The sequence below is a fragment of the Staurois parvus genome, unplaced genomic scaffold (genome assembly GCF_062004578.1).
Source record: "Staurois parvus isolate SC_StPar_1 unplaced genomic scaffold, SC_StPar_1.0 ptg000287l, whole genome shotgun sequence".
Taxonomy (NCBI): Eukaryota; Metazoa; Chordata; class Amphibia; order Anura; family Ranidae; genus Staurois; species Staurois parvus.
In genome coordinates, this window is record NW_028318083.1 from 556,152 (window position 1) to 628,240 (window position 72,089).

Sequence of the window (72,089 nt, forward strand, 5' to 3'; positions counted from 1 at the left end):
CCTGTCACACTCCGTTTCTAAGCACTCCTGTCACAGACATTTCTCCACCTTCCTCCTGTTGTTACATGCTGAGTTCTCACCAGTCTGTGGATTCTCCTCCTCCTTGGGCTCTGTCAGTCACTCTCTCCTCTCACTGGAAAAGACTCGTAGCACGCTTGCACAACCCACCCTGTGGCCCCTCCCCATCCTTTCAGGAGCCTGTCATAGGACCTCCTAAGGACTCTGGGCCCTTGGGTAGTGTGTGAGTGCTTAATGCCTGAAAGCTTATTCCGCCTCTGGTGCCGGCGCCCTGCTCCATATCCATCAGCTGTTTGATCGATCTGGCCCTTGCCCCCATATTATTTCCACTCCCGAAATGCGAGTAGGCGAGTGGAAATTTCAAGGCCTGTGGTAACACATATAAAGTGGATGTAAAGTCAATTTGTATGTTTTACCTACAGGTAAGCCTTTAATAAGGTTTACTTTTACTTTTTTTTACTTTTGAAGCGCTGGTCATTTCACAGATGCATGCGCACTGTGAGAGAGCCTTGCAGCGGGCAAAACTCTCGCACGCATACGCATGAGTGTCATCATCGCGACTCAGCCAGTCAAACGGCCGCAGCCCCGGAACCCGGAAGGAAGACCAGGTGAAAATGGAAGGCTCAGGGAGCCGTGACAATGCTCCGCTGGAGGGCTTCATTTTCAGGTAAGTCTTTCATAATGTGCTAGTATGCAATGTATACTAGCATATTATGCTCTTAACTTGATTTCTGGTGGTTTGCTATGGCTTTACAGTACATCTAAAAACAAAACCTTTTTTCAGTTACGGCAATGGATGAGAACACCGGTTTTTATTGCTGTCTGTGCCCTTTTGGGATATTCACCCTATTTGTCCTGTTTACCGTTATAATTGAAAGTGAAAGAAACCCCAAATTTTGTGTTGTCCCCAGAAAAGTAATATTTCCAATGGGGACACTAGTTCTGGCAACCTGTGGAACCCCAGGGAATTCCCTTAATTTGCATTGATTTCCTCTCACTTCCTGTTTTGGCTATGGCACAGGAAGTAAAGGGAAATCTCCCTAATGGGACACAGATGATACAAAATAAATTGACAGGGGTTATGACCCATCCTTACTCTGTCCAAAATGAAAAAAATATTTTGCCTAGTTCTACTTTAAACTAAAAGTTTTGCTTTAGGGAATGTGGTTTGTATTGTTTACAATTTGATTGTACCTTTTCTTTATCTACCCCATGATATGCTATTATTTGCTGCTATGGGCAACACAGCCCATTATTCCCCCCTTCAGTAGCCCAAACATGTTTCAGGAATTAAAGTGGACTTTGAGGTATTAATGTGGAGGATGCTATGGAGCTATTTTTAAACATACAAAACATGGTGCTCTGATTTAGAAGTATATGACATAGGAGCTCAGACATACAGTATATCAGGCTCCATTAGCTGCATGTTTTTAGGTCATTTATTTATGATGTAGTGATAACTCTGAAGTCTGCATGTTTAAAATAAAGTCAGCAATGCCTTATTCCATATTTCTGTCTTCACAGATTCACTTTAAAAAAAAAAAAAAGTATACATTCTCAATGATTCATCAAAAAACAAAACGTAAATAAAAAACATTTTAAAGGAAGGGCTATGTAAATTTCAGCAATCAATTAAAAAAAGCGGACACATTATCAAGTAGTTTTTGTCAAAGGCTGTGAACATTACTGTGCAGCCACAAAGTGTCACCCAAGCCATTTCTAAGTGTCCAGAATTATTCAATAGGCTACTAATAAATAGCAGTGTGATCAATTCATGTTTAACAGGATGAATGTTCACATTTCATATATCACATTATAAATAAATATGCAGTGGAATTGCATGTTTAGAGAAACGTAGAGTGGCAAGATTATTATACACATGATCACATGAGAAAGGAAATGACACATTCTAAAGATGGAAAGAAGTGACAATAAAAAACACATTCTGTATAAGTTTTGCACATGTTACAATCATGTTTCAGTAAGGCGTATGCATTTGTTTCTGTATCTGAAGCCCAGTGCAGGAACGGGATGTAAAACGGAGTCCCAACTGCACAATGCAACTGAAAGAGCAGGTCCTCAGCCTCCATCCTTCTTCACAAAAGGAAAAAAACGCTCCTTCATAGTTATGATTTAGGTTAGTGAGTACCATTTGCATTTAAATGATACTGACAATTCTTCTTGATCAAACACTGAAAATCGTGTGTTGCGGCAGGGAAGAAACAAAGCAAAATAACAAAAAAAAAAAAAGTCAATACTAGTCCCATAAAAGATCATGGTCCACTAGTGAGTATACCTCTAACAGAGAGGTCACTTATGTCCTCCATTCCCTTACTTCATATCAGGAGCCCACAACACCCGGAGCTCTGGAAAATGCCTTATGGCAAATGGAGTGGTAAAAGAAAATAAAGATCACCCTTGACTTAAACCTCTGCAGTAATATAAACGGGCAATATGCCATCACCTTCTCCTTAGTATAACTGATTCCCTTTGGAAATATATCATCATTTAATGATTACTGAAGTTAAAAATAAAAAAAATCTAAAAATTAATTAAATTATACAGTCTGTGAAAACGTCCGTGATTTTCCTTCAGAACCCCTTTTTGTCAGGAAACTGTAAAGATGGGGCAGCCTAAATTTGTCCATATTCTTACTGTAGACATTTAAGAAAATTCCAAGTACAACTAACAGTCCCGACCATACATACCTAAAAAAAGAGAAAACAAAACACAGGGTTTTAGTTACATATGTTAATTATACTTTAATCTACAATAAAGATGATCATATTTGCTTGCTCCTTTCTAGGATTCTGACATTTCCCAGGGCAGCAACAGATACTATATGCTCTTCAAAATCAATTAGAAGAAGGGAGAAGCATCAGCACACACGGTACTATAAGCCAAGTGTTTGTGTTTTTAGAATACATTGCTATGACAGTATTCCTGCCCTTGGATAGAAGAATAGCTTAAAGTGTATGTAAATCCTAACAACAAATATCGCAGATTTGCTTCCTTTTGGTCTGATAAATATGCCACTAAAGGAGTGTAATGCCTATGAAATATGTTGGCCTTGGACCCTTTGTTTCTTGGGTAATTTTTACAATAAAGCATCGTTGCCCAGATGCCAGGAGTATGAGAAGTGACTGATGTCATTTCTCTAGGCTAAAGGAACAGAGTAACCATCAAATCACAAGACATTAGACTACTTATACAAGATAAGAACTTGTTTGTGGGATTGAACGTGTTTATGACATCTAAGAATGTCACAGAAGATAAGAACCTGTTTAAAGATGTCTACTTGCTTGAAAAGTTAGAAGTCTTTAAGTTTAGGGTAGATGACAAGAAGTTTAGGGTAGATAAGAAGCCGATCTGAAGCACAAGTGTGACTTTTTAGATAACGATGTTGATTCAATATGGTGGCTGGTCATGACTCTGTTATCCTCAAGGAACCTTTCTGCTAGCTCCTAATAGAGTGGGTGTGGCGCCCATCCACTTCTGGAAAGCTGCCAGGAAAATAGTTTAAAAGCCGGGAGTTTAAAACAGGATTGATGGGGAGCCTCCTACTGACAGAGGACGCTCTGACGCTGGGACTCTTGTCAAGGCTATGTGGGCTCATCGATTGATCGCGTTTACGGCTTCTCCGTGACCCCCTATATAGTATGGTTCCGATAGGATCTGTTCCTTCCCGCCTTCACATAGCTTTGGTAATGTATTAATTCTATGCTGTGACGCTGTCAAATAATGTGTTTATTTCATACTGTAATGCTCACATTATTATTGGCGTGTGTTATTATGCAGATTGTGAGGACTATAAGATATATCCTCCTGTGTGTCATGTGATAATAAAAGTGGAGGTTTTGACAGTGCAAGAATATTGCAGTTGGATTCTGTTATTTCTTGGAGTACAGGGTGAATGCTGTGATGTGCCACGTCAGGAGTTTGTTTGGTAGAGTCTTTCACATGCATAGAATATGTAATGGTGTAAATGCTGGTTAAAAGTACCTGTGTGTGACTACCTGTCGATTGTGTCTGTGTATATGACTTGCTTTTAGTTATTGCACCCAGCATTACCATTACAAGGAGTTTTGTTAGATTTGTTCAATAAAAAAAAAAAAAAAACAGTTGAAGTCAGAAATAGCCATCTTGTGAACACTTTCTGTGTTATCTCAAGGAGTCTAATTAGCCTTTCTAGATCTTATCTTGAATCTGCAGATTAATTAGTGCCTGTTGTGGGAATGGGAGAATGGGTGGGTTTGAGTAATTTAGAAAAGAAAAGCTTGGAAGGGCTGAAGCCATTTGGTCCACAAAATTGCTCTGTGTTGTCAGCTCACAACTAGTCTTAAACTGGGTACACACGATCTGAATATTGGCAAGTTCAGCAGGAACCGGACGACATTTGGACCATGTGTACAGTTATCTCTCCAACAGAAGCTGGTCTAAGGACCGGCTTTTGTCAAAAGGAACATGCTGGAAAACCAGCATCTGATCAGCACTCACAGCCACTGGCTGATTAGTGTGTTCTGGCAGGGGGATAGGGGAGAGAAGAGTCAAACTGTCAGTACATAAAGGCATAGTGGGAGAGATCACTGTACTAATATCTCCTGGATGTTGAACGAAACCTGCTGGGTTGAACAAAAAAAAAAAATAGGATTGTGTGTACCAGGCCTAAATACCTGAGTGCATTTCTGGTAGAGCAAAAGATCATCGGCGTTATGTTGTCCCTGTGTGACAGATTTGTGTACCTGCAGTGTGACTAGGCAGTGAAGACTTAAGGATCAGATTGTACTGGGCAAAGTATGTAAATCCTGGACCGGCACAGACTTGTATTATTTGTGTGTGAGGAGAGGCTACCCTTTACAACACAGAGCCTTGCAACTCAATTCTTTGGATTTCTTTGCATTTCCACACATTATGAAGAATGGTCTTAAAATACACCTGCACTAAAATATATGTGCTGGTTGACATTTCTGATCTCCTTATGAAAATGCTAAATTGCATGTCTGTCTCTGATTTTTATCTATATAACCTACTCATATGGAACCCTAAACTCTAAGTGCATACATGTTCTGGGTCATGGGCTCAAGCTATAGAAACCACTGGTTTAGCAAAGCAGCCAGACAGTATTTTTTAGGAGACCAGCAATGAAAGCCAATACAGTTACATCTTTATAGGTTTGCTATAGACTATGCCTTTTGCCACATCTCAGTGCTGGCCACTGACAGGGGGTTAGAGAAACACACACGCTTGTGACCTTCCACATTGTTTGGGTCCATCAGTGCATTTAGGTAATGAACCTTGAATTACTACACTTTATAAGCATGCCTTGGGCAACTGTGTGATCCTTTAGACTGCAAGCTAACAAAATATAAAGGACATGATCATCTGGGTCAGAAAAGTATTTCTGAAAGTCACTGAGATCATCAATTTGCCCAGCTTTTTGAAGACTGCAATCCTAAAGAACAATGAATGGACAAGAACACAGCACATCTCATTAAACTGTCTATGCTGGGTTTGCCTTTTCTGGGAAAATATGGAAGCTGGCTTTGCTGAGTAAATGCAGGAGATGTCAGGTTGTCTAACAACAGAAACACATAGGTTACCTACTATGGCAAAACTTCAAAAGTATATGTAGGGACTAGGGAACATCTTTCCTAGACTGTCAGTGACTAGATAATGGTCTGGCCTCATCAATCTTGCTTCCAACTATATTTCCAGAATGGGAGACCCAGAGCAAGGCATTAAGCCTTTAGAATGAGCTTAAATGTAGAAGTGACCATCCAGTCTTCCCCCTTGGCCAGCGCTAGCACACTGCTAGAGTGACTGCCACATTCTATTTTTATGGTTAAGAGGAATAATGGCTCATGTCAACAAGTGTTACTTTCCTGTGTTTGAAACGGCAAAATCCCACTGATTTTAATTTAGCAGTACACATGACAGTTCAGAGGCTGTGCTTGACCTGCTTTATGCTGTCCTGTATTTATTGGATTGCAGCATGTCCTATTAAGATGCGTCTGAACCAAATGCATCCTTTTCTTGTTAAATGACGCATTTTCCGTTTAAATACAGCTGCTGATGTTTAAAAGGAAAATGCAGCATTTTACTAGAACACCCAGTGACATCAGACCTCATAGATATATAATTTATTACAGCAGTAAACAGGGTTAAAAAAGGCCAGAAAGCATTTCAGAATTCTGTAAATCTGGCCATAGACAAAGCGATTTTCTTTCCTGCAACCACGCATTGCAGGAAAGAAAATCTCTTGATTTCATCAACACAGTCAATGTTGATGGGGGAATCCCTCCCATAGAGCCACCGTGTTCTCCCAACAGGGGGTGGGGGGAGCTGTCCCCATCAGGAGAACACAATGATTACTGCTAGTGGTTATAATAGCCGCTAACTATAATCGCATATAAAATCCAGCAGGCTGATTGTAACCAAGTCGATCGATTGATGAACTTTGGTACATTCAGCCTACCCATACATGGTTCGAATCAGTCTATGACCGGCTTTAGTGACAACATTCTCTCTTTCTTTTACAAATATTCTTCTTTCCTAAACAGTTATCTTGTATTTCATGAGCAAAAATTATTAATATCAAGGGCTGACAATAAGCAGACACGAACACACGAACACACAAAGACACCAAAATTATTTTCTTATAAACTTTAAAAAAAAGATGCAAATATGTTACTTACTGCAAGGTAAAGGGTTTTGCAAAGAATAAAAAGGATAACACAATCGTCATTGCCTTCCTCCCAGTTGTTACTGTGGAATTGAATAGAACATGTATTAAAGAAGAAATAAATGATAAAATCCATATACAAATCCATCTTATTTTACTAATATTTCAACATTTCTCTCTTAGCATTCCAACATTTCAGTCTTCCTAATATCAGTGTGCTGTGTTTACCAATGATGCAAGAATAATTAAACCTTAAATGTATTGAAATTCAACTGAGACAATAAAGTCAAGTACAAAAAAAAAAAAAAAAGTGTTCTTTCCATTTGCTTGCATTATATGATACTTTCTACTTATTTTATCCTAATTTGAAAATATATTTTATAGTATAGGTGAGCTGAATATACAGAAGGTCTGTTTTTTTTTACTCTTGTTGTATTTTCTGTGTAAAATTCAAAAGGTATGAAATTACTGCACATACTATAATCCTTTAAAATTATCAGCCTTTTGTTGGAATTAAATGTGACGTTCTATAGGGTCTCGATTTAGATGGAGATAAAACAAGGATTTACAAGATACCAATTCATGAGGAATTCGGGCTAACAGTGGTTAAAGCTGAACTCCAGGATATTATCATAATTTTCCCAATGCTTCCCTTCAGTGAAACTGAATAGTATTTGTTTTACTCACTCACTTATATTCTGAGAAATTGTCTACTGAAAAGTTCATGATGTCATCACTGTTAGTTGAAAAGTGCAGCAATGCTTGGCCATTAGGAGGAGGTATCAGCCAGGGGCTTACATCACATCCTATTACATTTGCACAACCTGGCAATCTACTAAGGCAGATGTGGATGGGTGGGACACACAAGGACAACTTGCCTAATGGAAAAAACTGACACCCGAAGACTCTTCAGAAACCCCCTGGTTCCCTGCTATGCTTAGTGGTTTCTATCACCAATCTCTACTCAGGATCCAGTAGTGACATAAGGATCAGCAGGGGGAACCATTGAACACAATGGGAGATCAAGAGGTTTCTGAAGTCTTCAGACTGCAGGTTCTCTTTACTACAGCAGAGTGGAGACCTATTATTCTTGGTATTAGAGTCACTGTAATCAACACTTTCATGCTTATTCAATATTTATCTCCATGAATTGACCACTTTCAGAAGAAACTGAAACACTATTAAAGCCTAACTTCAACCCTTTAGGGCTCATTCACACCTGCAGCAGTCTCTATCACCCCTCTGAAAAGCAAGAATTTGTGGTGGATCACTTTTACAGGGTGGAAGAGCAACAGCTGGCAGGCATTAAGAAGAAGATGCTTCAGCTCCTGAAAGCCCTATTTTGACATTCAAACATGGAATGTCAATGTAAATACCATGCTGCAATCGTAAGTCAATTGTTTGGCTCTCTGTTGCAGCGCAGTCCCATTCAATGTGTCACATTTGGCTACAGCACAGGTGTCAAACCAGCGGCCCTCCAGCTGTTGCCAAACTACAAGTCCCATGTGGCATTGCAAGACTGACAGTTACAAGCATGACTCCCAAAGGTAGAGGAATGATGGAACTAGTAGTTTCGCAACAGCTGGAGGGCCGTCAGTTTGACACCCCTGGGCAACTGTAATGCCTGCTGGGGGTGCTGTACTTTCAGGTAGGTGGTTGGGGGAAATGGTAAAACTGTGGCTCAATTACCATTTTTTACCACCCTCTGGCTGCTTGTATGAACAAGCCCTTCATTTTTTAAAAATTATGGATAGAGCGGGAAAGATTTAAAAATTGTCAGGTTTTTTCTTTTTGCCTGTGACCCCCTTCATTAGGGAGATATACCCCTCACTTCTGTCTCCATTGAACCTGTACAAGGTAAAGACAGTGATGTTGTCATTGGGTATATCACATCCTTAATTTTAATCACTCTTACAGTGTTGCTATAAAGCTATAGAAATAAATCCCTGACTACAGTAGAAAATGTAAAGGTACCAAGAAAAAAAAAAAGCTAAAAATGAGCACCTCCACTCTTTAGCCAGCCTGCAACCAGCTTTAGTGATATGTCAATCTGAATGGAACAAGCTGAGCTGCTAATGTAAGAAGCTTCAGTTTCATAGACAAGAGAGCTCATTAGAATTTGGAACAGAGGAAGCTGCAGAGTGGGGTTTTCCTATTACTTGCTGTGTAACATGTATTTGCACAACCATATAGCTGCTCTTCTGCTCCACATGGTGATGCTGTCAATTGTTTAGGCTGCACTGTCTTAAAAAAAAAAAAAGAAAAAAAGAAAAAAACCTTAATCAGTACAGCAGCTACATGTTAAAAAGTATAATTGTCCTTATGCTGTAAATAAGCCCTCAGTTTCTACAAACTGGTTACCTGTCACAGCAATCAGAGCTCCAAAGATCTTAATCAATGCAAGCACAAAAGATATTCCAAAATATCCAGTCAGCGAGAAAAAGAAAGCATATCCATACGTCTGAAATGGATACTAAAACACAAGAGGTTCAGATTAGGAGATGCTGCTTCAGTACATACACGCACACACATATTTGCACACACACTAAAATTATACAAAATTATATTCTAGATGCTTAAGGGCATATTTGGAAAATAGTGGATGTGACTTTCACCAAACATTCTCTGCTGATGAATCAAACACTATCTAACCCTAGGTTCACACCTAAGCGTTTTCTGCAGCGTTTTGCAGAAACGCAGTACAGTCCATTTAACATGATTTCCTATGAGACATGTTTAAATCTGTGCGTTTTCACCCGGTGCATTTTTTGGAAAGGGTCAGGGACTTTTTTGAACGCAAAAAGTTGCGTTTTTGGTTCTATAGACTTCAATGGAAATGCTGCAGAAAAGAATGTATTGCGTTTTTACGTTTTAAATCTGCCTAGCAACAAGGAAACAAAAAAAAAAACCGCAGCAAAAACACAAGTGCAAAAAACGCAATGCAGAAATGGCTCATACACAACCTGCATAGGTATGAACCTAGCCTAAATGAGGACATAGCAGCACAAGGGATACATCTAACTGAAGGGAAGTAAAGCCCTTTGTGCTTGTTCTGTATTTTTTATTTTTTTTTTAACAAAACTTGGGCTTTAAAAATTGCAGACTGATAAGAACAAGTCATTTTGACAACCAGAAAGACAATACTTCCTAATCCAAAATGTTACTTGCTATTTAAAATACTACCAAATGCCTACACAGTATAACTGCATTTTCACTTTGTCTGTAACCTATGTTATTTGCGCACAGTAGATGATTTTAGGATATAGGTGAAGGTAAGACACACCTTATAAAATATACATTGTAACATATTAAAAAATAAAAGATGACCTTAAATAAACAAAGACATTACGTAAATATATAAAGCCTGTGATGAATTAATTCTGAATATATAAAACATGCCATTACAATGTTTTTCATACAGAAGGAAAAATTATTTTTGAAGTGTGTGCATGTCTTGTGGCTGGAAGGCAGTGCCTATTCAGCAGCCACTCCATAACACGACATGTATATTTTATGCTTTCATGCACTACTGCCTTGCATTAATACAGTTCTCAGCTGTATACTAGTCATTTCCTATTTTTAATCAAGCTGCTCTGTTTCAGCACTCACCTTGGAACAGAAGGCTATGGCAGGAGTTAATCCACTTGTAATGGCCAAACCCAGTAAAATGTAAACAAATCCTATGGAATATGAATACAGAACCTGAAAAATTAAACACTCATTTGAAAAAGGTAATAGAGATTGCAAACGCTGTTCACAGAGGCCTGAAATCTAACACAAAACTATTTTTACATAGTGCTCTCCAGAATATGAAAGTATATTTGCATATAAGGGTTACTTTGATTATGCAGTAGGAAAAAAAAAAAGGTTGTTACAAGAACATATACAAGCACAGGGCCCCAGAGGAAATATATACTCCAAAGACCCCTTTCTCATTTACAAAGACCTTAAAAAAGCATTACATGTTTGACATTTGGTGTAAAAAGGAGTGAAAAATTATGTTTTGTATATTTAGATACATATTTATTTTTATTTAATAGCAATCCAGTCATCAGCACACACATATACGCACTGCTTTACATTACAGCACATGCATTGTGTTTGGCCCTACTAGCAGTGCAAATTCCTATGCCACAGTTCATTTACAAAATCTATTTTGAGTAATGCTTTTTAAGTGAATCACAGGTATTAATAATAATGAGAAAACCAGACAAAGTACAGTTTGCCTGATGTTTGACAAACCCGCAGGGAAGTTTGAGAGTCTCAAACATAGCAGTGAATCCCACTGAAATATTTTTTTTTTTTTTAAACCACAGCCATAGGTAGCAGAGCACTGCCATGAGGGTCAATGTAAAAAAAGTTTTACAAAATGCACTTCAGTACGAAGAGGGTCTTTTAATGCAGCTTAAAGGACAACAGTAAAAATACACAAATCCTTTAAATACTATACTTGGGGGATGCCTTAACCCTTTGAGGACCGTAAGATTTTGGAACGCCAAAAGAATAAATTTTTTGTTTTTAAAGTTCATATACTTCAGTTGCTGTAACTAAACCATTTCATGAAATAATTGGCAAAAAGCTAGATCCTCTTTTTGCTAAGAACTAATATTTTGACTCAAACCAAAATAAAAAAAAATATATTTTAAGTTCTTAATCAGATGATACAGGCAATTAAAAACATGAGACAAATACGTCCCTTGGTCCTCAAAGGGTTAACCACTTCCCACCTCTCATCCCTCTAGGAGGGCGTCATATGATGTCCTTCCCGGATGGCGCCTTGCACGTGCCCGCAGCGCCGTTCTGTGGCGAGATCTGTCATCAGATGTGCACCTCAGACATGGCCGATGACAGATCTGTGTATCGGCCCCGTTGCCAGTACCATGTGACCTGCTGTGACCAATCACAGCAGGTCACATGACAGTTGTAAACAATGGATGGCTTCATTCATGCCATCCATTGTATACAAGTGTGTTTAGCTGTGAATGGTCACAGTGACACACACACACAGGCTGGGCCAATCACAGCCCATCCGTGTCATGTGATTATCTGTGGCAGCTAATAAGAACAAAAAACTTGAATGAATCAATTTCATTCAGTTAAATGCTTGCTTATAGCAAATAAATTCTCTGCTATAAGCAATCAAATTGTGTAAAAAGAAAAAATACTAATCACTTCCCCAAAGTAGTACAATGTTACTATGGTAACATTATACTACTTTGGTCATAGCGTAATATGAAAAAAAAAAAAAAATCTTTAAAAAAAAAAAAGGAGAAAAAAAATTTAATATGTAGCCTGGATAGTCAGGAAAGCGGGAAGAGGGCATGTGTCCTCCCACTTCTGAACCAGACCAGGCTACATGCCTTCAAAAAACAACACCAAAAAATAAAACAATATTCCCTGTTATAAATCTAATATCAATAACAATGTCCAGTGATTTAGATTCTTGTCAATCATGATGAGTTGCTGCCCGACGAGGTTTACCCGTTGCACCACCGCCACAAAAATGACAGATCCCTGGCTAGCTGTTCTATGTAAACAAACTAGACAGGAATGCTGGATGACATCATTGACCAACTAAGGTCATGACCATAGTTGGTCAATGACGTCATCCAGGATCCCCAGATGATCTATTTACAAACACAAGATAGTCAGGGATCTGTCATTTTGCGGCAGTAGTGCTATCACTGTAAAAGGACAGGTTTACAGCTGCTGTATAAACACAAACAATAGCCTAGAAGTCAAGCGGGTGAAATTGGCCAAATATGCCATCCCAGCCTACAGAGCAGTCAAAAAGTATTTATCCTTAGAATACTTAGGGATTATATATGGAAAAAAGTGTGCTAAAAAGAAAATGTCCTGCTGATCTTGGCAAACGAGTTACCTCCAACTGTAATTTATAACATTTCCGTTATTCAAAGTCATTAATGCAGCATGCATTATTTTTGCAGCAAGCTGGTATGAACAGTTCTTTAGTCTTCAAACTGGTCCCTATGAAACCCTTGGATAATAGGTCGAGATTATACATGGGGTTCCAACGAATGCTGACACTAAGCCCCATCCATCCTGATAACAGATCTTACCACCTCTCCTAAAACTAACAAATACTAACATTTTGGTGGGCATTAAACGCTCTGGCATTTCACAGATGAATGGCAGAGGGCATGGCTTAATTTTGATTTGTGCACAAGTTGAGATCCCATGTTTAGCCTGGGATTGTAATCAAAAGACAACAAGGACAGGCACCTCATGAGTAGCAGCACTGCAAAACTGTTGTTATCCTAGAAACACCTTAGAAGAGATCAGGTTCATGCGAAGCCTTTTATACACTCTGTATCTCCACTAACATTTCAGTGTAGTGTGATTAAAAGCTACAAATTACACAAAAGCTACATATTTTTGATAAGCTTGATTCCCTCATTGCTAACATCTTTCAGTCTTACACTGCACCACTAAATATCATTTGCCTTGGTGGAAAGGACTTTCAAAGGTTTAATTGCTCAAGTCAATGAAAATTCTTCCAACAAATGTACAAGTAAGAGGCAAAAGCAGAACTTTCAGAATAGTGCATTTTTAAAGGTACATTTGAATTTAATGAACGGCAAGATTTTCTGCCAACCATAGCATGGTGTCTTGTCTAGCCAGGAATTACTGAGAATGTTGGAGTAAATACAGCCTTCTGGACATAAAATATCATCTCAAAAGGGGTATATTTATAAAGATGTGAATCGGTCATTCACTGCAAATGAATCTTCCAGGTGTCTGTTTAAAATGACTGATTGATTCACCAAAAATCACACTCAATGCCTTATAAATATGTCCTAAAGTGATGCATTAGCATTATTTTTAGGTGAAACTGGGGTATAAGGGTCAATATAAAGTACCCATTTCCTGGGTTTCCTTTAACTCTGGAGGTTTCAGATACTTCAATTTTTGGAGAATGACAGTTGTTTTTAACAGGTTCCTATATCTGTACAACCCCCACCCATTCCAAGATCCCATTGCTAGATTTTCAGAGTGTTTGTTTCCAGGTTTTTCACTGGAGCAAACTTTCTGAAGCCTGGTAATACTGATTTGTACTCCCTATTGTTCATTATTAAAACACCTCCATAACAGCATATTACATTACATTCCTTTCTAGGTCATTTTTCAGTGATGCAATTGACTAACAGCAGCACTGAATTTTAAAGTATTTGTTTGACATTTTTTTTGGTGGCATTTAAAGAAGAAGAACGTTGGTCCCCTTTAAATCTGGCAACCCCCCCACTCCTCAAACCTCAGTATCTTTGTAAGCCTTCCATCTGTGCATATGTGCCAAACAGCTCTGTCCAGCCTTTGGGTTCGGGCAGAGCCCTGTGGCATATCTGCGCAAGCACAGGCTTGAGGAGTGGGATTCAATTCTGTGCATGCACAGACACCATGATAGTTGATGCTTCCATACCAGTGAGTGCACAGATGTCATCTTGCCTAGATGAGAAATACGGAAGAACTGCATTGCATCACAAAAACCTTATAAAGTAAAATAATATTATTATTCAAATGTGAGAGAAAAAGATAGAGGAGACGGCAGGGGACAGCAAGGTTCAGGTTCTCCAACATAAACAGTGCTGTTTACATTTATGATCACTGATTTGCCATCACAGCAGTCAAGGTACAGAGGTACTCTGATCAGCTCTGTGCTATATGCCTATACTCTATGCCACATACTGTATGTCAAACACAAGGCCCATGGGCCGAATCCGGCCTGCCATGCCGTTTCATTAGCCCTTGCACCTCTCCTGCAGCAACCCCTTCATCTATGCCCTCACCTTGCCTTAGCAGAAAAAAACGACAAAACTAAACTGCTCCAGATCCTGTGCTTCTCCGTGCAGCTGCAGAGAGGCTCATCTCTGCACCTCCCTATCTCAGCAGTTGGCAGAACTCCTCCTACAGATCCTTCGCCTCTCTATGAAGCTGCAGCACCCCCCTCGTCACTGCCCCCCTTGGTCACAGAAGTCAGCAGATTCTGGCAGATGACTCCAGCTCTCATCTGGCCATCCTCCGGACCTGGCACTTTCTGCTTCCCAGCTTCTTCCAGGCAGCAGCACAAGGTAAGAGGATTACACTGTGATGTGAGATAGAGTGGGGAACTCTTGACTTTTGATGGTGGGTGGGGGGATAGGGATCTGATTATAATTACTACAAGAATAATACAACTCTATGCCAGTTGAAAAAGAGGGTCGCACACTGCAGATCTCATCCACAAGAAACTTAATTGGGGACTGCTCAGTCAGAACACCATGGCAGAACCACGTTCTGTCTGAGCAGTCTCCAATAGAGGTTCTTGTGAATAATACCAGTGGTGTGCGACCCTCCATTTCAGACTTGCATCATCTGCTACAGGAGTGTGAGTGGGCTCAGTGCCAGTCTCCACCTGCCATTCACAGCTTAAGTCTTAAGTTGTTACTAAAACCAGTAATAATCAAATCCAGAGGCAATTATTTATGATGAAAGAGAGAAGATACATTTATACAGTCTTAAAAGATATAACTGACCCTTTGAGGACAACCATAACACTGTTGCGGCCTGCAATGAAATAGAGTTTGACACCCCTGTTCTATGCTGTCTAATAACAGCAAGGGGCAGCATTGTGCACAACAGGGAATGTGCACCATCGTAAACTAAAAGGTTCTTTTTAAATTGCTTGTCACAACAACTGCTCCCCTAGTGGCTGTTTACAACTATGACCAGAAGTGGGATGGTTGATATAGCTGAATAAGTCAAAAATCCAGATGCAAGAACGAAACATCCTTGTAGCTGCACCAGCAGTTAAATGTGCTCAGGACCCATGTATCTCATGGTTACCAACCTTAGGATATACAAGAGGCTGCTGCAATTTCAACCTGGTGACAACCGCATAAATCTGAAATATGTATTTTATGCAACTTCACCTTTATACAATGCTCAAAAAAATTAAAGGAACGCTTTGAAAACACATCAAAAAGCAATGGGGAAAAATATCATGCTGGATATCTACACTGATCTGGACTGGGTAATGTGTTAGGAACGTAAGGATGCCCCATCGTTTGATGGAAATGAAAACTATCAACCTACAGAGGACTGAATTCAAAGCCCCCCCACCCAAAAATGAAAGTGAAAAAATATGCAGCAGGATAGTCCATTTTGCTGAAATTTCATTGCAGCAACCCAAAACGGTATTCAGTAGTTTGTATGGCCCCCACGTGCTTGTATGCATACCTGACAATGTCGGGACATGCTCCTAATGAGACAACAGATGATGTCCTGGGGTATTTCCTCCCAGATCTGGACAAGGGCATCACTGAGCTCGTGGACAGTCTGAGGTGCAACCTGGCAGCGTCAGATGGACCGAAACATGATATCCCAGAGGTGTTCTATTGGATTTAGGTCAGGCGAGCGTGAGAGCCATTCAATGATATCAATTCCTTCATCCTCCAGGAACTGAATGTATACTCTCGCCACATGAGGCCGGGCATTGTTGTGCACCAGGAGGAACCCAGGACCCACTGCACCAACGTAGGGTCTGACAATGGGTCCAAGGATTTCATTCCGATACCTAATGGCAGTCAGGGTGCCATTGTCTAGCCTGCAGAGGTCTGTGTGTCCCTCCATGGATATGCCTCCCCAGACCATCACTGACCCACCACCAAAATGGTCATGCTGCACGATGTTACAGACAGCATACCATTCTCCACGGCTTCTCCAGACCCTTTCATGTCTGTCACATGTGCTCTGGTGAACCTGCTCATCTGTGAAAAGCATAGGGTGCCAGTGGCAAACCTGCCAATTCTGGTGTTTAATGGCAAATGCCAATCAAGCTATATGGTGCATTGCAGTGAGCACAGGGCCCACTAGAAGACGTCGGCCCTTCAGGCCATCCTCATGAACTCCAGTGGCTTGCTGTAGGTCATTTTGTAGGGCTCTGACAGTGCTTATCCTGTTCCTCCTTGCACAAAGGAGCAGATACCGGTCCTGTTGATGGGTTAAGGACTTTCTATAGCCCTGTCCAGCTCTCCTAGAGTGACTTCCTATCACCTGGAATCTCCTCCATGCTCTTTGAGACTGTGCTGGGAGACACAGCAGACCTTCTGGCAATGGCACGTACTGATGTGCCATCCTTGAGGAGTTGGACTGCCTGTGCAACCTCTGTAGGGTCCAGGTATTGCCTCATGCTACCAGTAGTGACACTGACCCTAGCCACATGCAAAAACTAGTGAAAAACAGTCAGAAAAGTTAGTAGGGAAAAAATGTCAGTGGCCTCCAACTATTTTGGGGATTGTCTCATGGTTGCTCATCTAGTGCACCTGTTGTTAATTTACACTAAGCAGCAGAAACTGATTAACAACCCCTTGTGCTACTTAACTGACCAGATCAATATCCCAGGAGTTTAACTGACTTGATGCTATACGCTGATTAAAAAGTGCTCTTTTAATTTTTTTGAGCAGTGTAGTAAATTGTAAAAAGAGAAAGAGAGAGAAAAAAAAAAAAGACTGTATAAATGCTTTTGGTTATCTCACCATTTCTGAATTTGATCCATTATGTAGTTTCATGGCTTTTTCTTGCACATTTCCAATAACAGCATCTGCACACAGCGCCAGGGAGATGAGCATCACACCTTAAAATGATAAAAGCACAATTAAAAATAATTTACATCTGCTCACACTGAAGCCTATAACTATTCAACACTAGATGAGGTAGGACTATAGAAACAGCACTTATGCCATCAATCCCTCAATGTAAACAGACTCTAGGCTACATCTGAAAATATCCCTACTAGAGAATCCGGTAAATACCTAGAATTGCTTATTCTGTTCTAATGTCATTAAGCAGTTATCCACCTAACCTTTAGTGAACAAAGGTAATTAATGCTTACACCGATCAGCCATAAGTTTATGACCACCCACCTAACATTGAGTAGGTCCCCCTTTAGCTGCCAAAACAATCCTGACCCATCAAGGTACGAATGTGACTACACCTCTGAAGGTAAGCCGTGGTGTCTGGCACCAAACCATTAGTATCAGATCTTTTAGGTCCTGTAAATTGTGAGATGGGACCTCATTGGATGCACCCACACTCAACCATCCACATGATGTAAAGGAAAACATGATTTATTAGACCAGGCTGCCTTCTTCCATTATTCCGTGGTCTGGTTCTGATGCTCATGTGCCCACTGTAAGCACTATTGGTTGTGGACACGGATGGGTCAACATGGGCACCCTGACCAGTCTACGCAGCCCTGTAGACATCAAACTGTGATGCCTATTTTTTTCTGCTTTCAACAAATCAACTTCATGGACAACATATTTACTTGCTGCCTACTACATCCACCAACATTCAGATGCCATTGTAATTAGATAATCAATGTTATCCTATTTAACCTGTCAGTGGTCATAAGTTATGGCTGATTGGTGTAGATGCACATATGAAATTTAAACAGCATGCATTAGTTAACGTAACAATAACGAATTTGCATATCTAAATAACTTTTCAACGTTTTAAAGTTCAAATAAAGCTTTTATAGTGGTAGTCTTAATTAAAACTCCACTTCATTTTTTATTTTAGGCTGAAAAATGTGCAAAAAAAGTTTATATTTTGGAAGTTTTTAATATGGTTATTGTATCTCATGCTAACAGTATTAAAAAGATGAACATTGCCACTTTTGGGCTGCAGTGGCATCTGAAGTACCACCTGCAGGTTTATTTTGTAAATGGGCACAGTCATAGAGGACAGTGATCACATGTTTGGGAACCATTCAGGTTCCCCAATGTCAGTGGGGATGAGACCGTCAGCAAAAGCCACCACCTGCGCAGTGGACAGCTGATTGCTCTCAAATTAGAGCTTTTGTTACTAGTAGATACATATTAAATAATAAAAATAAAAGGAAACAATTACATTACTTCAGCTAAAAGATGTCAATTACTGATTTCTCCTGGGCACCAAATATCCTAATTTACGGTCTCAGGCTAGGAGTAAGCTAGGTGCCTCACTGACCAACAGCCAAGCATGTGCTTGGCCTTGATGCGCATCAAGCACTACCCAATACATGACAAGGTCTGAAAAATCTGCACCTTGCTTTAAACTCTACAAAGAGAGGTAATTAACCTTCAACAACTATTTTAGCAGATAGTCTCTTTAATTCACCTTTTTCAAAGTCCAACCAAAACATCCCAATTCTGCGCAGCTAGTTTAAAAAAAGAAAAACAAAAATTGCTCTACCTCAAGGCATGGCTAAAATCTTAAAGCCTAAGGCTACTTTCAAAATTTTTGAAGTGTTTTTGCATTAAAAAAGCGCCCGAAAAGCTCAAGTAAAATGCTTCCCTATGTATGTGAATGTATATCTATGTACCGTATGTTTTCCCACTCAGGTGTTGTGCTTGTGGCATGGTGTAAAAACACCTACTTGCAGCATATTTGGGGCATGTTTGGTGAGTTACAAAAAAAAGCCCCAGAAACACCTCTTCCCATTGAAATCAATGAAAAAAGCGCCTCAAAAATGCCTCTGGGAAGCATTTTTGGAGCAGTTTTTAAGTCGTGTTCTTTAAAAACGCTTAGAAAGCACGGCAAAAACGCCTATGCATTTTTGCAGCGGATCAGTGTGAAAGTAGCCCAAGAATAACTGAAATTAAAAACAGAAAAATCAGCAAATGTGACACACTGACACTGACACACACACAAACACCACAAAAAAGTACCTGCGCCAATCATCCCCCCAGTGCATACGCCGTGGAGCTGCCTTTCTATAGTGATATCTACAACCGCTATTTTTGTGTTAAACAAACATACCAGGAAGTTTCAGTTATAGCATGTGAAATAAAAATTAAAATAAAAGTCCGCTGCACCAAATCTTCCAATTCTTAGTGTTTCAAAAAACAAACAAACAATCTCGTGTCTGTGCCATCGATCTCCAACACCACCGTGAGAAAAACACACTCACCAACACTCCAGTGACCATTATATTGCTAAAGATCAGAAAGCACTTTTGGGTATTTTATAATTCTTCCACCATAATGGTCTTGTTCATTCATCCGCTTTGCTAATATGTAGAACCACCTCTCCATAAGAATGGACCATGTCAACCAAAAAAAACAGAAAAGGACTAACAGTGTAGTATATTTATTTTCATAAAACTATATATCGGTATAAAATACTGCACTCACAACAGGACAGGCACAGTTGTAAACAGCCTGGATGAGTCTTGTGATCCCTCCCAGGACCTGCATGTATTCCACCGGCTGGAAAGAAGGAAAACCGGAAGTGACGTCACGAGGATATGGCGACTCTCAATGGCCTCAACTAGTTTAGTTGGATTGCGCCTTCAGGAAGCCATAGAACCGCCATTTTCATGACACTTTTTATACGACCCACTCCCTCCTGACTCATCCAAACTGTTTACAACTGTGCTATTCATATGGAGAGGTGGTTCTACATATGAGCAAGGTGGATGAATGAACAAGACCATTATGATTGAAGGAGTATAAAATACCCAAATGCACTTTAGTTTATTATGTTATGCTATAATTTGTGGTGGTGCCTGGTTTTTTTTTTTAACAGCAAATGGGACACAAAAACTTAAGTCAGTAGGACGTGTGCCTTGTGACGACTCCTCTGCCTTAATGTGAAACCTTACTCCGTGTCCCCCCCCCCCTCCCAACTGCGGTAATCTTTCAGTGTGGCAAGGGTTAATACAACTAAGGCGATGTCACAAAACACAGGAAGATTTCAATTAAAAGAAGAGGAACCAGCACAAGGGACACATCTCATTTACTTTAAGTTATGCACCTTGTGCTGATTTTTCTATTTTTAATTTTAGCTACACTTAGGCTTTAGGTGGTTGTAAAGGGTGCAGCTTCCCCTGCAGCCCCCTAATACTTACTTGAGCCCAATCTCAATCCAGCGATGTGCATTAGAGCAGCAACTCTCTTGAGAGTCTCTCTCCTCATTGGCTGAGACACTGCAGAGGGAGCCATTAGCTCCCGCTGCTGTTAATCACAGCCAGTGAGGAAGGAGTGGGAAGGGGATGGCGGGACTGAACCATGCTCTGTGTGTCCCACAGACACAGAGAGGCGACTCGGGAGCCAGAATGCACAAGTGCCCTTAGAGCATGCAGCTTGCTATGGGGGCACGCTGCAAGGGGGAGAAGCCACAACCACCAACAGGGGACCCAAGAAGATTGTAGCTTTTGCACAGAACAGGTAAGTATGACATGTTATTTTAAAGACAAAAAAAAGCATTTCGAACCACTTTAAATGCAGTAAATGCTAATTGATGGCATTGCAAGTTGAAACATTACATTTATGAGACATAATTTGCAGGCCTAAATACATAACCTTGTCTACATTTCAGCATAGAATAAATAACAGAAGCCCGCAACCAACAGGGGTTTATGATAAGAATATTTGTATGAGACAGCAGAAGAGTATGCTTTGTTTATACTAGCTGAACAGTTCAGCTTCCTTTAGGCAAAAATGTCATCTGAATAGATTTGTCCCTCACAATGTTCAAAGGAATCTGATTAAATTATGTAAGTAGAGCTTCAGCTGAAATCAGACTAGTTTATGTATCAATGTTTCTGAGAAATTTATGAGTAAAAGTCAAGTGAAGTCAATTTGGCATTTAGTAACTAGCATCCAAACTACTCCCCTAAGGCAACTGCATCCTTAAGAATTTTTCATTTGAAAGTTAATATAAAATAGAGAAAGTAGCATGTTTTCTGAAAGCCTCAATGCCTCCAAGACTTTTGCTGGTTTATGCATTTACCCATGCATATGCTAGTGTCAATACTCATTTAACATATGTTACCTAATACACCGCCTTTGCAAAGAATAATATGTGGTAATAAACTGTACAATGTAGCTTTGCAGCTCTTTTTTCCCTTTCATTGTCTCTATCACTCTGCTTAGTACACAAAGAAATACATTATTTCGATTAACATTTCTACTACAAAAGCAGCAAAAATGTTATGTTAGCATATCAGACAGTGGGTAGCACAAATTTGGGGTAAAAATCCATTTTGAGGGTCCCTTGATTTAAACTGTTTTATCAGGAAACACATTTTGTCAGCTGTCAAAATAGAAACATTTTTACTCCCATGGCACATTGACAGTTGGGGCCTAAAGAAAGATTGGATTGAAGGGGGCCCTAATAAATTGAGATTTACATAAAAAAAAAATCTTCCTCAGTACAATACTTTACATTAACCACTTGACCCCTGGAAGGTTTTACCCCCTTCATGAGCAGAGCATTTTTTTGCTTTTCAGCACTGCACTGCTTTAACTGCCAATTGTTCGGTCATTCAACACTGTAGCCAAATGAAATTTAGATCTTCTTTTCATACAAAAATAGACCTTTCCTTTAGTGGCATTTGATCACTACTTAGTTTTTTATTATATATAAAAAAAAAAAGAACATTTTGAAAAAAAAACAAAAAACAATATTTTCTACTTTGTTATAAAACATTTAATAAAAAATAAAAATACAAATCTCATTTCATCATAAAATTTAGGCCAAAATGTGTTCTGCTGTATCTCTTTAGTAGAATAAAAAGATACCAATAAATGTATATTAATTGGTTTGTGCAAAAGTTATAGTGTCTACAAACTAAGGTATATATACTGGAATTTATGCAGCTATGATGCTATACTGGTAATGGCGGTGATCAGAGACATATAGAGGGACTGTGATAGTGTGGCAGGCAATCTGGTGCTAACAGACCCTCGCAGCGAGGTACAATAGGGAAACTAACACATCAGATATAATACCGTACACTATCACTGTACTAATGACACGGACTGGGAAGGAGTTAACATCAAGGGGCAATAAAAGGGTTAACTGTGTAGCTAACAAGTGTAATATATGTGATATGTGCTGCTTTTACGAAGAGATCTGGCTGTATGTTCTCCCTGTTTTCTCACTGTTCTGTGTACAGAGCCCTTTGCTGTTTGTAAATACAGGATTCGTTGCTGTGATTGGACACAGACGATCAGCAGGGACCTATTGACAAAATCTCGCTGTGTCCAACTGCAGTGCGGGTCAGCAGGGGGCAAGCACACACCCCCAAACCAGAAGCAAGTTTGCAACTTTTATTTACGTTGCCAAGCCTGCAGCTGCTGCCCAGTCACAGTGAATCTACTGTAAAGCAAATGGTTAAAAGATAAGTTCACCTTTAGTAACAGGTTACACCCATATTTAGGATTTAACATGTTACTAACCACTTTGCTGACACCCTAACCCCATCCCTAATTGGGAAAGTGGCTAAAGGATCCTCTCCCCAAACCCAATGTCACAATTTAACCGCTTCATGACCGCCCTATAGCAGATATACTACTACATGGTGTCACGGATGTGCAAAATCACATATACATATATATATATATATATATATATATATACACATACACACATATATATATATATATATATATATATATATATATATATACATATATACATACATATACACACACACACATATATATATATATATACACATACACACATATATATATATATATATATATACATATATACATACATATACACACATATACACACATATACACACACATATATATATATATATATATACACACACACACACACACATATAATATATATACACATACATACACACACACACACACACACACACACACACAAAGCAGTGCAATTACAGTGCAGCACACAGACACAGCTTATAGTAAAAGAACACAGTTTGATCGCCTCTCATGTTAACCCCTTCATGCCCAGTGCCATTAGTACAGCGTCAGTGCTTTATTTTTAGCACTGATCACTGTATTGGTGTCACTGGGGATGTCAGTGACACCAAGTCAGTTCCCCCCCAGTGTCAGAATGTCCGCGGCAGCCCTGCTATAAGTCGCTGATCGCCACCATTACTAGTAAAAATTAAAAAAAAAAATTCCAGTATCTATGCCGCCATTTGTAAACACTAACTTTCACATAAACCAATTAATTTACACGTATTGGGATTTTTTTATTTTAGCAAAGACATGTAGCAGAATACATTTTGGCCTACATTTATGACGAAATCTGATTTTTTTACTGGACATGTTTAATAGCAAAATGTCAATAATATTTTTTCCCCTCAAAATTGTCGGTCTTTTTTTTTTATAGCGCAAAAAGTAAAAAACGCAGCGCCGTAATGCAAAAAATGGCCTGGTCGGGGAGGGGGGGGGGGGGGGGGGGGGGAGTAAATCCTCAGGAGGGCAAGTGGTTAAAAAAAGCATGGCCATGTGGGGCTCTGAACACATGACTTATGTGAATAAATTAACAAACTACAGTTATGATCAGCCATTGCGGCAGATGGCTTGTAGCTCTTTTTTTAATCTTTATGCTGCTAGCATTAGAAAACAGATAGGAAGGTATATTATATTTACTTGTTTTAAACTTTTTTGTACATTCTTCAGTTTTTTCCTGGTTTCAGGCCTAGGCCAAAATGTCCTACATCCCATAACTCTTAATGGGCGTTTTTTCCCTTTCATCTGAAGAAGTGGTTTTCTCAGCTAAGCACACTCTCCTGCCTGCATGCTTGAGCTAAGGGCAGATGGATTCCAGAAAGTAAATACTACATGAATCATCTGCCCTAAAAATGGCCACTGCTAGAAATGCTAGGGGGTGTTTTTAAAACGATTTCTCAACAAAATAAAAAGTATGGACATATGGATGGATGGGTAAGTTTGCTCTGGATATTAAACATTAATAAAATAGCAGTTTGTGGTGCTCAGATAAAGTTAAGTTCTGTTTTAAATGGTCAAAAAGAACAATCCTAGTATCCATGTAAGTGTGTGTGTATATATATATATATATGTTATTAAATGTTAATAATTGAGTTGAAGTTCAGTGAGTAAAGTAAGTATTTCATCCCCAAGCAAAAAATAACTTGGTACTTGGTGGAGAAACCCTTGTTGGCAAGCACAGAGGTAAGATGTTTCTTGTAGTTGGTTACCAGGTTTGCGCACATATCAGGAGGGATTTTGGTCCACTCTTCTTTACAGATCTTCTCTAAATCCTTAAGGTTTCTTGGCTGTCACTTGGCAACTTGAAGTTTCAGCTCCCTCCATAAAATTTCTATAGGAGTAAGGTATGGAGACTTGCTAGGCCGCTCCAAGACCTTAACATGCTTCTTCTTGAGCCACTCCTTTGTTGCCTTGGTGGTATGTTTTGGGTCATTGTCATGCTGGAAGACCCATCTTCAGTGTTCTGGATGAGGGAAGAAGGTTCTCATCCAAGATTTTACAATACATGGTCCATTGGCCCCTCAATGTAGCAAAGTCGGCATGTAGCAGAGAAACAGCCCCAAAACAATGTTTTCACCTTCATATTTGACTGTAGGGATGGTGTTCTTAGTGTCATAGTCAGCATTTTTCTTCCTCCAAACATGGCGAATCGAATTAAATATCAGAAAGCTCAATTTTGGCCTCATCTGATCACAGCACTTTCTCCCAATCCTGCTCTGAATTATTTAGATGTTCATTGACAAACTTTAGGTGGGCCTGTACATATGCCTTCTTGAGGAGGGGGACCTTGTGGGCGCTGCAGGATTTCAATCCATGACGACGTATTGTGTTACCAGTGGTTTGTTTGGCGACTGTGATGCCAACTGCCTTGATATCATTGACAAGCTCGTTCCATGTAGTTCTGGGCTTATCCCTCGCTTTTCTCATGAGCATCCTTACCCCATGTGGCGAAATCTTGCATGGAGCTGCAGACCGAGGGCGATTGATGATTATTTTGTATTTCTTCCATTTGCGAATAATCACTCCAACAGTTGTCTCCTTCTCACCATGCTTCTTGCTGATGGTCTTGTAGCCCATTCCAGTCTTGTGCAGGTCTACAATCTTGTCCCTGACATACTTTGACAGATCTTTGGTCTTGCCCATGATGGTGTGGTTTGAATGGAAGAAAGACAGACAGACAGACAGACAGACAATCTGTGGACAGGTTTATTTTATACACATAAGCTGTCATTAGGAGCACCTTCTTAAACCACCTCCCGCCCACCATATAATAATATGATGGATGCACACTTTATTGCCAAAAGTATAGGGATGTTTGCATTTACACGCACATGAACTTTAATGGTTGTGTTAGTCCATAGGGTTCAATATGGAGTTGGGCTACCCTTTCCAGCCATAACCATTTCAACTCTTCTAGAAAGGCTGTCCACAAGGTTTAGGAGTGTGTCTATGGGAATGTTTGACCATTCTTCCGAAGCGCATTTGTGAGGTCAAGCACTGATGTCGGGCGAGGTGGCCTGGCTAGCAGTCTCTGCTCTAATTCATCCTAAAAGGTGTTCTATCGGGTTAAGGTCAGGACTCTGTGCTGGCCAGTCAAGTTCCTCCACCCCAAACTCACTCACTCATGTCTTTATGGACCTTGCTTTGTGCACTGGTGTGCTGTCATGATGGAACAGGAAGGGGCCATACTCAAACTGTTCCCACAAAGTTGGGAGCATGAAATTGTCCAAAATGTCTTGATATGCTGACACCTTAAGAAAGTTCTCTTAACTGGAACTAAGGGGAGAGCCCAACCTGTGAAAAACAACCCCACACTATAACCCCCCCCTCCACCAAACTTTACACTTGGCACAATGCAGTTAGGCAAGTACCGTTCTCTGCCAAACCCAGACACGTCCATCAGATTGTCAGACAGAGAAACGCGATTCGTCACTCCAGAGAACACGTCTCTACAGCTTTAGAGTCCAGTGGCGCACTTTACACCACTGCATCTGACGCGTTGCATTGCACTTAGTGATGTAAGGCTTGGATGCAGCTACTCGGCCATGGAAACCCATTCCATGAAACTCTCTACACACTGTTTTTGCGCTAATCTGAAGGCCACACAAAGTTTGGTGGTCTTTAGCTATTGACTCTGCAGACAGTTGGCGACTTCTTCACACTGTGCGCTTCAGCATGTGCTGACCCCGCTGTCATTTTACGCGGCCTACCACTTTGTGGCCAAGTTGCTGTTGTTCCCAGTTGCTTCCACTTTATTATAATACAACTAACAGTTAACAGTGGAATATTTAGTGGCAAGGAAATTTCACGGATGGACTTATTGCACAGGTGGCAACCTATCACGGTACCACGCTTGAATTCACTAAGCTCCTGAGTGCGACCCATTCTTTCACAAATGTTTGTAGAAGCAGTCTGCATGCCTAGATACTTCAGATTTTATACACCTGTGGCTATGGAGGTGATTGGAACACTTGAATCCAGTGCTTTGGAGAGGTGTCCCAATAGTAGGATGGTGATCATATAAAGCCATTTATTATCAAATAGTTGTTTGGCTCCTGTTTAAATCATAATGATAACAGAAATCACCCAAATGGCCATGATCAAAAGTTTACATACCCTGGAATGTTTGGCCTTGGTACAGACACGCAACGTGACAACATGGGTTAAAATGCCAATGAGAGGTTAATATCCCACATCTGTGGTTTTTTAACTTGCAATTAGTGTCAGCGTATAAATAGTCAATGATTTTTTTAGCTCTTACGTGGAAGCACTGACTAGGCTAGATAGTGAGCCATGGGGATCAGAAAAGAACTGTCAAAAGTTCTGCGTAACAAGGTAATGGAACGTTATAAATGTGGAAAAGGACATAAAAAGATGTCCAAAGCCTTGAATATGCCAATCAGTACTGATAAATCACCTATTAAGAAGTGGAAAGTTTGGGGATCTCTTGATACCAAGCCAATGTCAGGTAGACCAAGAAAGATTGCAGCCATAACTGACAGAAGAATTGTCCGGGATTCAAAGAAAAACCCACAGGCAACCTCAAAAGAAATACAGGCTGCATGGTCAATGTGCCAGAAACAGCCTTTACTGCACCAATGCAACAAAAAAAGCTCAGTTGCTATATGCTTGCCAACACCTTGACATGCCTAACCAGGCCTTTTTGTGTCATTGATGCAGTAAAGGCTTCTATCTGGCACCTCGACCATGCAGCTCATTTTTGTTCAAGTGCCATCATATTGTGTTCTTTCAAAACAACCATACTATCTTATTCCAGAGCAGGCTGTATTTTTCTTGTGGTTACCGAATGCCAAAGTATGCAAACTTTAGAGCACAAATGTAATATATATATATATATATATATTACACATTTTACACACACATATACATACATATATATATATATATATATTTGGACACAGGCACAATTTTATATTTTTCCAGGTATTTACCAGAACATATTCAAGCTATAGTTATATAATAGATATGGGCTGAAAGTGCACACTCCCAGGTTTAATTTGAGGATATGTACATCCAAATCGGAGGAAGGGTTTAGGAATTATCGCTCTTAACAGTAGCCATCCCCCCTTTTTCAAGGGACCAAAAGTAATTAGACAATTGAATCAACAATTGTTTCATGGCCAGGTGTGGGCTACTCCTTTTTTTATTTCTTCATCAATTAAGCAGGTAAAAGGTCTGGAGTTGATTCTAAGTGTGGTATTTGCAATTGGAATCTATTGCTGTGAACCTAAATCATGCGTTCAAAGGAGCTGTCCATGCAAGTGAAACAAGCCAATCTAAGGCTTCAAAAACTAAAATCCATCAGAGAGATAGCAGCAACATTAGAAGTGGCCAAATCAACAGTTTGGTACATTCTGAGGAAAGAAGAACGCACTGGTGAGCTCAGCAACATAAAAAAGGCATGGACATTCTCAGAAAACAACAGTGGTGGATGACCGCAGGATCCTCTCTATGGTAAAGAAAAACCCAATCACAACATCCAGACAATTGAAGGACACTCTCCAGGAGGTGGGCGTATCATTGTCAAAGTCTACAATCAAGAGAAGACTTCACGAGAGCAAATACAGAGGGTTCACCACAAGGTGCAAACCATTCATAAGCCTGAAGAATAGAAAAGCCAGATTAGACTTTGCCAAAAAACATCTCAAAAAGCCAGACCAGTTCTGGAAAAACATTCTTTGGGCGGATGAAACTAAGATTAATCTGTACCAAAATGACAGGAAGAAAAAGCTGTGGAGAAGTCTTGGAATAGCTCATGATCCAAAGCACACAACGTCATCTGTAAACCATGGTGGAGGCAGTGTGATGGCATGGGCATACATGGCTTCCAGTGGCACTGGGTCATTGGTGTTTATTGATGATGTGACAGAAGACAGAAGCAGCCGGATGAATTCTGTAGTGTTTAGAGATATACTGTCAGCACAGATTCAGCCAAATGCAGCAAAAGTTGATTGGACGGCGATTCACAGTACAGATGGACAATGATCTAAAACACACTGCAAAAGCAACCCAGGAGCTTTTGAAGGAAAAGAAGTGGAATATTCTGCAATGGCCAAGTCAATCACCTGATCTCAACACAATTGAGCATGCATTTCACTTGCTGAAGGCAAAACTAAAAGCAGAAAGACCCACAAGCAAATAACTGAAGACAGCTTTGGTTAAGAGCCTAGCAAAGCATCAGAAAGGAGGAAACCAAGTCTTTGGTAATGTCCATGGGTTCCAGACTTCAGGCATTCATTGTCAATAAAGGATTCTCAACAAAATATGAAAAGTTAACATTTTATTTATGATTATATTCATTTGTCCAATTACTATTGGTGCCTTGAAAAAGGGGGGGTTGGCTACTCTTAAGAGCTGTAATTCCTACACCCTTCCTCCAATTTGGATGTAAATACCCTCTAATTAAACCTGAGAGTGTGCACTTTCAGCCCATATCCATTATATAACTATATCTTGAATATGTTTTGGTAAATACCTGAAAAAAATCTAAAATTGTGCCTGTGTCCAAATATATACATGGACCTAACTGTATACACACACACACTGCATGCAGTATTTCAGTCATTGTTTTATCTGTTACATCAGTCTTTGTTTCCAGAAATTCCCTAACTAGGCGTTTTTTATATTACATTTCCATTAACTAAATGTAGTAGACTATTAGCATACAGTGAACACATTTTCTACAAGTACAAGAAATGCCTTACAAACCCTTAAACTTAAAGTTCTAGCTTGGAGAGTTGCACAAATAAATAAAAATAGTATTAGCCTATACTACCAGAACAGCCACATTTGGGCATCTAGAAGTTCTGCGCTAAGCAAAATTGTGAATCGGAAACAAAGATGGCCGAGATAATAAACAATACTTTGGACCATGGGGTGTAAAAAAGTATAATACTGCAAAGTGTAGGATAGGCATTCAATTTCCTGTACAGGAACAATGAATAAAGTACACCAACTGTCATCACTTGTGGACTTGCTGGGGAATCTAAATATATTAGTGTATGCTGTGCTGAAGAACTCTCTACATTACACTAAGCAGTAATGCAATTCTGGTGACTTGGGCCTCTTTCTACCTGCAGTAGCATCTATAGGCATGTTCAGCAGTGTATTTGCAGTAAGTATAATGTACAGCAGTCTATAGTATTATGCATGTCTATGCGTTTATTTGATAAACCTCTGCACCTTTCCCTGGAAACCCAAATTAGTCCCTTGTAATGGGTTCTTCTTTCTGGTAACTTGGCAGTCTTTTAAGATGCAGTAGTCTCTTGCAATATAAACCTTTTTTTGTAGTGTGCATTGATAAAGGCACGTTTTCTGTAAGTATATAGCTATGCAAATCAGTTTGAGTGGCAAGGACAAACAGGTTTAAAAAGTATGTTGTAGGGGTTATGTAACATGGTGATTTGTTGTAATGTGCAAAATCCTCTGTACCATGGCAATCTTATGTAAGATCCACATATTGTTAGAAAAATGGCAACTTATGTGGGCATTTTTGATAGATTTAAAATGCAGTTCTTGAATTTTTTTATATGGATTTATGAAAGTGTATGCTACAAACGATCTCTGCCTGATCTATATGGCCTGTATACACTAACCCTTAATATACAACTGTAGCACATTAGCGGTAAAGTTGATTTTAAACAAAGTTGCAAATAGAAGCTCTGCTGGTCAGGTTGAGACCCAGGTATACTCTTTTTTTCAAATGTATCTTGCCGGTCGCATGTTTAGGCCTCCAAAATATGTAGATAGGTAAGACCAGAGAGCGAAATTTCCCCAGTGGTTTAACAGTGCAATGTACTAGCCACAGAAGTTCCTATGTCACTTTTGGTTAAAATGAGACCTTATCCTTTTAAGGATATGGAGAGGCAAGTAATTCAGCAACAGCTAAGGAACCTACAGAACTAATCTACTAGCCTCATTATAATTTAACTTACCTGTTACATTGAAGTTTGGGGCAACTGTGCTATCAGCCAGTGTGAACCATATCAGGCCAATGCTCATGCATACAGCTGCACTCACGTCTGCAGCATTATACCTCTTTCCTGTAGGTACAAAAAAAAAAGTACAATTTATTTAGTATACATTTTTGCTATGCATACATTCTATTAACAAATTAAAAGTGCAGCTTGGGATGGCAACCAATCAGCAAACAATTACGGCCGATTAGAAAATCTGATTGGCTGCTATGGTAGCATTTTCCACATTATGATTGCCCTTTTTACTGCTTGTCACATAGATTTATCTTAATTTAGGTAATCCAAAAGAAGCAACAGCTAAGTAATAAATTGTCTTAAATGAACTGGTCATTACCAAAAAAAAACAAAAATTACCTTCACATGGATCTATAGGGACCATCAGGATTACCAAAACACATTTTTTAAGTTAAATAAATATTTTTGTACTCCCTGTAAAGTTTTTTTCTTGAATCGAGGGGTTCAAGGTTAAACTGCAGCCTACAGCAGGACTGCACACTGACAAGCAAAAACACTAAGTCAGTCCAGGATAATCCCTCCTACTACCAACATGCTTCAGTTTTGTAACATGATCATAAACTTTTTTTTTATCATTTTTTGAGGGACACAGAAAATCATTCACCTTTGGGATGTCCAAATGCAGTTCAGCTAGGAAAACTAGGAACTGGCTGCAATTCAAAGAGTTGTCTGAACAACCATACACCCAAAGCTGGCATCAGATGAGGCTCACAGCCTGAACCACATCCAGACAAAGGAGAACTGTCGCTAGATAGAGAGAAGAAAGATCAATGTCTTAGTTGAGGCGAGAGGCAGAAATTACCTTGGGTAAAAAGGAAGTCCTAAGCCTCTACACCAGTGGTACTCAACCTTCCTAATGCCGCGACCCTTTAATACAGTTCATGTTGTGGTAACCCCCAACCATAAAATTATTTATCCAGGAATTATAATTCATGAAGTGTCGTTTTACCTCCAATACTGCTGCTTTCAACACAGTAGCTGCTTTTAACAGAGTAGCTGCTTTCAACACAGCAGCTGCTTTCTACACAGTAGCTGCTCTTTACACATCAGAAATATGTGTTTTCCGATGGTCTTAGCGACCCCTGTGAAAGGGTTGTTCGACCCCCAAAGGGGTCGCGACCCACAGGTTAAGAACCACTGCTCTACACCATCTTATTCTTATGCAACACTAGAAATGGCAGTTAATGGTCGTTATTTCAAACATAAGAAAGACTACCTTGTGGGTGGAAGTAGAGAGAGGAATGTCTCTAATGGGTATATCTTCTAAGTCCAATGAAAGACTTCCTATCTTTTAAGATTGTAGAAAACCACCAAGATGCTCCTGTCTCTGAGAACAGCCATGCCAACAACTGTAAAGCAGGAAGGTAAATTGGTTTTGTACATGGAAACAAATCTGTGTAGTGTGCAGTTAAACCAGGGTAGTCCACATCTGGCAACCCAGTCTGTGACAAGGTTTCTGTAAAACCTCTTGGCATAGGGATCACTGTCCAGGATATAGGTGTTGCTGGTTGAGGAAGTCCACGTGTCCATTGTCTATGGAGGTGATGTAAATGTTGGACAAGACTTGAATGTAAAGTTTTGCCCAGGAAAGGATCCTATCTACTGCTTCCTTTCTGAAGGTTGATGTATGCTCTGCTGTGGCATTGTCCAACTGAACTTCGGAATTGGATGACCTTCCAGCAGGATGACCCAATGCTACAGTGACATTCAAATCACCCAAAGGTTATGCCATTTCTTTTTGAAGTTACTTCAGGACTAATGGAATAAGAAGGAACAGGGAAAAGGAATAACACAGTCAGAATATCAAAGATGGGCTAAGCATTCTTCTATTTATGGAAAAAGGTAGGAACTTTCCTGATTTGCGAACCGATGCACCTGCATTCACCTCAATCTGTCCAGGATGTAAAAAGTTTGTGATTTAAGGTCTATTTGAATTCCAGAGCATGAAGCCAGCTTATGAAGTTGGCCACCAAACTGAGAGTTTCCTTTAGTTGAACTGCTGTTAAGGCTGCCAAGTTTATCGCTGACCATTACAGAATTTCCCCTGCTAGGCTAAACAGAACTTTGTTCTTGGTGCCTACCTCCACAGAATCACTTTTTCAGGTGATATGCAGTGTGCACCGGATTTACAGGTAATCCTGGAGCACACAGCTGATAAAGAAAAAATTCTTGGTCAAGAAGAAAGCTACCCAGGGTAAGTGTTGGGTGGTTTCTGAAATTTCAGAAGTCAAAACTTTTGCCCTCTCGTGCTTTTTCAAGACTACACCATTGATTTGATCCAGTGAAAAATAACACAGTGTAGCCCACTGCAATCATAAGAGTAGGAATGGACTCTAAAATCACTTACTTAAAAAGTTCTTTCTTCAAAATGAGATTTTATCTGGCCTAGCCACAAGTGGTGCCCATGGCAGGCTTAGGTTTTGAATAGAGCCTTTGATAAAGGGAATCCATCCACTTGTTTGTTGAATCCTTCAACATGCCTATGTCTTCAAAGGCTAGGTCTGCATTTTTAGATGCCTAGGTAAAGGCTACATGAAGTGTAGGCACCTTGTTTGATAATAAAGTAGAATCTTTGTCAAAAAGTAACCTTCTTTTGAGAGACTTGAAGAAGGAATGACACCATTCAGGATCTTGCCATTCTTTTTTCTAAGACCCTCCCAACTAAATGATACAAGAGGCACATTTGTTTTTTTTTTTTATTTAACAACAGGAAGAGGTTCAGTTTTTGTCTTACAGACTTTGATCTGATATACAAAAAAAACCACAGACCAGCTGCCCAAATACTGTATTTGCCAGCAAACAAAAGTGTACTATCACTACACACCCTACTATGCCTAGAAAAAGGTGCACATCACCAAGGATTTAAATATTCAGACAGGCTGCAGACCGCCTCACGGAGCGCCTCCTCTCCCATAAATGGCATTGCATGCCTCCGGGGGAAACTAACATCAAGGTGCAGAGGTCCAGAGAAAGTGTACACCTCCGCAGTTCCATGCAGTGCTCCTGCCATGCCGAATGAAATCTGTAGATCTGTGGTGAGGTACCTGCTTTCAAAGATTTGTACAGCACTGTTTTCTGTAAAATGAAGATGGAGCTATGCTTTTTCAGGTGTTGCTCTAAAAGATGATTGGAGAAAATACAGAGGTTGGACACAAATATGAAAACAATACATTATTTGCAGGTGTGAAAGTGACGACATGTTTCACATTGAAAGCAGAAGTGATGTAACATTCTATTGCTTCCGGTGAGTGATGAGAAACCTAGCTAACAGGTGGGAAGCCTCACTTTCTTAATTCACTACGTACACTGCTAGTAATACAGAGTCAAGTCAGAGCTTACTGAGTTTCAGAGGGCAAATTGTTGGTGCCCTCTGTGACTGAAGTTGCCAATTTATTTGCGGTGTTGCGAGGTACAGTATCAAAAGGTTATGACGGCATATACAGTTTCCAGAAAAACCTTGTCTGATGAGCATACACATAGTCAACATGGCCTACTGACTGAGACACAAAAAGGACATTGCGCAGGATTGTGATCTGGAATAAGAAAACAACTGCTGCAAACGTGACTACAGAGCTCAGTCTTCCAAAGCCCGTGTCCACAAAAACAAACAATGCGGAGGAAACTCAATAATAAAAACGTTCACGGGCAAGATGCAATTGCCAAACCACTAGTGACCCGATTAATGCTCAGAAGAGGAGAGAGTGGTGCAATACCCATAAATCGTGAACTATCAATAGAAGACTGTAATATGAGCCAATGAATTGAGCTTTCCACTGTTCCCAACCACCGGGCGTATTTATGTGTGCCAAACACTGTCCTAAGCTCACGACCAGGCTAAAGCATGGTGGTGGCACAATCATGATTTGGGCAGCCATATCTTAGTATTCTGCAGGCCCCATCATCATCTTGAAAGGTAGTCACTACCAGTGACTATGTACAAATTTTGGCTGACCATGTGCATCCCATGACCTCAATATCATACAGCCATTATGGTCAGTTTTGGAGAACAAGGTTTCAGGCTTGTTTTTAACCTCCGGCATCTCTGTGAGAACTGGAACATCTATTGCATGAAGAGTGGTATCAGATTCCATTACCCACCATCCAAGACTTCTATTTATTAATTCCCAGGAGAATTCAGGCAGTCTTGGATTCCAAAAGGTAGTTCAAACACCATATACTTTTACCTGGTGTTTCCATAATTTTCTGCAACCCCTCTGTTTTTTTACCTCAAGCTTAGATAGCAAGACACAGTGGTCCTTGACTACCAGTTAACACAGCATGTTATCTCACTTAAGGCTGCAGAGAGACTACAGTTTCTAAGCCAGATATTGTATGTGGTACATTTGCAGTGAGATACAAGGATGAGTAAGGTACAACCAAAAATTGGAGGCTGTATATACACTGCTCAAAATAATTAAAGGAACACTTTTAAATCAGAGTATAGCATCAAGTCAATTAAACACCTGGGATATTGATCTGGTCAGTTAAGTAGCAGAGGGGGTTGTTATACAGTTTCATCTGCTTTGGTCTTAATGAAATTAACAGGTGCACTAGATGGGCAACAATGAGTCGACCCCCAAAACAGGAATGGTTTTACAACTAAAGGCCATTGACACTGTTTTCCCTACTCATCTTTTCTGACGGTTTTTCACTAGTTTTGCATGTGGCTAGGGTCAGTGTCACTACTAGTAGCATGAGCCAATACCTGCACCCTACAGTGATTGCACAGGCAGTCCAACTCCTCCAGGATGGCGCATCAACATGTGCCATTACCAGAAGGTTTGCTGTGTCTCCCAGCACAGTCTCAAGAGCATGGAGGAGAGATTCCAGGAGACAGGAAGACACTCTAGGAGAGCTGGACACTCTAGCAGGGCTGTAGAAGGTCCTTAACCCATCAGGAGGACCGGTATCTGCTCCTTTGGGCAAGGAGGAATAGGATGAGTATTGCCAGAGCCCTACAAAATGACCTCCAGCAGGCCACTGGTGTGAATCTCTGCGACCAATCAGAAACAGACTTGATGAGGGTGGCCTGAGGGGCCGATGTCCTCTAGTGGGTCCTGTGCTCCCTGCCCGGCACCATAGAGCTCGATTGGCATTTACCATTAAACACCAGATTTGGCAGGTTCTCCACTGGCGCTCTATGCTTTTCACAGATGAGAGCAGGTTCACCCTGAGCACATGTAACAGATGTGAAAGGGTCTGGAGAAGCTGTGGAGAATGTATGTTGCCTGTAACATCATTCAGCATGACCGTTTTGGTGGTGGGTCAGTGATGGTCTGGGGAGGCATATCCATGGAGGGACGCACAGACCTCTACAGGTTAGAAAATGGCACCCTGACTGTCATTAGATATCAGGATTAAATCCTTGGACCCATTGTCAAACCCTACGCTGGTGCAGTGGGTCCTGGGTTCCTTCTGGTGCACGACAGTGCCAGGCCTTATGTGGTTAGAGTATGCAGGCAGTTCCTGGAGGATGAAGGAATTGATACCATTGAATAGCCCCCATGCTTGCCTGACTTAAATCCAATAGAATACCTCTGGGATATATCACCAGACGCTGCCAGGTTGCACCTCAGACTGTCCAGGAACTCAGTGATGCTGTTGTCCAGATCTGGGAGGAAATACCCCAGGACACCATTTGTCATCTCATTAGGGGCATGCCCTAACGTTTTCAGGCATGCATACAAACACATGGGGGCCATACAAACTACTGAGTACCATTTTCAGTTGCACAAATTAAATTTCAGCAAAATGGACAAGCCTGCTGCAACATTTTTTCACTTTGAATTTTCAGGGTATCTTTGAATTCAGTCCTCTGTAGGTTGATAAATTTTCATTTCCATCAAACGATGGGGCAGCCTTACATACCTAACACATTATCAAGTCCATATCAGTATAGATATCCAGCATGATAGTTTTCCCCATTGAGATCTGATGTGTTTTCAAAGTGTTCCTTTAATTTTTTTGAGCAATGTAGAACAAACATAGCCATGTCTTACTACATATGGAAACATATATAAATTAAGTCAATTGTCATCATATCTTAAAATGGAATTGCAGGCAAACTTTATATGTACACACAACGTATATAAACACTGTCTATACACATACAAACATACTGCATACATACATTGATTTTTCATTTGGATACCTACCTTGAATAAATATTCCTCCAATCATAACGGGGATCAGTTTACAACATTTGAAAATAACCTGAGTAGGATAATTCAAATACCCAAGAGAAGTATTTGAAAGGCCCATTGTACCCACAGTGAGGAATGCTATTATTATATAGGTTTTTGCAGGTATTCTGAAAAATAAAGTAAATACAAAACATTCTCAAACATTTATTATGTTTATACCACAGTATATATTGTGTACTTTATTCACTTGATCAAGGTTTTCCATTATGCGGTTATAATAACTGGACACAGATTCAAAACCATCACCCAGGTGAATGATTTAACCGTTTCTAATGGCATTCATACCAAGCAGTATTAGTAATTTGTACAACAGTAACCTAAAATTTATAGAATTGATAAATGACATGGAAAAAAAACAAACATACAGAACAAAGAATCATATCTACAGTGCTTGGCTGTTACTATGATAGAAGACCATGTTGTCAATGCTAACTTGTCCTAAAAATACTAGCTGCTTGGCTAGTCTCTCTGACCCATTGTTTTATATACTTGCTGACTTACCGGCTTGGAATAAACATGCAGATTTTCTAATTTACGTTTTACATATTTGTTTTGGGTCTGTGACAAAATTTGGAAGCCAGACAACCAGCATTTCCACATTAAGCTCAGCACTAACAGACGCAATATTTCAGTGTAGTGTAGGTTTACTACCCACATATGAATTCATAGAGTTAGAGGAGCTTAGTAATCTGATAATTTCTTTCTGGGAGTCAATTCGTTAAATCTTCTTTCCACAGTTCTGGTTCTGTTCCAGCCCACCTTTTGGTATTTCCACAATCTTCAAGACGTAAATATAATTAAAAATGATCAGCAGGGAACATGGGCCCTCTTGGTGCAGGCTACAGCATACGTGTAGTCCTGGGATTTAAGCGCAGGGCTCTTACTAGAATCCCTAAGAGGAGAGGCATCATATTTACATCAAATTAAATGAATTTGAGATTTCTATTTTTAATTGTGTTTTGAAAGTTTTTTTGCTTCTTTTTAAATTGGCAGCCTCAGGTCCCATGTCATAATATATCCATTACAAGCAATGATTTTGAATCGTCGCCTCTTCCACAGTTCACTCAGGGCTTGTTCACGCTATCTTGTGCTGTGGCAATGCTTTATTGTGCACTGTGGTACTTCATTACCACAACCCATTTATTCTGCGCCAAACAAAAAAAAATTTGCTCTCTTTTTAATTTTTTTTTACATCAGTGACTTGCGTTGTAGTGCACTGCAGCACAGGTGGTAAACATTAAGGCCTTGTTCACGCAGGAGGTGCAACTGTGTATGCACTTCTTTGCGCGTTCCTGTGAGGGGCGTTTTAGAGCAGCCCATTAATTTCAATGTCTGCCCTATAATTGAGCAATGCACAAAGGTGCCAGCACACTTTTTAAAATTGTGCCACAAAAAAAATAAAAATGGAGGGTTTTGCGGGGTGTGCATGCTTGCTAGATGTGTGGGAATGATGGTAAAAATTGTACCTGTGCGCATCTGCAATAGGGCAGCTCATTTTGAGTGCTGCAGGAAAATACACAATTTTGCATGCATTCTCATTCCACACTTGGTGTGAATAAGTTCCAAGACCCCCATCTCCCTCCTTAATATTAAAGAGCAAAGGAAAACGTCAGTTGTGGAGTTTTCAGAAAACAGTGAGTAAAAATGTAAACTACAATTTTTACATAGTTTAAGTAAAGTATTTAACCACTTCAATACTGGGCACTTTCAACCCTCCCTTTCCTGTCCAGGCCAATTTTCAGCCTTGAGCACTGTCACACTTTAAATGATCACTGTACCCATATTAAATTTGCATTTATTTATTTTAACACAAATAGAGCTTTCTTTTGGTGGTATTTAATCACCACTGGGTTGTTTTAAATTTTTTGCTAAAAAAAAGACCAACATTTTTGAAGAAAAAAAAAAAACAAATACAAAAAAACCAAACGCATTTTTCTTCATTTCTGTTATAGAAGTTTGCTTATTAATCTTTCTTCATAACTGATAGATTTCTTTCGTGAAAATAACCCAAAAAAGTGTTTGGTATTTAGTCTGTAGGAAAGTTATAGAGTCTACAAACTATGGGATATACAGTATCTGGCCTAACTTATTTCTCGAGGCCCAAAAAAACTAGGAAAGTACAAATACCTTCCAAATTACCCCTTTTTGCAAAGTAGACAGTCCAATGTATTTAGTAAGAGGTATGGCGAGTTTTCTGAAGTTGTAATTTCTTGTCACAATTTATTGGAAAATAAAGAAATTTTAGAAAGTATTTTTTTTCTCACATACTAACACCAGAGCAGTACAGCGTCATTATATATCTGGTGCGGCATTGTTCAGGGACACTGGTGATAGTATGCAAAAAAAAAAAAATTCAATTTTTTAAAATATTTTTTTTAACACACTGTGACTGGAGCAATACGGTATAACCATAGTAACACTGTACAACGCGGGGGAAGTGATCAGGAATATTTTTTTAAATTTTTTTTACAAAACACACACTATGATTACTTTTTCCAGTGAATTTTTCTGGTGTAAGCAACCATTTTACTATTGTTGTTAGATGTTTGGCCACAATTAATCACATGGTAAAGATGGGCTGTGATTGGCCCTGTTTGTCCCATGTGATCACCGTGACCAATCACAGAGATCAACACAATAGTACACAATTGATGGCATTAACCACTGGCCCTCCTGATGATTTACCCCCCTTCCTGACCAGGCCATTTTTTGCGTTATGGTGCTGCATTACTTTAACTGACAATTGTGCGGTCATGCAGCGCTGCACCCACATGAAATTTATATATTTTTTCCCATTAACTGAACTTTCTTTCGGTGGTACTTGATCGCCTGCGCATTTTTTAATTTTTCGTGCTATAAGGAATAATAAGACCGACATATATACAGGATATATGCAGTATTTGTTTTTTGTTTTTTTACTATCAATGGCGGCGATCAGTGACTTATAGCGGGACTGCGGCGGACATTCTGACACTGGGGGGAACTGACATGGTGTCACTGACACCAGTACAGTGATCAGTCCTAAAAAAAAAAACCCCAAAAAAACCCCACTGACACTGTACTAATGGCACTGGGCAGGAAGGGGTTAACATGAGGACGATCAAAGTGTTAACTGTCTGGACAGCACTGATTGGCTTTGTGCTGATCACATGCACTTTCCCAAGAAAAAAAAAAATAAAATTCTCTAGCAATACACACCAAACTGAGCATGTGCAGCTTGCCGTTAAGGCTCTGTTCCATCAGCAGATGGATTGGTGACTGTGGAATAAAGGAGGGATCAGAGAAAACAGGATCAGACATCCTTTTTACACAATGCGGAGGAATAACCCCTTCGGTTCCACAGTGAGTATAACAAGCATGCTTTATGCATATACAGACGGATTTTACTGTTGAGTGTTTAGTAACACTTTAAAGTGGTTCTAAAGTTAAAATTTTTTTTTACCTTAATGTTAACTTAATTAAATGATTAAAAACTTTTTACCACTTACCCGAGTCCTCTCTTGATCCAGCGCTGTGCCTGGCTGCATCTTATTTCAGCTTCTTCCAGCTCTCACAGGAGACTCAAGCAGAAGCGGAAGCCATTGGCTCCTGCTGCTGTCAGTCAAATCTGTGAGGAGGGAGTGGGGCCAAACTATGCAGCTATGGATGCACACAGCCCAGCTTACCTGCAGATGTGCCCCACAGAACATGGCCTGCTATTGGGGCACATGCAGGAGAGTAGGAGTGGAGAGCGCCAGCAGGGGACTCCAAAACATGATGTTCAGTGACTGCTATGTGCAATACCATTGCACAGAGCAGGTAGGTATAACATGCTTAGCCTTTAAAACCCCTTTAATCTTTTCCATAACTAACTGAATTTATCATGCTGGCAGATCCCATTATCAGCTGTAAACTATAATTCAGCACTCTAACAACAAAGAGTTAAAAGTTCTCCAGACTTGGAATCTGTAGTGCATATTAACCACTTGCTGACCACAGATAGCCAAATGACGGCTTCACTGCAGCCGGCCAGTTCTGGGAGGGCATCATGACGTCCTCCCAGAACACGCTCTCCTACGCGCCCCCAGCGATCTCCGTGATCGCTGTGTCCTATGGACACAGCTGATCACATGGTATGGTAAAAGGCCAATTATAGCGGCCTTTCACCACGTGATCAGCCGTGTCCAATGACACACTGATCACCAGGAAATGCAATTGCCAGTTATTCGGCTGCACTTTCCTCATGCTGTCACAGTGTGAGGAAAGTATTGCAGAGAGCCGGCAGTTGTCAGAGGAGGGATCGACACCGATCATCAGATCAGATGATCAGTGTCCTGATGATCAGTGCCCAGCAGTGCCGCCCACAAGTGCCCAGCAGTGCCGCCCATCAGTGCCATCCATCAGTGCACCAGTCAGTGCCCAGCAGTGCCACCAGTCAATGCCCAGCAGTGCCACCAGTCAGTGCCCAGCAGCTTATCAGTGCTGCCTATCATTGCCGCCTATCAGTGCTGCCTCATCAACGCACATCAGTGAAGCAGAAAAATTACCTGTTTGAAAAATTTTATAATAGAAACAAAGAAAAACTTTTTTTTTCAAATTGTTTGCTCGTTTATAACACAAAAAAGATAAAACACCCAGCAGCGAGTAAATACCACCAAAAGAAAGCAATATTTGTGTTAAAAAAACTATACAAATTTCATATGGGTACAATGTTGCATGACCGCGCAATTGTCATTCAAAGTGCGACAGCGCTGAAAGCTGAGAATTGTCCTGGGCAGGAAGGGGGTATAAGTGCCCAATAGGCAAGTGGTTAATGAGGAAAAAATGTGCAATCCTGTGTATATCCCGCTCCAAAAAAACAGCCAGAAAAGCAAAAATATATATTTTTTAATTATTTTGTTGTGTGAATGGGAACACACAACATAGAGGGGAAAATTTACTAAAAACTGGTGCAATCAGAATCTGGTGCAGCTGTGCATGGTAGCCAATCAGCTTCTAACTTCAGCTTGTTCATTTAAGCTTTGGCAATAAAACCTGGAAAACTAACTGATTTCTATGCAGAGTTGCAACAGATTTTTCACTCTCCACTTTTAGTAAATAACCCCCACAGTGGTTTTTTGAAACTTGACAAGCAGAAATACATAAGATCATTTCATTACTTTGTGTGTTTTTTTTTCTTTTTTCTTATACCAAGGTCAGTTTTATGGTCTGCAATCAAGGAATCTACTTATTTATATGTTGTTTCAACTTCATTCTGAAGGTATGAATATTTTTTAAATAAGTGCCGTAACTCACCCTTACTGCATTTTAGCATTGGTGTTCATGACAGTACACAGACAGCCAAAATGAAAAAAAAGTTTAAAGTAGAACTATAGGCAAAACCTTTTTTTTCCCATTTTGGATAGAGCAAAAATAAAAATCCTGTCAGATTTTATTATCACTATCTGTGTCCCATTGCAGAGATTTCCGTAAACTTCCTGCCCCATACCCAAAAAGGAAGAGGGAGAAAATCCCTGAAAATCAAAGGAATTCCTTGGGGACCCCCAGGTCACCAGATTTAGTGTCCCCATTGGAAAATTTCCCCTCTACTACTTTTGTTGGGACTACCTATAATTTGGGATTATCTTTTACTTTCACTTTCAATGACAATGGCAAACAAGACAAATAGAGAGGGTGAATCTCCTTAATGGGGGCACAGCAATAAAAACGGACAGGTGTTCTAATCCCTCTGCACTCCATCCAAAACTCCAACATCCAAAAAAAGCCTGTTAAAGGAACAAAGATAAAGAAAATAAGAGATAACAAGAAATGTTTGTTCTACACACGTCCTATACATACCTTCTTCGTTTATCTTGGGTTAACTGTAATTCTATTAATCCAAATACTGAGTAAAATCCAAATTGCACTAATGTCAGATACCAACCAAATGGTTTAAAACCCTCAACTGAGAATATCAATTCCTAAAAAAAGAAAACACACAAATAAATTCATCAATGCAATGGAAAATAAATGACAAAAAAAAAAAAAAAAAAAAATACTTGCCAAATATTGTTTAATGTAAACAGCAGTTTTATTGTCTTGGTAATATTGTGCTTACTACCGAAAAATGTAGAAGTAATTCTCCCTAATTTTATGTTTTCATGAACTCTGTACTCTATAAAATATAAAATAGTCATACCAATTTAAAATAAAATAGATTATTCCAGGTTTATACACGTACTAATAAATAATAAAACCTGTCACAAGTCACGGAAAGGCAATCTTGGTATTTAATTAAACATTTGCACACAGAATTGACCCTCAGAGAAAACTACATGACAGAACAAAAAGATCCAGAGATCTCATTGGCTGGAAACTCAAAGTTGCCATTGGTGGTCTAGACTTCAATAAAATCCAAAGCAGACTAGAAATTTAGGCTTCTGCATAAACAAATCTATACCGGATGAGGGTGTGTGTCTCTATGCACCATCTGGCCAACTGATGAATCTAAAATATAACCTTTATTCAAATATATAAAATGTATGCTCAGCTGTAATTAATGCTTATTGGCGTGGAATGGATACCATTGCAATTATTTACCTTACATCCAAATGGTCAATAACACCAGACCAAATTAAATACCATTTTAGATGAAGTGACCGCATAAAAAGAGACTCTGTAGTTTGATCATAAGCCTATCAGCTTGACTATATAATCTCTATTAAGGAAATGGAGTTACCCCATGGACAAAACTAATTAGTATAATCTGTCTTGCTACAGAAATGTAATACGGTAACACTCATCCACGGCCTAAATTTCAGCCTCTCATCGACAAGCCCCATACATCACCATATCTAGACAAAAATACCTCACTGTCTTGAGGAATGCAAATGATGCACTGTAAAACGCAGTACAGACCTCTCCAAAAAAGGGGAGGGGAGAGGAGTGAATACCACATGTGCATTCAAAAAGTGCTCCCAAAGAAAGACCCAAAAAGGTTATATTTTAGATTTATCAATTGGGACACGCACCCTCGTCCGATATAGATATTTTATTTGCCAAAGATGATGATTTACAATTAGGGCTTAGTTTAATAGTTGATTTATTCTGCATAAACAATAAAAAGGTACTTATTTTACTTTTATGCTGAACTTGTCGAGCAGATAAAATAGGTGAGCAGGAATTTGCTTTTCACATAACTGGATAACTGAAGAGAAGATTCCCAACACCTTTTTTAAATAGGTCACCATGGTGTTGATTTACTAAAACCAGAGCATGCAAAATCTGGTGCAGCTGTGCATGGTAGCCAATCAGCTTCTAACTTTAGCTTGTTCAATTAAGCTTGGACAATAAAACCTGGAAACGGATTGGTTTCTATGCAGAGCTGCACCAGATTTTGCAGTCTCCAGGTTCAGTAAATCATCCCCCATGCATCCAGGCATGAGTGAAAGCGATAGGACCTTCTGCTGAGTTTTCTGGAGCTAGGCCATTCACAGTTTAAATGACATTTGCACTTTTAACCTAAATTCCTCTAAACCTACCCCTTCATCTTACCTAAACTAACATGCACTAACAGCACCCACACAAGCTTCTTGCTTACCTCCGTAGCAGAACTGCATCCTGTGCACCGTCCACTTGACTTTGAAAAAGGAATTACTACTGCAACTCCCTCCTCATCGGCCTACCCCAGTGCAAACTCTCCCCGCTTCAGACCATCCTGAACTCAGCTGCCAGACTCATCCACCTCACCAGCCGCTCCACCTCTGCCACCCCCCTCTGCCTCTCCCTCCACTGGCTCCCCATTGCCCAACGCATTAAATTCAAACTGCTCACTCTGACCTATAAAGCCATTCACAACACTGCCCCTAACTACCTCACCGACCTGATTCCCAAGTACCACCCTACCCGTACCCTTCGCTCTTCACAGGACCTCCTTCTATCTTGCTCCCTGGTCTCCTCCTCCCACGCACGACTGCAAGACTTCTCCAGGTCCTCCCCCATCCTCTGGAACTCACTACCCCAATCCATCAGACTGTCACCTTCCCTCCTCACCTTCAGGCGCTCCCTGAAAACCCACCTCTTCAGGGAAGCCTACCCCACCCTCACCTAACAGCCGCTGCCCTTCCCTCCTCCTACCACTCCATCCCCCACAGCCGTTTCCTCCTGTACCTCTACCCCCTCCCTCCTAGATTGTAAGCTCGAAAGAGTAGGGCCCTCTTACCCCTTGTGTGCTGTTTGATGTTACTGTACTGTTTCATGTATTGTCCCCCCTCTGTTGTACAGCGCTGAGCAAACCCTTTGGCGCTATATAAACTCGATAAATAAATAAATAAATAAGGAATTCCCTTCTGAGATGGCTACACTTACTCAATGAGACCTGACAGACCTGTATGGGCTCTCCCAAGACACTGGAACTGCATCCTGGGGCAGGCCTATTGAAGTCTATGCGGTCTCAGCTAAAGCCAGCCCAGAAAAGGATTCCTGCCTAAAGTGAAGTAAACAGTGCACAGGATGCAGCTCTGCTACAGAAGTAATATTCCTACATCCTCTGATGGTGTATCCTCTACTTGAAACACAAGCCTGAAACTGAAATTAATCTCTCTCCAGCACCTGCTATAAAAGGCTAGCTGGGGGAAGTACATCTGTAGTTCTGAAGCACCCCCAAAATGGCCATTGCCGCCTTCTTACAGTGGTAGTAAACTTGAAAAAAAAAAATTCTGGGCTCCCTTCAAATTTATGTCAAAATATGCACTGCATACTAGCATATAATAACAAACTTACCTTAGACATCGAGCCCTCCAGAAGTGTGCTGTCATCGCTGCAGAGGTTTCTATCTCCACCTGGTCTTCCTTTCGGGTACTCCAACCATTTGAATGACCTGGGCCGCATGTGTACTGCATCCCTGCGCATGCGACATCATCGTCCGTTGCCAATGCAAATATCTCCTAAATAATGCACGTTTAAGAGATACTCATTGTACCTACAGGTAAGATGAACTGTAAGCTTACTTGTGGGTACAAGTGCACTCCCAGGGTTAACTACCACTTTAAACTAGTACTTTTAAAAATTCCCTAACCCCACTTTGTCCTAGACTGGGAGCCACTCTCCACTGTCTATACTTCCTTTTACTACTACTTTCCTGCTATGTCATTGGCAAATTCCTTGGAAATTCCCATTCCACTGCCAAACACAGTGCTGTACACTGTATGCAACTGAGGCTACATACAGTTTATACAGCGCTCACAGCTGCTGCGTCTGTTAGTGAAGTAAATTGTTTGTTCATACCAGCTTGGTCCAAACAAACTACTTAAAGTTCACAAAGGGCCAGTTCACACCGCAAAAACACTTTGGATGCGTTCCGGGTCCTTTTTTGCTTACAGTTTTTATGTGTTCCAGTAGAGTTCTGTGCAGAAAAAAAAATGCAGCATGTTCTACTTTTTTTCTGCACCTGAACTGATTGCACTGGTGTGAACTAGGGCCAGTGGAATACATGGAAAACATTGTGCATGCATTTTTTTTGCATTAAAAAAAAAAAAAAAAAAACTCACTGGACTGCATCTGATATGAACTAGCCCCAAAACCGGGAGATCAACTTTGTATTTGGCACCACTTTAATAACAATAAATTAACTTTAATAACAATAAAATCTTGCACCAAATTGTATTGTAACTGTAATGTCTACCTTCATTTTGTAAAGTGCTGCACAAACTGTTGACACTTTATAAATCCTGTATAATAATAATAAATAAAAAAGGACAAAAGCAGCATCAGCTGGATTAATGCTGTCTGCATATTATCATTCCCACTATGTGATTTGGCCTCATGATATTATTACAGGAACATAAATGTCTGAATGAAGATTACCTGTAAATATCCATATATTAAATAAAAAATAAAAACTCCAGTAACACAAATGAAAAATTGCACAGGTTTCTGGAACTGGCTTAGATTAATACCAAGCACCCGGATGTCGTCAACAGACTTGATGTGAGGGGACATCGTATCCGTTTTTGATGGAATACTGATGGAAATGTACTTCCTTGAGTTATTGTATTTCAGATCCATGGTGCTCGGTGGGGAGTCTTCAGGTTCCTCGGACAATTCAGCTGCTTTACCTTTAGAACAACTGAAAGAAAAAAGCGGAATGAAATACATTTTAACTAAGGCCTCTTATAACTGGTAGAAAAAGCCATGCAGAGATCTGAAAACACATATTCTTCACTTACAGTGCCTTGAATAAGTATTCACACCTCTTAGAATTTTACACATTTTGTCATGTTACAACCAAAAATGTAAATGTATTTTATTGAGATTTTATGTGACAGGACCAACAAAATGGCACATAATTGTGAAGTGGAAGGAAAATGATAAATGGTTTTCAAAATTTTTTACAAATAAATATCTGAAAAGCTTGGCATGCATTTGTATTCAGCCCATTCTTCTTTGCAAAACAGCTCAAGCTCTGTCAGATTGGATGGAGAGTGTCTGCGAATAGCAATTTTCAAGTCTTGCCACAGATTCTCAATTGGATTTAGGTCTGGACTTTGACTGGGCCATTCTAACACATGAATATGCTTTGATCTAAACCATTCCATTGTAGCTCTGGCTGTATGTTTAGGGTCGTTGTTCTGCTGGAAGGTGAACCTCCTCCCCAGTCTTAAGTCTTTTGCAGACTCTAACAGGTTTTCTTCAAAGATTGCCCTGTATTTGGTTTCATCCATCTTCCCATCAACTCTGACCAGCTTCCCTGTCCCTGCTGAAGAAAAGCATCCCCACATCATGATGCTGCCACCACGTTTCATGGTGGGGATAGTGTTCAGGGTGATTTACACCACACATACCATTTTGCTTTTAAGCCACAAAGTTAAATTTTGGTCTCATTGGACCAGAGCACCTTCTTCCATGTTTGCTGTGTCCCCCACATAGCTTCTCACAAACTGCAAACAGGACTTCTTATTGCTTTCCTTCAACAATGGCTTTCTTCTTGCCACTCTTCCATAAAGGCCAGATTTGTGGAGTACACGACTAATAGTTGTCCTGTAGACAGATTCTCCCACCTGAGCTGTGGATCTCTGCAGCTCCTCCAGAATTACCATGGGCCCCTTGGCTGCTTCTCTGATTAATGCTCTCCTTGCCTGGCCTGGCCTGGCCTGTCAGTTTAGATGGATGGTCATGTCTTGGTAGGTTTGCAGTTGTGTCATACTCTTTTCATACTCGGATGATGGATTGAACAGTGCTCCGTGAGATGTTCAAAGTTTGGGATACTTTAATAACCTAACTCTGCTTTAAACTTCTCCACAACGTTATCCCTGACCTATCTGGTGTGTTCCTTGGCCTTCATGATGCGGTTTGTTCACTAATGTTCTTTAAGAAACCTCTGGGGGCTTCACAGAACAGCTGTATTTATACTGAGATTAAATTGCACACAGGTGAACTCTGTTTACTAAATTAGGTGAATTCTGAAGGCAATTGGTTTCACTAGATTTTAGTTAGGGGTATCAGAGTAAAGGGGGCTGAAAACAAATGCATGCCACACTTTTCAGATATTTGTAAAAAATTTCGAAAACCATTAATCATTTTCTTTCCACGTCACAATAATATGCCACTTTGTATTTGTCTATCACATAAAATCCCAATAAAATACATTTACGTTTTTGGTTGTAACATGGAAAAATTCAAGGGGTATGAAAACTTTTTCAAGGCACTGTAATAGTAGTAATACACTGGATTTCATGAGTATAAATTGGAGGAAACAACATTTTTGAGCTGCCCACAGCAATGAATTTTACAGCTGTCTTCTAGTACGAGTTAGAAAGTAAAGTAAAAAGTAGGGATCAGGTTGATTACTGTGGACACACATTTCTCCACTTCTTCTACATCAATCCTCTGTTCCCTGAACTCCTCTGCAGTTGATCTCACACAATGAGGCTCATCTTAGGGCTTGCACTTTGTTAGATTTTACTTTTCCATACCAAAGTCTTTTTACAAAAAGGGATACGGAGAGAATAGCATATGAATAAATTATCTGTTGTTGAGATAATATTTTGGTGGGCAATGTTATTGGGCATTGCAATCTCCAGATCTGAAATATTACAATGCACTCTTTACACCATCATGCAATACCTTGTTTTTGTTGGCATGTTAAAATGACTTTCGGCTAATAAAATCCAGAACGTGGAACCAAGGTCTTAAAGCTGTAGTAAACCTTTTAAAAATAAAAAATATGGTTCTCCTGCAGGTTCAGGTTATAATAGTATGCACTGCATACTAGCAGATTATGACAGACTTGCCTAGTAACGGAACCCTTCAATGCAGCACTGTCATGGCTCCCCCCACGCTTCCATTTTCCTTCCGGGTTTTCAGAGGCTTAAACGGCTGAGGTTGCGGCGACGTCACTCCTAAGCATGCGCATGGGGGTCACATCACTACGACACACAGAGCAGGCCATTAAAGTGATCTAAGCTGTGCATGTGCGGCTCAGATCACATTACCCGCTGAGAGAGAGGGGGAACATTTATGACAGAGGAGACAATTAAGGTCTCTTCTGTTATAAAAACCCTGCTTGTCAGTGCATTTTTAATACAAAGAGTTTACTACCACTTTAAAATTGATAACAAATGTGACATATTACATTCTGTGCATCAGTTATTGCTTAAACGTCCATATTAAATCCTCATAGTAAGACTTTACTTCACTTTCAGAACCACCACCCTGATATGCACATAACTGGCTTCTAAAGCTCCCTTCAGGAGCTTCGGTCTCTGTGTATTCCAGGAAGCTGACACGTCTTTTATTCACTTTTGCACTACAGATGACATTACTTATATGACAAAGCAGGAGCAAGGTGCCTGGTTATTAAAAGCAAAGCCAAAAAATAACTTGAGAAAAATAAATGGCCAGTTAAAAGATAAAATAAGAAAAACAGCTTTTGTTACAATATTCAGCTTCAATTTAGAGGTTTCCCTTGCAGTCCTTTTTTCTGCTAATAGAGGTCTTCAACTGATGGCCAGCATCTTTCAACCTTTTTGAGCTCAGGTTGTCCTGGACCCAGCAGCTTGTGACTTGAACAGTGAAAGAAGTAGCACAGTGATGAGCTCATCTCACTGTCACTCTGCTTTCTCATCCTATCAGCATGCTCCTGGATAGCACATGAAAAGAATGACTCCTTATGCTGCTAACTGCAGTTTTCAATACAGGGACTGATTGAAACAAGGTCTACCTCAGGAGGAGGGCTCTCCTACAGTCTTTTAAAACAGAGCTCCACCCCCTGAAGTTGCTCTGAATCACTAACCCCAATCTGGCCTGAGGCGGATGGCAGAGGACTGAATAGGGTGCTCTGCTGAGGACCTGGCTGCAGCCCCAGTAATTTATCCAGCAAGGAACAAATTGATCACAGACTCTGTTATCTCCTTCTTGACCAAAGCAAACATGTCCTTGCACTGCTGCAAAGACTCTTCCTTGACTAATTCTGCCACACAAGCTCTACATAACGGCTTTGGCCACAAAACCCTAAGGGGATTCTTGCAGAAAGGGCACTTCTTTTAACCGGGGAAACTCCCTTCAACTTGACTGTGGCTTTGGCCTTCTGAAATACAGAAATGGAACAGCAACATAGCCGCATCAGGCTCCCGTCCACCAGGACCCTGACCTTACCCCCCCCCCCCCCCCCCATGCCACTAACAAACCACCATTTTGAAAGTGCGAGAGAGAGCAACAGAAGGCAGTTTTCAGCCCCCAGTACCCCCCACACCAAGCCATGGAACGTCACCCCTGTGCCCTAGCAGCAGGCTTCCCCTTTAAAGACCCACCAGAGAAGGGAAGGAAACAACACTACAAAATTCCCCACAGCAAGGATAAAAAGGCACCACTGTAAACCCCCCCCAACACCCATTACCCGGGCTAGGCTGGTGAAAGAGGCACCTGCTTTCGCCGCCGCTGCCGGATCCTCTGCCCCTTCCATCCTGCAGAACGTGCAGATATTCTGGTACATGCAGTCCTTTTGAATATCCCGCTAGTGTCCCTGTGCCTCAGGGACCCAGAACCACCAGCTGACCTGCCTCTTCCCCCTGCATTCCAGCAGCTGGAACCCCTGCCACTACGACCCCACCGGCCCAAACCCACAACACACCAGTGGGATGCCACCCTCACTGCACCGCCTCCCACCAGCTCGGATGGAGGAGACCTGCTTCCCGCTTACCAGACCCTCGGGGCCCCTGGACAAGGACTTCAAAGCTGACCACCACTCCCCTGAGCTGGAAGGGTTTAGAAGGCACCGAAACACCCCTGTCTGACGGAGGAAGGTGCACTCTCTCCAGGTGCTGTCCTGAAAGGAGATGGGGGGGAAATGGTGAAGGGTAGAGCACAGTATGTGATTGACAACCTCAGCTCTGTTCCTGTGTTAAGGGGGATGTACCTTCCCTCCAATCAGCTCTCCGCACTGATGTAACTTTAGCTCTTGCCCTTTGCTTTTCAGAGCTGAGAGATTCTGTGTAAATTCTGTACTTTGGATGTAGGGGAAAGACATCTGTAGAAAAACAGATACAGTTTATGTAGGAGGATTTATTTCATCACTGTGTATCACCTGAGGCCAGTCACTTTACATATATGTGAGGGTTTACAACCACTTTAAGGCTCAACTCCAGAAGCAGTTAATTACACAGATGAGACAAATATTAGAGCAGATTCACCTGCCAAAAGAATTGTATCTCTGTTCATTCAGTCCTAATATTTACACAGCTCTGCCACACAACAGTCCCATCTGGCAGTGCAGCAGATCGGATTATTCTCTGCTACAGTTAAATATCACTTACAGGTCTTGTCCTTCCTCCACCCTGTGATTGGACAGAGAAAAGCAGAACACTGATAAGCTCATTTTCACTTTAAGCTCCTACCGGTATGCTCCTCGCACCGCAGCCCAACTGAGTGGATACATGAACTGCACCTCCCTCTCTCTCAGGGCCCTGCTGTACAATGCAAGAGGCTGATACCAAGTCAACTTCAGGTACTTAGATGCATTAATGATTACAAACATGTATTAGTACGTTTCTTATCTACCTAGTGTTCAGCCTAAACGCCGAACTCTGGGAAAATTAAAAGACCTCCCTTGAAGTACAAGGTAAATTTTTGTTTAGTCTAGTAGAAGATAAAAGCACTTTTCCTTACATGATCCTCTGCTCTCCCCGCAAACAGCTCTCCCCTATGCTCCAGCAGTGAACTGTTCCTCAGAGTTCTCACATCCAATGCAGGGTCTTATATTAGAGGGCATCAGACTGCTGGAGTGTAGGAAAGAAGAGGCTGCAGTACAGAGGAGCCTGTGGAAGCAGACAATAAGGTATGTAAAATCAAAGATTAAATGGTGAGCACAAGACAAAAAAGTAAAAAGTAAAAGTAAAGTAGCTAGCACAACGTTGCAGACCCTCCGTCTCCAATTAAAACAAAAACACTATAGTATCAATGTGCAGCGCTAATAAAAATGTGTGTTATAATCAATGATGACCAATGTGAAAGTAAAAGAGAAAGGAAACATCATAAAAAAGAAGAAATAGAAAATAGTGAATACTCCAATGAAGAAACAAAATGGACAGCATAACAAATAAATTCAAATATATAAGTCCTGTAAATATCATAAAAGTCCCAAAAATAGTGATGTGATCAAATTAACAAAATGTAGTGACTTCTGTGACTTCATGCCGCCGCGTGCACATGATGGTCCGGCGGACATCTTTGTAAGTGCTTTTTATCCATTGATGATTTTATGCTCCACGTGGTTGCTATCATATTAATAAAACTTACTACACTGTATGACACTGTCTCCGGGCTCAGTTTATGAGCTTGCCCTCTAGGAGGAATCCCTTTCTTTGGTTCACCGTGGACTGGAGATGGAGTCTGGGCTACTCTGCTTTTGATTGTTCATTTGGTGTATCACTGGCTTCTGGAGAGATCCCACCTTCAACCGGGTCACTGGCAGGAGAAACAAGCAGGAACACCCCTTAGTGTCATTCCACTCTGGGCTTGCTTGCTACTTACTTCTGGTGAGTGCATTATGGTGAGGTCACAGACGTTACTACATTTTGTTAATTTTATCACATCAGTATTTTTGGGACTATTATAATATTTAGAGGATTTATATATTTTCATTTGTTATACCGTCCATTTTGTTTTTTCCATTGGAGTATTCACTATTTCTTCCTTTTTTATGATGTTTCCTTTCTCTTTTACTATCACATTGGTCATCATTGATTATAGCACACATTTTTATTAGCGCTGCACATTGATATTATAGAATCAGGTAGGTAAAACTGCGGTAACCAGTCTCTCTAGACACAAAAAAAAAAGTAGTTAATCCTTACTGTGCAGGCACAGTCCCACTACAAGGGATGACTTTTAGTTTTTTTCGGGAGTTCAGCATTAACGTGAGCATGTGAGGATAAGAATATGGGAGCTGCTAGTGCTGATTTGTAGAGGTGGAAGCTCTGGGGCTGTTATCCTGACCCTGGCTTCACTACCAAAAGGAAACACTAACCTGCAGCATGCAGGTGGTAGAGATTTTATTGGATGCATGCTTATTCTGCATCTGTAGTTCACTAGTAGAGATGAGCTTGGATGTTCTCTGAACTCATCTCTATTTGAACATCAAAAGCACATCCTTTTTTTTTTTCTTCAATCAGCTGTGGGACAAGTCATTCCACCACACTGCAGCACATATAAACAAAGTCAATGGCATTAATAAATAGGGGCATGCACCCATATAAGAGCACTGATGTCCCCAGAACCCCAGCCCTGCATTTATGTTCATCAGATGGAGATGAAGAGGATGCCCAAGTTCATCTCTACTCAAATAAATCAGGAAAGGTCAAGGATGACAGCCCCACGGATCACACTTTTAAAGTGAAAGAAAACACTAAAACCTGGTACACCTGTACCAAAAGTTGGCCAGCAGGAACCGGTTAACTGTTGCAACATGCATACTCATAGGTGTGGGCACCCAAAAGATTAAATAGATGTGTGCGTTTGTGTGCAATAGAATATATATATATATATATATATATATATATATATATATATATATAGACACACACACATTCTTGTGAGAGATCTTTCCCATCACCCCTTGCGTGCCTATGTGTGTACTGCTGTCTGTTCAATTAACGACCAGCTTTTGTCAAACAGTCTTGATGGAATAGTAGCATTTGTTCAGTATATTCTGGCAAGGGGGGGGCAGCAGGAGAGATTCCCACATCACATATCTAGGAAGGAAAGAAGGAACATATCCAGCTTAACACTATCTATTCCTAAACATGTTCCCTCCCTCTCCTCCTGCATACCTTAATTAAAAAAAAAATTTGTGTGTCTACTAGGGTTGCCACCTCATCTCTTTAAAACTGAACACATATTAATTACACAAGTTCTGAGATTAATTTAATGCAGATAAGGCATTTAATTACCACCTTAATCAGCCACAGAACCTGTGTAAATAATATGTGCTTGGTTTTTAAGGGATGAGGTGGCAACCCTTGTACCTTCTGTATTTTTCATCTGCTCCAAGGGGTTAACATCTGGGGCGATCAAAGGGTCAGTAATTGGTTTAATATGTATTTAACTATTGGGTGGGTGCAAATTAGCTGCTTTTAGCCCTTGTTAACAAATATGCGGCTATGCGGGCCACGTTTTGCGTGGGCACGAGAGCCCATTCATTTGAATGGACTCCCGTGCCCCGCAGGGAAGAAGTCCCTGCACGTCTTTGGAAAACGCAGCCCGCATGGGAATCTCGGTTCCCAGTACGGTTGCAGTTTCCAGTGCAGGCAGCGTGCCATTAGAACTAATGGCACTCGCCTGCGGGTCCGCATTCCTCTCTGCGGGTGGTGCAGCTGCACGGATTTTCGTGTGGATCCGCAGGGGCACCATCTGCACAGATATGAACCTAGCCTTACTCACGTTAGGTGTGTCTTCTCTCCCTGAACACATGATCCCACAGCTCCTGCATGTCAGAGAGCAGAGGCTGCAGGGGAGAGGAGAGAGTGCTTACAACAGCTGGGTCATGGGAACCTATGGGTGATGTCACAGTTCTCAGTCATGTGACCAGGCTGGAAAAAAAAGGGAAGTACAGAGATCTTTTTTTTTTATACCGGTTATTCAGCACAGGTAGGAGAAAGGAACATTTTAAAAACGGTAAGACTGAGTCTATTCACACATAAGCGGGTCCAGAAATGCACGTAAATCACACACATTCCTGCACCCTCGGCCATTGCTCTTTAACAGATTCACCGTGTCACCGTTTCTTCATTGCACCCCCACAAATCTGAAAATGCAGCAAATTTTCAGGTGTGTGAAACCGCATGGTGCTGTGTTTTACAAAAAGGGCTGGGGACTCTTCCCCTCGGATCCCACAGGTGCATCAACCCATTCAAATGACTGGGCTGCTGTGTGCGCACAAAGGTGCAAATATGTGAACTCAGCCTGAGACTTTTCTTCCCCTTCAAGAAGCATAAGGAGGACCTCCCTGATGGAAACACACTGGATGGATCATTCAGGGAGGCACAATATAGTCACACCTTGCTGAGCTGACACATGCAGACACCTCAGCCAGGTCCAATACACACTGCCCACCAGTCCTAACACTGACAGCCTGCTGTGCTGATGTGATCACTGTGAGAAGAGTGAAGAGAAGGAATTCTGACAGGTACAGGTCATACAGGAAGCTCCACACATACACACAGACGATGAGCTGGCCGGAACTCCATGAGATACATCCCTCCTCCTCTAGCAGACATCTATCTCCTCCGTAGCCCCATCAGCTGAACACGCCCGGCACCCTCATACTGGACCCTCCGGGGACTCTCACACAAAGCGGCGATCCCCTATATCCCACAATGCTGTCTTGTTGTGTAGTTGTCAGTGACAGCAGCCGCTTCCGGGTTCCGAGCGTCACGTTGTGATGACGTAGCCTCAGACAAGAGAAGGGTGGGCGGGGATTTGTAGTGGGAGCTCTGCACAGAGCGGAGTTGGTATGGCAACAGGGGTGGACTGACAACTCATGGGGCCCCGGGCAATAGGGGATCATGGGGCCCCTGTGTCCTTGCCCAAACTCAAAAAAGCCTATGAAAAAGGTACCAGGGGCATCTCGTGGGGTCCCCTACTGACCCCGGGTCCTCGGGCGGTGCCCGAGTTTCCAAATGGTCAGTCCGCCCCTGGGTATATAGTACCCCTGGTTACTTTATTCTCAAAGAGAAAACAATTAAATAGTAAATAAAAACACAGACACTTTTGAAAAAGTACTTTATTGAAAAATCATGTCGTATAGTGATGTAGATCCATAGTCAATCACAAAAAACAATGGCTCAAGGATCTTTAGACCCAAACGCGAAGAGTACTGCCCCAGCAATCGTCTCCTGCTGAGATTCTATCATGAATGACAGCTCCTTAACCAGCAGCTGAATGTTAACAAACCATCCGGGAATCCTGGGTGATGTCATCGACCAAATATAGTCATGACCATCATATTTGCTCAATGGCATCAGCAAGCACCCAGTTTGGTTTGTTTACATTCAGCAGCTGGACAGGGAGATGTCACAGTTGACATCATGTTATTTTGTGGTCATCATGGGGGATTATTTTTGGAACATCATGGAACATGTGTGTTTATTTAGTATGTATATTGTTTTGTGTAAATGCATAATCAGGGGTACTATATACTCATTACTCATGCACATAGGAGGGCTGGATATCGGCCTTTCTGGAGGTTGCTGCACCCCTTGAAAATATCTATTAAAAATCCAATAAATGAGAAAAAGAAGCATTTTTATATCCGATATGTCAGAAATTAGTTAGGGGTGGGGGCAGAGTGGAAGCCCAGAGTTCAGATTTTTTGTTACTCTTTAATTTTTCATAATGGATAAGGAAAAACTCAAATATAAAATGCATAAAACCCACATAAACAGATGTAACTTTTCCTGTAGAGCAGGGGTCCCCAAACTGTGGTCTGAGGGCTGAATGTGGCCCTTTGCTAGCCCTTATCCGGCCCTTGGAACACTATTCCTTCCAATGAAATGAAGCACTATTCCTCCCATTGACACCAGCAATAGGATATTATTACTTTTCCACTGATACCAATGATGGGGACTACTTCTCCTACTAATACCAATGATGAGGCACTGCTCCTCCACCTACTGACCACCAGCCCTGAGGCCATGTTATATTCTCACTGATGCTGGGCCCAAGACATTTTTTACCCTCACTGGCCACAATCCGGCCCCCCTAAAGTCAGAAGGACAGTAAAATGGCCCTTTGTTTGAAAAGTTTGGAGACTCCTGCTGTAGAGGATAAATGTATACCTCAGTCATGTAACAATATTGCAAGTTACCAGCAAGTGGTACAATTAATATCTGTAATTGCAAACTACACTGATTAAAGGATAAGTTCACCTTTGGGAAATGAAAAAAAAAATAAAAAGGCAAACTGACAGTGTACTTCTTCCTCACTCCCCTGATCCCCACTGTACTTACCTCTGCGGCTAATAAGCTGTCAGTGCCCACACAGCTGGTGTGGTGGTCTGGGGATTTGAAATTCCTGCTCTTCTCCTTCTGCTTCTAGGACAGATTAGAGCAGTGCTCTATGCCAGCAATGACCAATCAGAATTGCTCTGATCTATCCTGGAAGTACTGTACAGAGAAGAGGGAGGGTTTCAAATCTCTGGATTGCTGCATCAGCTGTGTAGGCACTGACAGCTCATCAACCACGTAGGGACCAGGGGGTGGGAAGGTGTATGGTGTTAGTTCACATTTTCATTTTTTCTGAAAAGGTGAACTTACATTTTAAGACTAGCTCTTGTTATAATGCTTATTTAAAAGAAAGCTCCTCTGTGTTTTAGGATAGGGGTCCTGCTATGTCATGCTGGGGTGGGAGGTAAAATTCCCTTCATATTATTACACAAAGGGGCAAAATTAAGGGGATTTCAATGTTTCCTGAAAATTCTATGGAAGTCGATATTTACAAAATATCACTGTATACTATGTGCTGAACCAATATATATCGCTCTATAGGTATTAAATATACAGACGCACCTCAGTTTACAAATTTAATTTGTTCTGCGGGACTTTTCGTATTGCGAAAAATGCGTAAACTGTAGCTCAGTTTCCCATAGGAATGCATTGAAAACCAATTAATCCATTCCGGAGGTCAGAAAAAAGTAAAAAAAAAGTCTTTTATCTACTCAAAACTCTCTATAAAATGCACTTTAAAGGCATAGTACTGTACAGGGACATGATTAGAAAAAAATGTGTAAATGCATTGAAAACCAATTAATCCGTTCCGGAGGTCAGAAAAAAGTAAAATAAAAATCTTATCTGTTCAAAACTCTTTATACAGTGCACTTTAAAGGCATAAATACTGTACAGGGACATGATTAAAAAAAAATTTGTAAATGCATTGAAAACCAATTATTCCATTCCGGAGGTCAGAAAAAAGTAAAAAAAAGTCTCATCTGTTCAAACCTCTTTATAAAGTGCACTTTAAAGGCATAAATACTGTACAGGGACATGATTAAGAAAAAAATTGTAAATGCATTGAAAATCAATTATTCCGTTCCGGAGGTCAGAAAAAAGTAAAAAAAAGTCTCATCTGTTCAAACCTCTTTATAAAGTGCACTTTAAAGGCAAAGTACTGTACAGGGACATGATTAAAAACATTTTGTAAATGCATTGAAAACCAATTAATCCGTTTGTTTTGCGAAAAAAATGTGTAAATTGAGGCATTATTGTCAATGAATTTTCATACGTAAACCAAAAATTACCTTGACTGAGGCGTTCATAAACCGAGGTACGCCTGTATATTCATTCACTGCACAAAACCCAAAACATATCCCTTATGCTCATGTCTGCATCATCATCAAATGTACAATGTGTAAAAATGCAAGTGATAAGCATGCTAGATGTAAATACGATTCCACAAGCTAAAACTGTATAAAGTACCTTTCCTGTTTGGTCACAGGTTGCTGATTGATGTTTTGACTACTTGAATGAGGGTCCTTTGCAGGTGTCCAATTATTGTTGGCAGTAAACATTTCTAAAGGAAGAATAGAGTTGTTTTAGTGGCTGCTCTAACTTCCTTATCTTGATGTTACTCGTGTAAATCAGCACAGAACTATTGACTAGGAAATGTTTAACTTCAGAGCAAGTATATCCTGTCTGCATATGTCAACAGGTGTAGGTGTGGCAGCAAGAAAGTCTCGGCTTCTGGGATTGTGTTGCGAGGACTATCCCAAATATAGTACTCAAGAAAAAGGATACAGTTGTTACTAAACCCAGGACCCTGCATTCACTATATCTGGTCTCCCACAGTACACACAACATGGAAGTGCAATTATGTTAGTAAATATAAACTGCTAAATACCCTTTCTCATCAGTAGTTAGAGCAGTAGTCATCAGTAGTTAAAGCAGTCTTGTGACTTCTATCAGTGTTCAGTAGAGCACTGGTTAAATCTTGTGGGAGTTTTCTTTCTGCTCTAGGAGGATGCAAAACACCCTTACATGTTCCACCTGTTTTTGTAACATGTTCCCATAACTGCTGCCGTGCCCACCGCCCCCCCCCCCCCCGACCGATAGTACAAGTTTCCGTGTACTATCAGATTTGAAAACAGTGCTGCCATACGGCCACGCCATTCATTTACGGACGTCCATGAATTCATGAACTGCAAGTCCCGACAGCCTTAGCGGCTGTCAGTTTGTAGTTTTCAATGAACTGTCACAGTGCTGTGGAGCGCAATGGCAGTTCATTGAAGCTTCCTGTCAGAATATCGGCTTGCTCGTACATCCCGTACAGCTAGCAGATACTCTGACAGGTCTGCAGGAGACCTGCATGGCATCAGCGATCTACTGATCGCCGGTGCAATGCTTTCCAGGCTCCTGCAGATAAAAATAATAAATACACATTTTTTTTGTACCTGCATTTTTTTGTCAAAAAAGGTGAACTTATCCTTTAACCACTTGAGCTCTGAAAGGTTTTACCTCCACAGGAAATTTTTATCATTTTTGTGATATTTTATCACCACTGGGTATTTTTTTTATTTTTTGCGATATAAATGAAAAAATACTGAACATTTTGAAAAAAAAAAAAATTTCGACTTTCTGTTGTCAAACATATCCAATGAAAAAAACAAAAAGTCAAATTTCTTCATAAATTTAGGCCAAAATGTATTCTGCTACATGTCTTTGGTAAAAAAAAAAGCCAGATAAGTTTATATTAATTGGCTAGTGTGAAAGTTATAGCGTTTACAAACTATGGTGAATATATACTGATGTTTTCGCAGCTATGACGCTATACTGGTAATGGCAGTGATCATCAACTTATAGTGGGACTGTGATAGTGTGGTGGGCAATCTAGTGCTCGCTGGGAGGTACACTAACTGACTAAGCCCTGGTTCACACTGATGCGGTGCGGAATTCACAGCGTTTTCTGTGTGAATTCTGCACTGTGTTCATGTGAACTGCTGCAGGGGTGTATGTTAAGTTAACAACACCCTGAAAGCGGTCTGCAAAATGCGGTGTGATGTGCAGAATCGGATCGCATAGGTGTGAATATCCATTCGATCCGATTCTAGTGCAGACCAAAAAAAGGTCCGGATAGCCGCATTTATTTATTTATTTCAGGTACTTATATAGCGCCATCAATTTATGCAGCGCTTTACATATATATTGTACATTCACGTCAGTCCCTAACCCTCAAGGGGCGTACAATCTAAGGTCCCTAACTCACATTCATACATATACATACAAGGGCCAATTTAGACAGGATCCAATTAACCTACCAGCATGTCTTTGGAGTGTGGGAGGAAACCGGAGTACGCAGAGGAAACCCACGCAGGCACAGGGAGAACATGCAATCTCCAGGCAGGTGGCTGGGATTTGAACCAATGACTCTAGTGTTGCCAGCAGAAGTGCTAACCATTTAGCCACTGTGCATTTAATTGAAGTACACCAGCAAGATATAAACGTGTTCTGACATGGAGATGAAGCCTCAAAAAATGTGCCTCCCTTATAGCCTCAAAAAATGTGCCTCGCTGTGAGCACCAGCGGCATTCAGGAAAAGTCAAAATGGCTGATGAGCATAGTGAACGTGCACGTATCCAAAATGGCCGACTTTAATCCCAGCGGCTTGGGCGACGGAAGTGCGCATGCGTCCCACGGTGTGGGCATGCGTGCGCAACACACTGCACATAATAAGGCTGAAAACAGCCTCAACTGGCAGCAGCTTACTAGCCATAACAGCGTTCAGCTCCGGCACAATTACCAATACCTCCAGCAAGGCTCCCTACAAATAGATACATATGAATTACATGACATTTTGGCGGAACACACCAATACAACTAAATATTGTACACAATATACCATGTTATTTCATAATTGTAGCTTTGTGCTACAGCACTGTCAATATTAATATAAATGTAAAAGTTGCCAATATAAGTAGCTTAACAAACAGTTATTTTTGCAGACCTCAATAGCATATTATTATAAAAAGGGTTTGAAACTTTTCACATCATTCAGGCCTGGCAGACTTGTTGCCTTCAGATAATGAATCCATCTAGTTTCATGTTGCAAAATGTGTTTGTCAAAATCACTCCCTCCTTCATTGTCATATCTCTGGTCTAATGCCATAAAGGACATGACCGAAGTATCAAATTATGAAGAAGGCCAATAGGGGAGACAATTTTTGCCATTTGATATATAATATATATGATTATGGACTCTTTTGTGGATTGGCCGTTTAGTTTTCCCCAGATAGAATGCTTTACACACACATTGCATAAGGTATACTACACCATTTGTTTTACAATCCACATGATGCCTTGCTATAAATTTTTCTCCATTAGGAAGGATGCATTGAGAGCCTTCTCTAATAAAAGGACATTCTGGGTATTTTCCACACCTAAAGGTACCTACCAGTTTATACGATGTTGGTGTGGAGCTACTGTGGCTCCTAACCAAGTTGTCTCTAATAGATGTACTGCGCCTATAGACAATTTCAGGATTCAGTCTAACATTTGCTAATATTCTCATCATTACTTAGAAGATACCAAAATGTATTTATCGCTGACCGTATTTGTTTGTGATGGTAAGTATACCTTGCGATGAACTTTACTGTATTAGTGTTATCTCTGTGTTTTTTATTGTAAAGAATATCTGACCTGGATCGCCCCATCGTCTTTTGATAGGATTTTTTTTAGGCATTTCTTGCTGTACCCTTGTTCTAGAAGTCTATCTCTCAATGCTGCCGCTTCTTTATTAAAGTCTTCTGTATTAGAACAGTTTTTTTTTAATACGAAGGTACTGGCCATAAGGTATACTTTGTACTAGGGATTGTGGATGAGAACTATTGGCATGCAAAATAGTATTACCTGCCATTTTCTTTCCTGAACAAGGATGTAGATAGCTTTCCATCCATTTCAATCTTAATATTAACGCCCAAAAAGGAAATTTTTTAGCAGCTTTGTGAATAAATGACAGATTAAAGTTGTTATCTCCCTACGCTTGCAAGAACAATTGAAGTTCGTGTCTGGGGCCAGTCCATATCATAAGGATGTCAACAATGTACCTATACCATGTTAATATGTGGCTTAGGTACATAGATAAGTCCTCACGGAAAAATAGCTGCCGCTCCCATCCCCCCAGGTATAGATTGACGTATGACGGGGCACAAGATATCCCCATAGCAATGCCTTGCACCTGGAGGTAATGGGCATCGGCATACATAAACACATTGCTATACCAAATGTGGTGCAGTAATTCCAGAACATAAAAATTGAGGGTCCAGCATGATTTGTCAGTTTCGTGTACAAATAATTTCACCACCTCCAGGCCATGATCTTGTGGTATACTGGAATACAGTGCTTCCACATCAATAGCAACCAAAAGGGAATCTTTAGGTACCGAAATGCCATCTAGAAGGCGTAATAAATCAGGCATATCCTTAACATATGATGGCAAACTAGTTACATGAGGTAAAAGAAAAAAAAATCAACAGATCTACTGGCTGGTTCAGTTTGAGCTCCAATGCAGGAAATAATAGGTCGGCCCGGAGGTTTTGTTGGATTTTTGTGTATCTTAGGCAAAGAGTAAAAGGTTGGCATACGAGGATGTTTAACTAATAAATAGTTGTAGGTATCTTTATCAGTAATTGCTTGGTTGTAAGCTCTCACAATCAAGTTGAGAAATTCACCTTGCATATTTTCTATTACCATATTTTTCGCTCCATAAGACGCACCTGACCATAAGACGCGCCTAGGTTTTAGAGGTGAAAAACCAGAAAAAAAAATTCTGAACCAATGGACTGCAGACATAGTACAGAAAATGACCAGAGACTGCGGACATAGTACAGAAGTTGACCAGAGAGTGTGGACACAGTACAGGGGATGACCAGAGACTGCAGGCATAGTACAGGGGATGACCAGAGACTGCAGGCATAGTACAGGGGATGACCAGAGACTGCGGATATAGTACAGGAGATGACCAGAGACTGCGGACATAGTGCAGGAGATGACCAGAGACTGCGGACACAGTACAGGAGATGACCAGAGACTGCAGACATAGTACAGGGGATGACCAGAGACTGCGGACATAGTACAGGGAATGACCAGAGACTGCGGACACAGTACAGGGGATGACCAGAGACTGCGGACATAGTACAGGAGATGACCAGAGACTGCGGACAGTACAGGAGATGACCAGAAACTGCGGACAGTACAGGGGATGACCAGAGACTGCAGACACAGTACAGGGGATAACCAGAGACTGCAGACAGTACAGGAGATGACCAGAGACTGAGGACACAGTACAGGAGATGACCAGAGACTGAGGACACAGTACAAGAGATGACCAGAGACTGCAGACACAGTACAGGGGATAACCAGAGACTGCGGACAGTACAGGAGATGACCAGAGACTGTGGACATAGTACAGAAAATGACCAAGAGACTGCAGACAGTACAGGAGATGACCAGAGACTGCAGACAGTAGAGGGGATGACCAGAGACTGCAGACAGTACAGGGGATGACCAAGAGACTGCAGACCTTTGAGGAGGGAGGGGGAATGGACACCTGAATTTGACAGGTACCCGCTCCCACTTGTGCGGACCTGTCATGTGTCCCAGAAGACGCCGGGCCATTCACAAAGCGCAGCGCTTCTCGCGCATGCGCAGTGGGCACACGGCTGTCACAGCCGAGTGCCCACACTAAAGATGCCGGTGCGGGAAGACTACAGCGCTGGACCGAGGAACAGGTAAGGTCCTACTCTAGAGAAGAGCTGAGCGGCCGGCCCGGTATTCTGACACGGTGGCGGCGGCGGAAATACCAGATCTGCCACTCCATATTGGGGGGAAAAAAGTGTGTCTTATGGAGCGAAAAATACGGTAATTCAAGGGAAACAGGTCTATACCATTTATGATTTTATGATTTTTTAGCAAAGTGATGCACATATCATTATACTGATTCAAACCCATAATGACCACATTCCTTCCCTTATTGGCTGGTTTGACTACTATTGTTTTATCTTCCTGAAGATCTCTTGAAGCAGCTTGTTGCTGGACTGTAAAATTTGTATCAGTCATTTTGTTCAGATTTAATCTATCAATTTCTTTTACTGTTTGCACAAGAAATGCCCAGATAGTTGGGGAAGACCGGAGAAGAGGAAACATATTAGATTTGGGTATAAAACTGCCAATGTTCTTCACTATATGGCTATTGGCATCAGTCGATTCTAGATTATTTATTGCAACTGTCTGGGAACGGGTCAAAGTATCTTCTACTCTATTTGTGCCTTTTTCCAGATTCCCTTCAGCTTGTTCATTTTCATTCAACAATTGGATAAGATCTCTAAAGGTCAATTTCCTGGCAAAAAGATATAAATCTTTTACCACTTCAAATTTATCAGTGGCTGGGTCAGGACAAAAGTTTGAACCTAAATTAAGGACTTGTAGTTCCTCATCAGCCAGCCGGCAAGAAGATAAATTAATGACATTGAACTGTGGGGCTCTGGGCTCTTCTGTATCATATAAACATACATGGGGTCTACTCCTTTGCGGTTGCTGAATGTGCATTTGAGAAAAAGATAAGGTATTCAGTTCAAGATGGGAGCTTCCTAGTTTGGGGACACTACCTATATTCTGTTCTGGGTGTCTTACATTGCTATTACCCCCCTCTGTGATCTGTGTTTGTCTCACTTGTGAGATATACATGGTATCTGTTGAACTGTGTTGATTATAGGGTTTTTTGTGCAAATTATAATTATCCATACCTGGTGTGGATTTATGAGAATATATGAATCTTATAGTGCAGCGCTACTGTAACACAATACTGATAACTCATATACCATTCAAATATACAGAGAAAAAAAAGGGAAAACAGATGCCACACGTGCTCTTATAATATATGTGCAAGTAGGTGGGTGATATACAGTCCTGTTCCTACTCCAGAACTGGTGACTTCGTAGTCACTATACATGTGTGATAACATATACTGGCCCCCTTAAATCACACTCTACAGGTGTGTTTGGTGAATATATAGTGGTAACCAAACAGGTAGAGTAATATTTCTCTTAATGCAACAGTTCATAAATCATTAATATTCGTGCTGAAATCAATTCATGCAAGCAGTGATAATACAGGTGAAATCCAGTGATGGTGTCAACACAATCCTCCTGTCAGCAGTTCTGGAGTAGGAACAGGACTGTATATCACCTACCTACTTGCACATATATTATAAGAGCACGTGTGGCATCTGTTTTCCCTTTTTTTTCTCTGTATATTTGAATGGTATATGAGTTATCAGTATTGTATTACAGTAGCGCTGCACTATAAGGTTAATATATCTTTATTTACTGTATAAGGTATCAGTTTTGATTGCTAGTAGCTTATGATCATAGGTACTTCATAAAGCGCAGGAGAAACATACATTTATTGATTTATGAAAATAGGATCTTTTCTGTGAGCCACCACGTGTATAAGTGTGTCCACCACCATGACGTTGCTGCCTATTTGATTTAACCAAAGTAAAATTGTTATAACTAGATATAGATTGATCTATTTGTTGTGAAGAAACAGAGGACAAAGAGCAATCAGTCTCTCAGTTTTCCATCCTTATTGGGAACCACCACCCTTAGTTGTCTCCTCTCAGTTCTATTTGGTATGGTCCCATAAAAACGTATCCTCCTTAGAGTCTATAATGTCGTTGTTCAATTTCTGTATACTGTATATTCTTGTAACTCTTTTTCTTGCCAAGCTGTTCCCACTAAGTTATTTGCTGGTTGTGCAAATACTTCCTGTATTTGTTTGTCAATCTCCTTGATAGTGCGTTGATAATGTTTAATAAGGAAATTTATCATTTCATATGGACAACCAGTTCATATATTCTTCCATTCTGTTTTAAGGGTTGGAGATATAGAATGGATATTTGGGAAGATTTGTATTCTAAGGCCTTTAGGACAAATCTTGTCCTGTATATATCGTTCAAAATTTTGAACATGCCAATAAAGTTTCGACTTTTTAGTCAACAACTTGCATAACCTAAAAAAAAGATTTATTTAATTTATATCTGGAAGTTTTTTAGTTTGAAGGTTGTTTTTAGCTTTATTCATAAGATCCACCCAAGCAGTGCTGCAATATTCCGCCATATCAAATTATATTAAAGGCCACAACTATAAAAACAAAAAGAACAAATTAGTGTATTGGATTTAATAATTAGATTTTGTATGGCAACTAGAACCAAGAGACAGTGCTCCATGCCAAATGAAAACGGGTGTCTTCCACCCTAATAGTGACTAAATGTTACTTGACCTATTATTATTATTATTATTATTATACAGTATTTATAAAGCGCCAATAGTTCGCTCAGCGCTGTACATTACAAAGGGAGACAGAACATGTGACAGAACAATACCAATACAATGCAAAACATGAGGGGATCAAGGGCCCTGCTCTTTCGAGCTTACAATCTAGGAGGGAGGGGGTGGTGGCACAGGAGGAGATAGCTGTGGGGGATGGAGTGGTAGGAAGAGTGGAGGAGGGAGGCAAGTTAGCAGGGGGTGGGGTAGGCTTCCCTGAAGAGATGGGTTTTCAGGGTGCGCCTAAAGGAGAGGAGAGTAGGTGATAATCTGATGGGTTGGGGCAGGGAGTTCCAGAGGATGGGTGACACCCTGGAGAAGTCCTGGAGGCGGGCATGGGAGGAGGAGACCAGGGAACTAGAGAGAAGGAGGTCTTGTGAGGAGCGGAGTGTGCGTGCTGGGCGGTACTTGGATATTAGGTCAGTGATGTAGTTCGGGGCAGTATGGTGGACAGCTTTGTACGTCAGCGTTAGGATTTTGAATTTGATCCGTTGCGCAATCGGAAGCCAGTGGAGGGATTGGCAGAGGGGGGTGGCGGAGACAGAGCGGTTGGAAAGGTGAATGAGTCTGGCAGCCGTGTTCAGGATGGACTGAAGAGGGGATAGCCAGCGGCGAGGCAGGCCAGTGAGGAGGGAGTTGCAGTAGTCGAGTCGTGATATGATGAGGGAGTGGATGAGCTGTTTAGTGGTTTCTGGGGTTAGGAACGTGCGGATTTTGGCGATGTTGCGGAGGTGGAGTCTGCACGAGTTTGTTAAAGATTGGACTTGGGGCTGGAAGGATAGGTTGGAGTCCAGAATGACACCCAGTACTCTGGCCTGCAGGGCGGGTTTGATGGTAGCGTTGTTGGATGTGACGGAGAAATCAATGGGGGGTGGTGTCCGGGCTGGGGGGAAGATAAGAAACTCGGTTTTGGAGAGGTTCAATTTAAGGAAGTGGAGCGACATCCAGTCTGATATGTCGCTCAGTAGGTGTGTGATTCGGGCTGAGACCAAGGGGGTGAGGTGGGGGGTTGAGAGATAGATTTGTGTGTCGTCGGCATAGAAGTGGTAGTTGAAGCCGTGAGAGTGTATGAGTTGGCCAAGGGAGGAGGTATAGATGGAGAAGAGAAGGGGCCCGAGGACAGAGCCTTGAGGGACCCCAACAGAGAGGGGGAGTGAGGGGGAGGTGGTAGCATTATAGGTAACGCTAAAAGAGCGTTGTGACAGGTAGGATGAGATCCAGGAGAGAGCAGAATCTCTGAGGCCGAGGGAGTGTAGTTTTTTGAGGAGGAGGGGGTGGTCGACTGTGTCGAAGGCCGCAGAGAGGTCAAGGAGTAGGAGCACTGAATAGTGTCCATTAGCTTTGGCGGTTAGCAGGTCGTTGGAGAGTTTGAGTAAGGCAGTTTCGGTGGAGTGTAGGGGACGGAAGCCGGACTGTAGGGGATCGAGGAGGTTGTTGTCGTAGAGGTGAGAGCATAGGCGGGTGTAGACTAGGCGCTCGAGGAGTTTAGATGTAAATGGGAGCAGGGAGATGGGTCTGAGGTTGTTCGGGTCATTGGGGTCCAGGGAGGGCTTTTTAAGTATGGGGGTGATGTGTGCATGTTTCAGAGGGGAGGGGAAAGTGCCTGAGGAGAGGGAGAGATTGAAGATGTGGGTGAGGGAGCGTAGGATGGAGGAGGAGGAAGGTCGTAGGAGTTGTGAGGGGATAGGGTCGAGGGGGCAGGTGGTGAGGCGGGCATCAGAGAGGGTCTTGGAGACTTCCTCGATGGTAGAAAGGTCAAAGGTGTGGAGTGTTGGGGGAGCTTCAGTATGAGGAATGTAGGGTGGGGTGGAAGAGGAGGTCAGAGCAGTGGTGGGGCCGTGGGAGAGGGGTGATGAGGGGGTAGCTGAGTGAGGGTGAAGGGGGTTGGAGAGAGTTTGAGCAGCGATGAAGTCCCTGCGGGTTATGTCGAGGGGGAGGGGGGATAAGGGGGTAGCTGTGTGAGAGGGGACAGGTTGAGAGGGCGTGTGAGTTGCGGCAATGTCCTTGCGAATTGTGTCAATTTTGTTTTTGAAGTGATTGGCAATCTCAAGGGCAGTGAGTGAGGTGCTGGGTGGAGGTGGGGGTGGAGAGAGTAGAGAGTTGAAGGCAGAGAAGAGTCGGCGAGGATTGGAGGAGAGGGCCTTGATGAGGGTCAAGAAGTAGGCCTGTTTGGCAGCATGGAGGGAGGAGGTGTAGGTGCGGAAGGCAGATTTGTAGCGGGTGAAGGCTTGTTTGGATTTGGTTTTGCGCCATAGTCGCTCCAGGGCACGACTTTGTCGTTTGAGGGTTTTGGTGTGATCAGTCTGCCAGGGCTGGAGCGGTCGGGGTCTGGTGTTGCGTGTGGTTAAAGGCGCTAGTGAGTCAAGGGCTGTTGAGAGCGCATTGTTGTAGGCGGTCAAAGCCAAGTCGGGGCAGGACAGGGGGAGGATGCGGTCGTGGAGTTGATCAGCTGCAGAGTGGAGGGAGGCAGGGTTAAGGTTGCGGAGGTTACGGCTGGTAGTAGTGTGACATTTGGAGGGGTAGGCGTTGGAGGACGAGGAGATAGAGAAGGTGATCAGGTTGTGGTCAGAGAGAGGGAAGGGGATGTTAGTGAGGTTGTGGGGAGCGCATCGGTTGGAGAAGACAAGATCAAGGATATTTCCGTCGGAGTGGGTGGTGGATTGTATGCACTGTGCAAGTGCAAAGGAGGAGGTTAGGTGGAGGAGACGGGCTGTGTCCGGGTTGTCGAGGTTGACAGGGATGTTAAAATCCCCAAGAATTATTAGAATAAATTGCCGCATCCCAATAATTTAAGTTAAAGAAAATATTTGACATGGTAAGACTTTGAAGGCACAACACAGCAATTTTCATAAAATATACATTTTATTGATACACTCCCAATAAAATAATTGTTAACATCAAGACTGTATAATAAAAATCACAGTTGCCTTATGAGTAACAACTCAAGATACTGTGGGCTTGCAACAAGTGGTTAAAGAATTTGTCACTGCCAAAGCAACAGATTTTTAAAGTGGCAGTAGTAGGGACTAACTAAATTTGCCACACATGTTGGTAATGTTACCAACACTGGCACAAATGCTTGACTGAATTAGGCGCGGATACTCCTAAAACTTACTATCATCGTTAGGGCTATATCGAATTCGCAAACAAACAAATGTTCCTCAGCGCACTTACCAGCCAGCCTGCAAACAAACCAAATTGTCCTTATCTAACAATTCACATTAAAAACAGAAGGTTTCCTTGCACACATTTAGAAATATATGTGGAAGCTACAGTGCCCACATCAAGGCTCCTCTGTATACTGCAGTCCTAACTCTATATTTTTGAGTCTCCAAGTTGGAGTACATATAGCAGTGGATAAACTAAGGGCATGTTAAGGGCATATAAATGTTTTGGCGAGGTGGTATATGACACCAAGTATAGTACACAAACAAAATAGGGATACATCACCTTTATGTTGGAGGGGTTGTGGGGAACAGGGCACAGTAGGTCACATTTGGTGGGAGTGTCACAAAATTCAAAAATATTGGGAAGAAGTACTTCACTTGACACAAGAAATAGCTGGGATAAAAATATTAAAGGAGCCAGGGGTATGTCTCTTTCACGGAACAGAGTTAACGGTTGAAAGGTATACAAATTCTGGGTTATTGCACTATATTATTGCAGCAAAGGGTTTGATTACTAAATTCTGGATGGAACAGGAAGCACCAAGAATATCGGACTGGATTAAAAAGGTAGATCAGATATATAGGATGGAAGAACTATACCACATAGATGAGGATAAAATGGAGTGTTTTTGTGAGAAATGGAAAAAGTGGGAGGAATTCAAGAAGGTTAAATTAACTGAAATTGTATAGGATAGAAGAATATATGAATACCCTAGGACTCCAAAAGAGAGAAAAATGGTGCTGAGAGGTGGGGGTGGGGGGCGGGGGAAGGAAAGGTGTGGGATAGGGAGGGGGAAAGGGGGAGTTTGTATTTTTTTGTATGTTGGGTGAAAATAATGGAATAAGATATATTGAAATTTTAATTGATGGAAGAGATAAAATGTAAAACTTTAATATATTAATAATAAAAAAAAATGAAGGGCATTTTTGCCTGGAGGGAGCCCAATCCTCCTTACAGGCTCAGGGCCAAATTACACACCCAGCAAGAACACAATAGCAGCTGAGAGCATCAATATATCCCCACACCTTATCAATGAACAAGCTATACAAAAAGATGGCAACCACCCCAATTTATAACTAGCCTTTGCAGTAAGGTGCACCTTACTGACCATCAGTCTGTAGTCATGTAATTCCATGGACCAGAGCTCAGAAATGGTCCTGCAGTCAAACTCATCTCTCCGATTGAGGGCTTCACATCTCTGTAAGAATATTCTGTCACTTGCTAGTAACACAGAGGATGCCATATTCCTACTGGAGAATGAGCCCGCAATCCCGGTGCTGTAAATCTTTAAATGGCGTGCATCACCACGGTGACCATTTAGTATAGGTGGACTCTCACCTTCATGTATGGACCCGTACAAACAACAGGTCAACCAAGCATCTCTCCTCCTAGTGGGGGTAAAAAAGATCTCTCTTCCATGGATAATCTTTCACTCATATATGGCCACTGTATCCTCCGAGTGAACCTTTTAGTGGTATTGCTGGCTCTGTGGGTGGAACTCACAATCATATAAAGTGACCATAGTGAAGCAGGTTTCTTAAAATCTCATTAAAGTTTATTAAAATACACTCACATAATACAGTGATAAAAACCGCAGTGTGGCAGAAGTCTAGCTGTACAATACATTGAGCAGTGTTTGCTACTGTGCGTTCCAGCTCTGACGTTACCTGGCTCTTCCCCGCGTGTATCGTCACGCACCACGTGACTTCATTAGGATATCATTTTATGTCTTAATGTATTTTGAGCAGCGCAGCACTACACATTAGTACTATTTTTTTGTGTGATGAGCACACATTTTATGTGTTTGCAGCGGCTTGCATTCTTTCCTGTTTCCCCATTTATTTATTATTTGGCAGCGCACAATGTTTTCACTTTTATATAAACACAGAGGATTCACCAAACCTCTCACATTTTC

The 72,089-nt window shown here is 41.1% G+C and overlaps 1 protein-coding gene across 1 annotated transcript; it reads right to left on the reverse strand.

Moving 5' to 3' along the window:
- Nucleotides 1–1,443: 1,443 nt before the first annotated feature.
- Nucleotides 1,444–56,070, reverse strand: SLC35B3 (solute carrier family 35 member B3). Its single transcript, XM_089682171.1, has 10 exons — nt 55,852–56,070; nt 47,006–47,267; nt 43,001–43,122; nt 37,136–37,290; nt 30,924–31,031; nt 17,233–17,330; nt 10,310–10,402; nt 9,062–9,173; nt 6,714–6,783; nt 1,444–2,726 (listed from the first exon to the last, which is right to left on the reverse strand). Exons 2-10 carry the CDS (start codon nt 47,204–47,206, stop codon nt 2,576–2,578), a joined length of 1,110 nt encoding a protein of 369 aa, XP_089538297.1. The 5' UTR covers nt 47,207–47,267; nt 55,852–56,070; the 3' UTR covers nt 1,444–2,575.
- Nucleotides 56,071–72,089: the final 16,019 nt, after the last annotated feature.

What these genes read in the sequence shown, in the direction of transcription:
- SLC35B3 (XM_089682171.1), bottom strand. Translation starts at nt 47,206, where the DNA reads ATGGATCTGAAATACAATAACTCAAGGAAGTACATTTCCATCAGTATT. An exon ending in TGGAGGAATATTTATTCAAG is followed by an intron (nt 31,032 to 37,135) that starts GTAGGTATCCAA and finishes TTGTACCTACAG; the next exon opens with GAAAGAGGTATAATGCTGCA. An exon ending in ATGGATCAAATTCAGAAATG is followed by an intron (nt 10,403 to 17,232) that starts GTGAGATAACCA and finishes TTAATTTTTCAG; the next exon opens with GTTCTGTATTCATATTCCAT.